We start from the raw sequence: 72089 nt of genomic DNA on the forward strand, positions 1-72089 counted from the left end.
TTTAGTGGGGGAGGGGCTTCGGGACTTCTTGAGGAGGAACCTTTTGCTTCATAGCTCTCTGCTGTGTGGCGGGGGGGTTCAGAGTAATTTGAAGATCATGGGAGACAGATACAAACATATGGCTGACAGGAAGCGCTCACCAGGTCCGGACCCAAGTGTGAATCACTGTGTGGTTGTCTACCAGGAATATAAAGTTGAAGATTCTTTCCTGGAAGCTGGGACCTAAGTTTATTGGTCCCTATAAAATAACCGCTGTCATTAACCCTGCCGCGTTTTATCTTGAACTACCTCAGGCTATTAATATCCACAATGTGTTTCACAGGTCTCTACTCAAGAAATAGGTAGAACTTCTTGTGTCCGCTCCCCTGCTGCCACCCCCAATCATGGTTAATGGCAATTTGGAGTTCCAAATTCGAGGATTGTTGATTCCCGTCTCCAGCGTCATTCCCTACAATACTTGGTGCACTGGAAGGGTTATGGTCCAGAGGAAAGGATGTGGGTTTCAGCATCGGAAGTAAATGCCCCTAGGCTGTTTCATTCGTTCCATGCCTCTCATCCTGAGAAACCTAGTTCCTGAGTGTCTGGAGGCGACTCGTAAAAGGGGGGGTGTACTGTCATGGGTGTGTCAGGTGTGACAGACAGTCGTCCTGGATCCAGCTGTAGAAGGTCATTGCATTTGGCTCTGCAGGCACCTTCTTGATCTGTTCATCTCTGTAGTGTAGTGATGTCCTTCTCCTTCTAGGACCTTGCAGTGACCTCCACCTTCTGCTGCTAATCGACACACCCTTGCTGGATGTTTAAATACCTTTTAGTCTCTCCAGAGAGTCACTGGTCATGGCTCTATTTTCCTCTGTCCAGGCTTGAAGCACTAGTAGTTGGCTAGTTTCTTCTTGGACTTCCCTTGGAGGATAGTTAGTGTGATTTCTCTGGTGTCTTTTCAAGCTAAGTGTATTCTCTTGTCTGTTTACCTGTTTGTCTTTAGTTGCAGTGGAGGCTGACTAGTGCTCACCCCGTCCCCTCCCTACCTAGAGCCTATTGCTAGGGGAAGACAGGGATTAGGTTTCCTGCTCGGCAATAGGTGCGGAACCTATTTAGGGACGTTAGGGGAGTCAGGGTGTTGTCAGATCTGCCTAGGGGTCTCCACTCCCCTTTTCCCTAGTGTTTAGGCTTCCTCCTACATTTCCAATCATTGGGTACTTACGTGCTCGCCACTACTCGGTACTCGCCCGAGCATCATGGTGCTCGGCGAGTATTTCTGGGTTGCTCGGGCGGGAACTCGGATCCCCTCCCTGCATGTTTGGCGCTCTTTAGAGAGCCAATGAACATGCAGAGATTGCCTGCCATGCACTGTAATGTAGTAGCCATGTTGGTTGTGGGCATTACAGTGATTGGCTGGCCGCACAGCGTCATCAGGTGTATATCAGACCTGGCACCGCCATGCTCGTAACAGTCACTCTGGATAAGACAGTGTAGGGAGTGGTGCTGCTAGGTCATGGAGAAATTTGCTTGTATATTAGGTAGTGTAGGGAGAAAAACCGTACATTACACATATCCATCTTAACAAACAGTCCTTTTGAGGACTAACTAATCCATCTGCAGAAATATCAGGCAGGCAGTGTATATAGCAGACTGCAGTGCACATAGCACAAGAGGCTCCATTCCAGTTCTGTCGGCTGCTGCTGTTACATATTTCTGGAAATAGGCCCAGAAATAGGCCCTGACCTTCATTTCTTAAAGTAATGATGGCCACTCGTTTTTCTTTACTTAGCTGCTTTTTTCTTGCCATAATACACATTCTAACCTGACTTCTGCACAACACAACTGATGGTCCCAACCCCATTTATAAGGCAAGAAATCCCACTTATTAAACCTGACAGGGCATACCTGTGAAGTGAAAACCATTTCCGGTGACTACCTCTTGAAGCTCATCAAGAGAATGCCAAGAGTGTGCAAAGCAGTCATCAAAGCAAAAGGTGGCTACTTTGAAGAACCTAGAATATAAGACATATTTTCAGTTGTTTCACACTTTTTTGTTAAGTATATAATTCCACTTGTGTTAATTCATAGTTTTGATGCCTTCAGTGTGAATGTACAATTTTCATAGTCAAGAAAATACAGAAAAATCTTTAAATGAGAAGGTGTGTCCAAAGGTTTGATCTGTACTGTATACATTTTCAGAAAATACTGCCATTTCTGGCCTCCATTAAAAAAAAATTTCAGTGTGTCAGTGAAGCAATTGACACCAGATTACTGTTCAAAATAGTTACCTACAGGCCAGGTATTTAAAACTCTGTCTTCTCCGTCACACGGATCACATATAAATTCACTCCAAACTCAGTCATTTGTAGTGAGCGTGGAAGATACTGTCCTCCATTTAAAATGGGCAAGGCACGTGGCAAGGGACAGGGAACTGGACGTGATGGTAGTGGTGCATGCAGAGGCCGAGGAAAAGGCCGTGGGCCAGCCGAAATTGTGCCACAACAAACACCCACATCTTCTCGCTTGACCTTCCTGTCCCAATTTCTAGGGGACCGCAGCACACCACTATTGAACCCAGAGCAGTGTTAAAAGGTTGTTGGTTGGATAGCGGATAATTCTTCCAGTCACTTAGCCACCACCACCACCACCCTGTCTTCCACACGGTCAAGCAAGTCTCAGTAGCCGTGAGTCTGGACCACATATTCCTCACCCTGATCCTCCTTCCTCCCACCATGCCGAGTACCCAGAGACAACTGATCCCACACTTGGACACTCTGAAGAGCTGTTCACTTTTCCATTTATAGATTTGGGCCTCTCGCCCGGTCCACTTGAAGCGGGGCAAGAGGAGATCGCGTGTAGCGATGCCCAAATATTTGAGCAGCCATGGTCACACAAAGGCAACGGTGGGAAAGTGTCACAAGAGGTGGACGATGATGAGACACAATTGCCAGAAAGTCAGGAGGAGGACCAGGGTGCGGAAGTGGAGGACAAGGTGGTGGATGATATAGTAACTGTCCCAACCTGGCAGGAGGACATGCAGAGCGAGGACAGCAGCACACACGGGGAGGGAGGCAGAGCACCCCAACAGGCAAGAAGAAGCACTTTGGTGGCCACAGACAGAACGCAGGCAACCGTTCCCCGTAACACCAACACGAAGGAAGTTGCCAGTACAACTGTTAGGTCTTCCCGAGTCTGGTTATTTTTTAAAGACTCTGCCGATAACCCCAGAAAGGCCATTTGCAACACCTGCCAGGCCAGCATCAGCAGGGGTAGCAAAACGACCAGCCTGACCACCACCAGCATGATCAGGCACATGGCAGCAAAGCACCCGACTTTGTGGGCCAAACCCCACGGTCCAGGAACAGTGTCTGCGGGTGGCACCATTGCTTCTTCTACTGTTCTGCATGCAAGCCAATCCCCTGTCCATGGTGCATGCGAAGATGCCTCCTGCCCTGCACCTGTCGCTGCACACTCTCAAGTAGCAGCATCAGGAAGCACGTCCATGTCCTTGTCCCAGCGCAACGTTCAGTTGTCCATACCCCAGTCCTTGGAACGCAAGCGCAAATATGCAGCCAACGCCCCACAGGCCACACTACTAAATTCTCATATTTCACTACTGCTTGCGCTCGAAATGTTGCCTTTTAGGCTTGTGGAGATGGAAGCATTCCACAACCTGATGGTGGCGGCCGTCCCTCGGTACTCGGTCCCCAGCCGCCACTATTTCTCCCGTCCCCGCATTACACAAGTACGTGTCCCAAAACATTAGCCGTGCTCTCAACAACGCAGTTACCGGTAAAGTCCACCTAACCACGGACACGTGGACAAGTGCTTGTGGGCAGGGACGGTACATCTCACTGACGGCACACTGGGTTAACATAGTGGAAGCCTGGACCCAGTCGGACCTTGGGATGGAACACGTCCTCCCGACGCCAAGGATTGCGGGCCCTAGGACAATCAGGGTTGCCCCCACGGTCTACAGCTCCTGCACCTCATCCTCCTCTTCAGCCTCCATCTCCGAAATGACCACATCAGTCGCAAGCTGGAAGCACTGCAGCACTGCCTCAGCCAAGCGGCAACAGGCTGTGCTGAAGCTAATATGCTTAGGTGAAAAAACGCACAATGCTGAAGAGTTGTGGATAGCTCTGAAAGAGCAGGCAGATCTGTGGCTCACACCGCTGAACCTACAGCCAGGCATGGTCATGTGTGACAATGGCCGGAACCTGGTGGTGGCTCTGAGGCGAGACGAGCTCACACACGTACCATGCCTGGCCCATGTGCTTAACCGCGTGGTTCAGCGGTTTCTCAAATCCTACCCGGAGCTGCCGGACCTGCCTGTTAAAGTACGCCGCCTGTGTGCCCATTTTAGAAAGTCAGCTACAGCTTCCCCCCCTTGCAGTGTTTCAGCAGCGTTTGCATCTTCCGGCTCACAGACTGGTGTGTGATGTCCTCACTCGTTGGAACTCTACATTGCAGATGTTGGGAAGGATTTGTGAGCAGAAGAGGGCAGTTGTTGAGTACCAGCATCAACAAGGCCGTCGGTATTCATTTCAGACTCCACACATACAGTAGTGGCCAAAAGTATTGGCACCCCTGCAATTCTGTCAGATAATACTCAGTTTCTTCCTGAAAATGATTGCAATCACAAATTCTTTGGTATTATTATCTTCATTTAATTTGTCTTCAATGAAAAAACACAAAAAGAATTGTCCTAAAGCCAAATTGGATACAATTCCACACCAAACCTAAAAAGGGGGTGGACAAAAGTATTGGCACTGTTTGAAAAATCATGTGATGCTTCTCTAATTCGTGTAATTAACAAGACCTGTAACTTGCCTGTGGCACCTAACAGGTGTTGGCAATAACTAAATCACACTTGCAGCCAGTTAACATGGATTAAAGTTGACTCGACCTCTGTCCTGTGTCCTTGTGTGTACCACATTGAGCATGGAGAAAAGAAAGAAGACCAAAGAACTGTCTGAGGACTTGAGAAACCAAATTGTGAGGAAGCATGAGCAATCTCAAGGCTACAAGTCCATCTCCAAAGACCTGAATGTTCCTGTGTCTTCCGTGCGCAGTGTCATCAAGAAGTTTAAAGCCCATGGCACTGTGGCTAACCTCCCTAGATGTGGACGGAAAAGAAAAATTGACGAGAGATTTCAACGCAAGATTCTGCGGATGGTGCATAAAGAACCTCGACTAACATCCAAACAAGTTCAAGCTGCCCTGCAGTCCGAGGGTACAACAGTGTCAACCCGTACTATCCGTCGGCGTCTGAATGAAAAGGGACTGTATGGTAGGATACCCAGGAAGACCCCACTTCTTACCCCGAGACATAAAAAAGCCAGGCTGGAGTTTGCCAAAACTTACCTGAGAAAGTCTAAAACGTTTTGGAAGAATGTTCTCTGGTCTGATGAGACAAAGGTAGAGCTTTTTGGGAAAAAGCATCAACATAGAGTGTACAGGAAAAAAAAAGAGGCATTCAAAGAAAAGAACACGGTCCCTACAGTCAAACATGGCGGAGGTTCCCTGATGTTTTGGGGTTGCTTTGCTGCCTCTGGCACTGGACTGCTTGACCGTGTGCATGGCATTATGAAGTCTGAAGACTACCAACAAATTTTGCATCATAATGTAGGGCCCAGTGTGAGAAAGCTGGGTCTCCCTCAGAGGTCATGGGTCTTCCAGCAGGACAATGACCCAAAACACATTTCCAAAAGCACTATAAAATGGTTTGAGAGAAAGCACTGGAGACTTCTAAGGTGGCCAGCAATGAGTCCGGACCTGAATCCCATAGAACACCTGTGGAGAGATGTCAAAATGGCAGTTTGGAGAAGGCACCCTTCAAATATCAGGGACCTGGAGCAGTTTGCCAAAGAAGAATGGTCTATAATTCCAGCAGAGTATTGCAAGAAACTCATTGATGGTTACCAGAAGCGGTTGTTCGCAGTTATTTTGGCTAAAGGTTGTGCAACCAAGTATTAGGCTGAGGGTGCCAATACTTTTGTCTGGCCCATTTTTGGAGTTTTGTGTGAAATGATCAATGATTTGATTTTTGCTTCATTCTCTTTTGTGTTTTTTCCTTGCAAGCAAATTAAATGAAGATAATAATACCGAAGAATTTGTGATTGCAATCATTTTCAGGAAGAAACTGAGTATTATCTGACAGAATTGCAGGGGTGCCAATACTTTTGGCCACCACTGTAAGACCTCAGGAGTGGACATGGATGTCAGACATATGTACCATCCTCCAAAACTTTGAGGACTCCACCAAGATGGTGAGCGGCGATGACGCCATAATTAACGTCACCATCCCGCTTCTCTGTCTTCTGAAACACTCTCTGCTCACAATCAAAGATGATGCATTGCAGGCGGAGCACGATGAGATGGAGCAAGAAACCATACAGGGTTATTACACACAGCCAAGTCTCATCTCATCCCAACGTGGATTGGGTGACAATGAGGAAGAGGAGGAAGAACAGGAGCTAGTTTCCTGCACTATAGACGGTACTACCTGCACAGCTGTCATACCATCTGTTCAGCATGGATGGCCAGAGGACAGAGAGGAGGAGGAGGAGAGCATGGTCAGTCATCCTCTTGGTGAGGATATGGAAGTCTTGCCTGTTAGTAGTCTGGCACGCATTGCTGAGTTTATGTTACGCTGCCTTTCCCATGACCCTCGCGTTCTCAAAATTTTGGGTGACAGTCATTACTGGTTGGTGACACTTCTAGACCCACTCTTGAAGGAGAACTTTATATCTCTTATTCAAGAGGCGGACAGGTCTACAAAAATGGGGCTGTACCAGAAGGCCCTTGTTGCGGAACTATTAAAAAAATTCCCATCTGAAAACGCTGGCAGCAGAGGGCACACTTCGTTGGACAACCAAGGAGTACAGGCGAGAGAGACACACCTTAAACCAGCAGAGGCAGAGGAACACTGTCAAAGTTCTGGGAGAGTTTTCTCAGACCCTCCCATCGGACAGGCCCTGAAGTGTGGGGTACTCTCACAAGGAGTGCAAAATTTGGGAAGATCCTGAGGGAGTACCTTGCTGACCGTGCCAACGTCCTCCATGATTCTGCTGTGCCTTATAATTATTGGGTATCCAAGCTGGATACGTGGAATGAACTGGCTCTCTATGCCTTTGAGGTCCTGGCCTGCCTTGCCGCCAGCGTTTTATCAGAGCGGGTTTTTAGTGCCGCTGGTGGAATTATAACTGATAAGCGCATCCGCCTGTCAACTGAAAATGCTGACAGGCTGACTCTTATAAAAATGAACAAGGGCTGGATTGGGCCAGACTTCTCAACACCACCGAATGATAGCAGCGTAACATAAACTCCAATCCAGTGTCTTTTCTTGGGAGGTGTATTCCCATGCACCTTTTCACTCCCACACATGGGTATACACTTCCTGATTTTGTCTATTTGCTCTTGTCCTCCTCTTTCTCCTCATCCTCCACCACCATATCACCAGGGTGACCATGGTCCGTGATGCAACTGTGACGCCTAGCCCTCCCTGAGCTTTGGGGTTACTCGGAGCCGGGTCAGTGTAGGTGTCGCGGGGATGCAGTCGTGGCCTGGACCCGTTCCGTGCCCAGGGCTGTCACATAAAATTATTGGGCTTTTCTAGGATAAGTGGTATTTCGACTACGCCACCTGTGGTTTCCGGTGATGAACACCAGCGCTGCAACAGTCCACTGAGGCTGGTGTTAGGGGCAGCTAAGATGGGACGGCTCCTCACAGACGGAGCAGGCCTCAGGGCAGTGTGAGAAAGGATGGTGGGTGCAGTGCCGCGCAGGAAATAACAAGCTGAGACGGTGTATGAAGTAATTCGAGTCTTTACTCACTTTAGATGAACTTTCAGCCGCAAAGCTTCCCTCTGCTACACACGGCGTACTGCGGCCACCGGGAAGGGGGTTCAGCACTTCCCAGGTAGATCAGGAGCACCTGTCGAGACCCCTCTGGTGTGTGTTCCTCTCCTTGGTAAGTTCTCCCACTAAGTCTTCTCCTGACTGTGTGTGGTATGAACGTGGTGTAAGGCCGGGTCCCACTGGATAAACGCAGTTTAAGAGATACAGGTGGCGACTCCGCTCCGTCCGTATCCCCTTGGGATCCACTAAGCCTCCGGGCTTTTCTGACTGAGACGTGAAGTAACAAAGTCAGATGTCGGGGGCCGGTTACCCCTCTTGCAGCAGGAATCCCTCTGGCTGGGCCAGAGTAAAGAATACAGGTGGCGATTCCGCTCCGTCCGTATCCCCCTCGGATCCTTTTGCCTGTGGAACCTATCTCCTCCACTCCCCTCCAAGGCCTTCTTAGGTCAGGACCTTGACCGGGTAGAGACAGTGGTTAACTCTGACCCGCTCCTCGTCTCAAGGCCAGAGTACGAGGACCGCGAACCTTCCGCCAGCTACAGCCTCTTGCTGGACCCTGACAGAAGACCCTCAATCAAAGACCTTGAACTTAAGATGGCCGTAGATTAAATATGAATCAATAAGTGTTTCCTAAAAGTGTGTCCTCCACCCTCACCCACTACATGGTTCCCCCTATCTTTTTATTCCCCCCCATCTCTTCTATCCCAGGCCGGGGCAGCACCCTGGTGCATTTAGGCCCCTTTCAGGACACGAGTGGTGTAGTGTTGAGTGGTGAAGTAGGGTCCTGAGTGATGCTCCATCCTTACCTGAAAGAGGAGATACCACACTTCTATCTGAGGTGCAGTACCCCTGTGGTGACTGAACCCTCAGGGGCGCCACACAGCACTCACCTAATTTTTTTAAAGGGTGTTTATGATGCCCGTAAAAAAAATTTTTATACAGTATGTTCATGTATACCCCCCAGGAGTAAATGTTTGTCAGCCCATACGCTTAGTGCATGGGCATTACAAGTATAGGAGGCCCGCTCCTTTCTAATGGGAACATTTTTTTGAGGCCCTCCTCCACGTCTCTTCCAAGGGGCATTGAAGTGCCTCCAAATTTTTGGCAGCCCTTGCATTCACTGCATAAGCCAACACTATGGGAGACTCTCTCCTTTCTAATGGGAACACGTCGTACCTTGTTACTGTGGCCCTGCTCTGTGTGTCTTTAAATTCTTAGTGGGTATTTTTCTAAAATTGTCAGCCGTTGGACTCACTGCATACCCTATAACTGTATAGCAGACTCTCTCCTTTCTAATGAGAACATGTCGTACTTGTTACTGTGGCCCTGCTCCATGTGTCTTTAAATTCTTAGTGGTGTATTTACTAAAATTGGTCAGCTGTTGTACTCACTGCATACCCTATAACTGTATAGCAGACCCTCTCCTTTCTAATGGGAACATGTCGTACCTTGTTACTGTGACCCTGCTCTATGTGTCTTTAAATTCTTAGTGGGGTTTTTCCCAAATTTTGTCAGCCCTTGCAGTCACAGCATGGGCATTACCACTATAGGAGACCTGATCCTTTATAATGGGAACATTTTTTTTACTGAGACCCTCTATGTCTCTTCAAAGGGGTATTGGGTTGCGTCCAAATTTTTGGTAGCCCTTGCAGTCACTGGATACGCAATAACAGTATAGGAGACCCACTTGTTAATAATGGTAACAACAAAGCATTGCCGGCTGATGGCTCTCTAACAATAATTAGGGCCGATTGCTGGCCTTTTAAGAATAGTAAGGGCCGTCTGAAGTCCCTATAAAAATAGGCTTTATGACTTTCAGAGTCCCTCCATCATATTAAAACAGGATGTGTCTGATGATGTGTCACACACCACATTGCCAGATAAGGTTCTAAAATGTTAAAATGACATTTCCCGGTGAACGTAAAAAAAACAAAACAATAGGATCTTTCTTTAGTATAAAAAACAGCGTCACCAATTTAACAACAATGTAATCACATTATTCAGCTCATGCACCTCCTCCTCCATCTCCGAAATGACCACATCAGTCACAAGCTGACAGCACTGCCTTGGCCAAGCGGCAACAGGCTGTGCTGAAGATAACATGCTTAATGCTTAATTGACAAACCGCCCAGCGCTGCAGAGTTGTTGAAAGCTGTAACACAGCAGCCTGATCTGTGGCTCTCACCGCTGAACATACAGCCAGGCATAGTTGTGTGTGACAATGGGCAGAACCTGGTGACGGGAGAAATGACAGCCGAGGTAGATACGGTTGCCGTCTATGCCAGTCCTTTCACCGAGCTAAAGAATATGGCTGTGGTGAAATACACCTCCCACTGAGAAGCTGTTTCAGATTGAAAAACATTGTGCCCACCAGAGGATTTGATTCTGAGGGCTAACCTTTCTCCCCCACTCAAGAGCCCCATAGCATCTGCAAAGTTAGCGCTATCATGAACTCTCCTGAGGTAGAAGCCAAGGCACACCAGAGAATTCTCTGGTGGGACTGTCCAACCCTGCCAAGAAGCAGTCCTGGCTAAGAAAAGTGTGTGGAAAGGTTCCCGGACACTCTATGGCTGCTTTTTTACTGAGGAGGAAACACATGCAAACACGGGGAGAACAAACAAAGTCCTTGCAGATGTTGTCCTTGCTGGGATTTGAACCCAGGATCCCAGCGCTGCAAGTCTTCAGTGCTAACCACTGATCCAATGTGCTGCCGTTCACCCTCTAATATCTAACAGGCTGGAGAGACTTGCACCTACTGCCACTCTATCTTCAGCTCCTTTGTGAGAAAATGTATTTGGGCAGCCACTCAGTCTACCAAATAAAATTCCTGAGAAGGAAATTGGGGATTGCTTCGCTACTGGTACTGGGGGCAGTGCTAATACCATGGCGTCGTACCATAGTTTGCTGGAAATATTCCAGGCTGGTACGAGGCAAGCAAATTCCCACAGAAAAGTGCCAGCAGTAATGTTCAGGGACCCGCGCTTGTAGAAGACGGAGACAACATAGGGAGAAATAGTGATGGCTGGGGACCGAGTATGGACACGATGCATGAGGCAGGTGGTTGTGAAAAGCTTCCGCCTCCACGAGCCTAGAAGGCCACATTTAAAGTGAAAGCAGCTTTACAGGACTTCCTGTGAGAAATGACACGCAGGGTAGATAGGGTTTCCCTCTATGCCAGTCCTTTCACCGAGCTAAATACAACTGTCAGCAAAAAAAGTTGTGGACTGGCTCCGTACCGTCCCTGGCCACATTCACCTGTCCACGTGTTTGTGGTTAGGCGGTCCTTCCCAGGAAGTGCATTGGGGAGGGCACAGGTAATGTTGTGAGACCCGTGCTTGTAGAAGGCGGAGGCGATACCGGGAAATATGGTGGCGGCTGGGGACCGAGTATGGACACCTGGCTGCCGCCTCCATGAGGTTATGAAAAGCTTCCGCCTCCACAAGCCTAAAAGGCCACCTTTCAAGTGCAAGCAGCTGTCAAACATTATAGTATTGCAGCCTGTGGGTGGGTGGGTGGCTGGCTGCCTGCATACTTGCGCTTGCATTCCAAGGAATGGGGTAGGGACAACTGAACGCTACAGTGGGACAAGGACGTGGACGGTGATTGTTGCAAGTCTGCAATGACAGGTTCATGGCAGGAGGCATCTTGGCATGCGCCAAGGATCACTTATGATGGGCACACTTTTACGCAGTGACCTGGGAGTCAGAGATGCTTCCAGAGGTCTTCCCCATGCTGTTCCCATGACTTTTCAGCACTGTATGCATGTGTCTGATGATGTGTCACACACCACATGGCCAGATAAGGTTATAAAATGTTAAAATGAAATTTCCTGGTGAATGCATTTTTCTTGGTTGAAAGCAATGCAAAAGTGCAAAAACGCATCAAAAACGCTACGTGTGAACATAGCCCAAGGTGTGGAGGAGTTTTTTTGTTTTTGGTTATTTATTTTGCTTTATATACATTGTACATGTCATGGAAAGGATGTTCCTTAACATATTTCCCAGGAAAATCCATTTTGGTTTCGTTTTGGTATGTTTTATTGTGAGTCCGTAAAAGTGGTTTAATACCTGACAACGTTGTTGACAGAAGTGACCTGGGAGTCAGAAATGGGGTCTTCCCCATGCTGTCCCCATGTCATTTGAGCACTGTTCCCATCGATTTGGGCAATTTTTAGGCCCTCTGCAGACCGCCTGAGGGAGCCGCCTGAAAAATGCTCAAGTTTCCCATAGACTTACATTGGGCTCGTTGCTCGGGTCGAGCACCCGAGTATTCCAATTTGCTCGACCCAAGCAACGAGTACCCGAGCATTTTAGTGCTCGCTCATCACTAGTACTTACAGTTTCCCTTTTGCACATCAAGGGGTGCACAAATGCAAAATGGCATCCTCTATCTATTCGAGATAATTTTGTGCTCCAAAAGTCTAATGATGCTCCATCCCTTCCATGGGAGTAACACAAATTGCATGGTTCAATTTCTCCTGTTACCCTTGTAAAAATGCTACATTTGTGACTAAATGAACACAGCTGTGGTTACAATTAGTGATGAGCGAGTATGTTCGGTTAACCCTTTCGCCGAGTATGCTCGGCCGGGCACCGAGTATTTATAGCGTGCTCGGGCTTTAAGTTTTCGTCCCTCCGTGGACATGATTTGCGACTGTTTGACATATTTAATACATGTGAGGAATGCTGGAAAAACAGGCATTCCTCACATGTATTAAACCTATCAAACAGTCGCAAATCGTGTTCACGGAGCAACGAAAATTTAAAGCCCGAGCACGCTATAAATGCTCGGTGCTCGGCCGAGCATACTCGGCGAAAGGGTTAACAAAACATACTTGCTCATCACTAGTTACAATGCAAAGTAAAATAGAGTGTGAACTTGGTCAAGCTATTTGACCAAGTCAGATTTAGGAAAACCTGACATGGGCTTTTATTTTTGGAGAGATCTGTAGGAAGGTAGTGGGATGGATCTCTCCCTCCAGTCCGAGTCTTGGAAGTGGCTCTTGTCCACAATTCCCATTTAAATTTTCAGGTAAGAGTTGAGTGTGGCAGTATTGGTTTTACAAGCAGCACAGCAGGAGCCATTGCTGCGCCCACGAGTTACACAGTGGTGCAGTCGCCCATGGCAATGGACTGATATGGCCTGTTATGGACAATCCAGCTGCGAACAGGAGGATAACGTTTGAGTTAATTTTTCATAAGATGCTAAAATAAAGACATTTACTGTATGTTGAAATATCTTTGGTCACTGCCTCATTACCACACTGTTGTGGAAGCCGCTGCCTTACAATATTTTTTGTTTAAATTCTCCCCCCTTCCTTAAGAAAACAAATATTATTGTGATGCATACACTTGTTAAATTGGGCTAGTAAAACAGTTGCAAAACCTTTAACCTTTTTTTTTATATTTTATTTATTTATAATTATCCCAAGTTATACCAAAAATACAACATAACTCTAAAACGCTACTTTGTTAAGTAGCTACAGACATGGTAAAAAGTTTTGAGACTGATACAAATTTTGGTTTTCACAAAGTTTGCTGCTTAAGTTTTGATAGTATCAATTTGCATTAACTCTAGATTGTTATGAAAAATGATCAGATGAAATCCCAAAAATGTCAGTTATTACTTGTCATGAAAATTAACTTGATCACAAAAAACACAGTTTCTGTGACATAAAAGCCTTCGTTTCAGGAATTTCTTCAGTAGCAAAATTAAAACAAAGGGGTATTAAACTGTCCTCTTTGTTTGCAGTGTGTGAAGAATTAAAAATGCTGCTATTAAGGTGCTGTTAATGCAATACATCACAGATCAACCAATTCAAAATCTCACTAATTATGCATGACCAGTACCTTAATATCACTTGAATCTTTGGAATGTTATTCACAAACTGAGAATACCAATTCCATTTTCATTGTGTATCAGCATTGCAGTAGTACACCACAATCCGATTTAAGACTTTTCCAACCCCTGAGGGTATGTGCCCACGAAGCGTTTTACAAGCGTTTATGCTGCGGAATTTACGCAGCGTAAACGCTTGTGAAATGCTTGGTAATCCGTCCCCCATGGTCCCCAATGAGAAGCCACAATTTCAATGCCCATGCTGCGGATTTTTCCGCAGCGTTTTTGATGTGCTCAAAAATCCGCAGCATATCCATTATTTTTGCGTTTACGCATGCGGAATTGCCTTGTCAATGCAATAAAAAACGCAAGGCAATTCCGCATGTCCCAAACGCATCATAAACGCGTGTAAAACGCTTGTCAAATTACGCAAGCGTTTTTCCGGGGAAGGACATGCAGAAATGAAGCAGAAATGTTCTGCTTCATTTCTGCAACGTGGGCACATAGCCTAAGTGTAATGTGCTGTATGCTCTGACATCCTATACTTACACTGTAAAATCCTAAAATGTTGCTGCTTGACTAGCACTTACCTTTTATACTGATTGTGATATCTCCCCTGATTGACTGTAATGTGATAACACAAGGCATAGTGAGGTAGCCAGTGTGACCATGGCTGACGCCATGAGCCAGCTCTCTGAATCTTTAGTAGTGTGAAATATCATTAGGCATTTTTTTTACGATCTACAAACATTTAATCACAAACTGTTCTCCTTCTTTGCAGTGTGTGAAAAGTAAAAAAAATGTTGCTATTAAGTTTCTGCTACTATATCACACATCAATCAATTCACAGTCACACTGACTATGAAGGTCCAGCACCTTCTTATCAGTTATATTTTTGGATCGTTATTCACAGACTGAGGCTACCAGCACTTCAATAGTACACCACAATTATGGACTGTGTGCGCTGACCTCCTATCCCTAGGCTGTAAAATACTAAAAGCGCCAATATTAGTGACGATAATCTCCCATATTCTTCATAAATCTGGCCTTTTGGATGGGTAGGGTGACAAGATAGAAGCCTTTTCTTACAACAGCAAAAAAACAAAACAACAAAGCCCGGTCATGTTTTGCCAACATGAGAATAAAGTTTGCAAAAAGCATGTGGGAAAAGGTGTTATGGTCTGATGAGACCAAGGCTGAATTTTTTGGCCATTATTCCAAAAGGTATGTTTGGCACAAAGCCAACATTGAAGAACAACAAAAGAACATAATACCCAAAGTGAAGCATGGTGGAGGCAACATTATGCTTTGTGGCTGTTTTTCAGCTGCTGGAAATGGGGCTTTAATCAAAATGGAAAGAATAATGAACAGTTCCAATTATAAGTCAATTCTGCATCAAATTCTTTAGGCCTCTGTTAATAGGCAATACAATTGAAAAATCTGTGAGTTGACCTGAAAAGAGCGCTGACACAGAAGATGGCCTCGCAATCTGACAGAGTTGGAGCGCTCCTGCAATGAAGAGATGTGCCAGTTTTATCGGGTTTGAAATCTATATAATAATTGATGTAGTTTCATTTAGTCTGTTCACAGATTTCCTTTTATGTGCCTGTTGATTAACTGTGTCTTCCAGTTTTGTGCCACATCTGTGACATAGTAATTTGAATTTGGAAAGTGTAACGTGGTGCGGGGCAGTAGCCGTTGGCAAAGTACTTGTCCCTTACACCCCGGCATGTTATATGAAGGTGGGGGTCCTGGCTGGGTGTGTGGACTTCTGCTGTGGGGGGACGACGCCCTTGCAGGCAGCATGTAATCCATGACTTTGATTGACCAGGACCAGATACTTGACAGTTCAATGAGGGAGAGCACCAGTCAAAGATAAACTTTTTACTAAATGAGAAATTGGTGGGGATTATATACAGTAGATAGCGGGTACACAACTTAATGAACATAATGGAGCATTTTCCAAACACTGTTTCAATTCCTACCTCTTTACTCGCTTGTCCTCTATCTTCACAGTTCATGTCTACTTCACCACAACCAATCTCAGTACCACAGTCCAGTTAGCAAGATTCCTTTACTCAACCTGCGGTTCTGTGTCTTCTTTCACCTACAGAGAACTATATTGCCAGTATAGCTGGTACTCACCTTCGCTTTCCTATCTCACGAACTCTGTCCTGTCATGGCCCGTTACCTCTTGGAGTTATAAACACTGGGCCATACTGTTTGGTGTCCCTTCCTAGCACCTGTCTCCGATCGATCACGCTGTCTTTTGGTCACTTTTCCCCTTCCTTCTTCCTGGATCTCGCTATCTTTTGTAGCATCGGCGTCCCTGCCCTCTGCTAGGCAGGGACGCCGTCCCTCTCAACTCCGCGCTCCTCACGTGGGCCCCTCCAGTGCTCCTGTCTGTCGGCACAGCGGCGTCCCTGCCCCATGTCAGACAGGGACACCGTCTCTCTCACCCCCCGGCTCCTGGCACGGCTTCTCCCTGCGCTCCGTTCCCTGCTGTGGCCGGCGCGCGTTCCTCCTCCAGCAGAGTGCTTAGGGCGCGCGTGCACACTCCCCCCCCTCTTAAAGGGACAGCGCGCGTCTTCCTAAAGAGTCCCCGGCCAATGGCCAGAGGACTTCCCACATTTAAGGCACCTCCTCCAAAATGGAGGTGCCTGAGCAAAGTTGTTTGCACTGTGTCTGATCTGTGCTTCAGCCCTCAGGTCCCGCTGCTAGCCTGACTTCTCGTCCTGCCTGCCAGCCTGTTATCTGCCCGTTACCTGCCGAGCCTGCCAGCCTGCTCACCTGGTGCGCTCACCTGTTACCTGCCTGTTACCTGCCTTGGCTATCTGTCCGCTCACCTGGGAGCGTCCACCAGTTACCTGCCTGTTACCTGCGGTGTCCGTCAGTCCGCTCACCTGGGAGAGCCAACCAGTTACCTGTCAGTTTCCCGCCTCGTCTGTCTGCCCGCTCACCTGGGAGCACCTGCCTGTTTCCTGCCAGCCTGCCTGGAGACCCTGCCGTCACTTGCTGTGACCACCTTCCTGGTAAACCTAAAGATTACTACTTGCCCTGCTTTCTCGAACTGTGACCACCTGTCGGCTACCAGAGACTTCCGCCTGCTTGCCGTGTCCATCCGCCATACCGGTCAGTCCCAGCCATCTGACCCGTGGGAGCCACCTGCTCTTTTACAAGGTCGTCCCCAGAGTAGCACCTGGTCCCTCAGCCCGGATCCTCCCTGGTCACGGTGTCGTTAGCTGCCGTACGACCAGGGTCGGTTGGGGTGGATATTTAGTCACGCCCCTCTGGGTCCCTCCTTGCACCTTGGCACAGAGGTTCCACCACCCGGACCCGTAACAGTTTGCTCGGACCATGGAACCGGGTGGCACCCAAGCTCCCTTGCTCTCGGACCTATGCCATGAACTATCCCGTCAGAGGTCCCAACAGGAGTCCATGCTGAGCCACCTGCGTAATGTTAACTCCCTCCTGGACACACTGACTGCTTCATCGGGACCTGCCTCTAGTCACACGACTCCTACCCCGGCAGCGTCGCTGCCCATCAATACCATGGCATCCCTTCGCGGTCCCCGCCTCTCCGCCCCGCCTCGTTTAGGTGGAGACCCCGGTCTGGCACGAGGCTTCATTAACCAGTGCACCCTGCACTTCGAACTTTTGGCACACCAATTCACCTCCGACCGGGCCAAAGTGGCCTTCATCATGTCCCATCTCACTGGGGAGGCACTGGCTTGGCTAAATCCCCTATGGGAGAGAGGAGACCCCCTGGTGTCCAACCTGCCAGCCTTTCTCACGGCTTTCCGGAAAGTCTTCGACGAACCAGGACGAAAGACCTCATCCACCTCCTCTCTGCTATGCCTCCGCCAGGGGAGTCTCACCGTGGGCCAATATGCCATACGGTTCCGTACCCTTACTTCCGAGCTTGCCTGGGATAACGAGGCCCTAGTGTCCATCTTCTGGGAAGGCCTATCGGGCCGGATTAAAGATGAACTTGCCGGTCGGGACATTCCTACCTCCCTGGATGACTTGGTAACACTTGCCACCAGGATTGGCATCCGGTTCCAGGAGCGTACCAAAGAGGTCACCGGTGAGAGGAGGTTTCCCCGCCTTGCTCCCACTTTCCAGAGACCCGTCTCTTCCTCTGTAACTCCCCGGGCGCACTTGCCAGAGCCCATGCAGCTTGACCAAACCAAGATGGTCAAAACCCGTCAAGAGTCACGCCGTGCCGAGGGGAGCTGTTTCTACTGTGGCAGTAAGGAGCAACGGATCCGTTCTTGCCCGGAGAGGCCGGGAAACGCCAGTGTCTAGGATCGCTCGGAGAGGTCGTCCTAGACAAAAGTAAACCCCCTCCATCTATAATGCTGTCGGTCTCTATCATCTGCGGGGAGAACCGCTACTTTGAACTAGCTCAACTCGATTCTGGAGCTGCCGGAAACCTCATTTCCCAGTCCCTGGTAGAGAAATACTGCATTCCCACTAAACCTTTGGCTGAACCCTTATCTGTCGTCTCCGTGGATGGAGGGCTCTTACCACTAACCATCCAACTCATCACCGAACCCATGACTCTGCAGGTGGGAATGCTGCACTCTGAGAGGATCTTCTTCCATGTTCTTCCTGGACTCTCTCACGCCCTTTTGTTAGGCCTTCCTTGGCTCCAGAGACATGCACCCGTGCTGAATTGGCAGACCGGAGAGGTCCTTCTCTGGGGCAGGACTGTCATAAGACTTGTTTAGCTCCTGTTCGTCCTACTCGTCCTTCTCCTACTCCAGCCAATCTACCCGGCCTACCGGCTCCTTATTGGTCTTATGCTGATGTTTTCAACAAGAAAGAAGCAGAGACATTACCCCCTCATAGACCATACGATTGCCCAATCGACCTGGTACCCGGCGCTACTCCACCCCGTGGGCGTATTTACCCGTTGTCCGCTGCCGAGACCCGGGCCATGTCTGAATATATCGAGGAGAATCTGGCCCGGGGATTTATCCGGAAATCTACCTCCCCGGCGGGAGCAGGCTTCTTCTTCGTTAAAAAGAAGGATGGCTCACTCCGTCCCTGTATAGACTATAGAGGTCTTAACCAGATCACGGTGAAGAATAAATACCCCCTTCCGCTCATTTCTGAATTATTTGACCGTCTGAGGGGTGCCAGAATCTTCACCAAGCTGGATCTCCATGGGGCGTATAACTTGGTCCGTATCCGCCAGGGGGATGAATGGAAGACGGCATTCAACACCCGGGATGGCCACTATGAATACCTCGTAATGCCCTTCGGCCTCTGTAATGCTCCCGCCGTCTTTCAAGAGTTGGTCAATGACCTCTTCCGTGACCTTCTCTACTCCTGCGTGCTGGTGTACCTGGACGACATCTTGATCTTCTCTCCGGATCTTCCCACACACCGGAGGGACGTTCGTCAGGTCCTGCTCAGGCTCAGGTAGAACCACCTCTATGCAAAATTTGAGAAGTGCCTCTTTGAGCAGTCCTCGCTTCCATTTCTGGGCTACGTCATCTCCCAGACCGGCCTGCGAATGGATCCTGAGAAACTTTCTGCCATCCTGAAGTGGCCCTGACCGGAGGGGTTGAAGGCTATTCAGCGGTTCCTGGGCTTCGCCAATTACTACCGCCTCTTCATTCCGCACTTCTCTTCCCGGACTGCCCCTATCTCCGTGCTCACCCTTAAGGGCGCTAGTCCCAAAGTATGGCCGCCCGAGGCTGAGGAGGCCTTCCTTTCTTTGAAACAAGCTTTCTCCTCCGCTTCTGTGCTGCACCGTCCGGACTGCAACAAACAATTCTTCTTAGAAGTAGATGCTTCCTCCTCCGGAGCCGGAGCGGTGCTCACCCAAAAGTCGCCATCCGGGAGAAAGGTAACCTGCAGCTTCTTCTCCAAACTCTTCTCCTCGTCTGAGCGCAATTATTCTATTGGAGACCGAGAATTGTTAGCCGTTAAATTGGCACTGGAGGAGTGGCGTTACTTGCTCGAGGGGGCTCTTCACCCGGTAATAATTTATACGGACCACAAAAACTTGGTGTACCTCCAGAGTGCCCAAAGACTTAACCCGCGCCAGGCCCGGTGGTCCTTGTTCTTCGCCCGCTTTGATTTCATTCTTCATTTCCGCCCGGCAGAGAAAAATATCAAAGCCGACGCCTTGTCCCGATCCTTTCTGTTCTCCGATCTTGAGGAGGAGCCTAAGCACATCATCGACCCCGCCAAGGTAATGCAAGTGGCTCCCTTGGATCTGAATCGTCTTCCACCTGGTAAGACGTTCGTGACAGTACATGATCGAGAGAAGGTTCTGCACTGGGGACATTCGTCTAAACTAGCCGGCCATGCTGGCCAAAAGAAGACCCTCCAGCTTATTGCCAGGCATTACTGGTGGCCTACCCTGCGCAAGGAGGTAATAGACTTTGTCTCGGCCTGTGCTTCCTGCGCCCGCAACAAGGTTCCTAGACATCTGCCAGCCGGCCGCCTTCTGCTTCTTCCCGTACCTGCTGCCCCGTGGCAACACATCGCTATGGATTTTATAACAGATCTCCCTGTCTCTGCTGGTTGTATGGTCATTTGGGTGGTCGCTGATCGCTTCTCTAAAATGGCCCACTTCATTCCCCTGCCGGGTCTTCCGTCTGCATCTGAGTTGGCTAAGGACTTTATTCATCATATTTTCCGTCTCCTTGGTCTTCCTCTCCACATCGTGTTCGATCGAGGGGTTCAGTTCACCTCTCGCTTCTGGAGAGCCACGTGTAAACTGCTGGGGGTCACCTTGGACTTCTCTTCTGCTTATCACCCACAGTCCAATGATCAAGTAGAGCGGATAAACCAAATCTTAACCAGTTACCTCCGGCACTTTGTTAATGCCCACCATTCCGATTGGGTGGATCTTTTACCGTGGGCCGAATTCTCCTACAATAATCACGAGAGCGAATCCTCTTCCAAATCCCCGTTTTTTACAGTCTACGGCCAACATCCCCGGATCCCGTCTCCTCCTCGGTGGACAACCCGGCCGCGGAATCTCTTGTTAACGAATTCTCCACCATTTGGGAGAGTACCAGATCCGCACTTCTTCTGTCCTCCGAGCGGATGAATAGACCGGCTGACAAGAGACGTCTGGATCCGCCCCAATTCCGTCCTGGAGATAAGGTCTGGCTCTCGTCCAAATTTGTCCGGCTCAAGATTCCTTCCTACAAGTTAGAGCCCCGGTTCATCGGCCCACTGGAAGTTATCAAGCAAATCAACCCGGTGGCCTATAAATTGAAACTCCCAGCCAACTTGCGGATCCCCAACTCCTTCCATGTATCTCTCCTCAAACCCGTGGTACTTAACTCTTTTTCCAAGTCTTCAGGTACGCCTCCTGCTCCGGTTTCCGCTGAAAACGAGTTTGAGGTAGAGAGCATTCTGGCCACCAAGAGGGTAAGAGGAAAGACCTTTTTTCTAGTGGATTGGAAGGGGTTTGGTCCTGAGGAGAGAACGTGGGAGCCTAGGGAGAACATCCATGCCCCGCTCATCCTTGATAAATTTCTTTCTGGCCTAAAGAGGAGGGGGCGTAAGGGGGGGGGGTACTGTAGCATCGGCGTCCCTGCCCTCTGCTAGGCAGGGACGCCGTCCCTCTCACCTCCACGCTCCTCACGTGGGCCCCTCCAGTGCTCCTGTCTCTGTCGGCGCAGCGGCGTCCCTGCCCCATGTCAGACAGGGACACCGTCTCTCTCGCCCCCCGGCTCCTGGCGCGGCTTCTCCCTGCGCTCCGTTCCCTGCTGTGGCCGGCACGCGTTCCTCCTCCAGCAGAATGCTTAGGGCGCACGCGCGTGCACTCCCCCCCCCCCCCTTAAAGGGACAGCGCGCGTCTTCCTAAAGAGTCCCCGGCCAATGGCCAGAGGACTTCCCACATTTAAGGCACCTCCTCCAAAATGGAGGTGCCCGAGCAAAGTTGTTTGCACTGTGTCTGATATGTGCTTCAGCCCTCAGGTCCCGCTGCTAGCCTGACTTCTCGTCCTGCCTGCCAGCCTGTTATCTGCCCGTTACCTGCCGAGCCTGCCAACCTGCTCACCTGGTGCGCTCACCTGTTACCTGCCTGTTACTTGCCTTGGCTATCTGTCCGCTCACTTGGGAGCGTCCACCAGTTACTGCCTGTTACCTGCGGTGTCCGTCAGCCCGCTCACCTGGGAGCGCCCACCAGTTACCTGTCAGTTACCCGCCTCGTCTGTCTGCCCGCTCACCTGGGAGCACCTGCCTGTTTCCTGCCAGCCTGCCTGGAGACCCTGCCGTCACTTGCTGTGACCACCTTCCTGGTAAACCTAAAGCCTGGTAAACCTAAAGACTACTACTTGCCCTGCTTTCTCGAACTGTGACCACCTGTCGGCTACCAGAGACTTCCGCCTGCTTGCCGTGTCCATCCGCCATACCGGTCAGTCCCAACCATCTGACCCGTGGGAGCCACCTGCTCTCTTACAAGATCGTCCCCAGAGTAGCACCTGGTCCCTCAGCCCGGATCCTCCCTGGTCACGGTGTCGTTAGCTGCCATACGACAGGGTCGGTTCGGGTGGATAATTAGTCACGCCCCTCTGGGTCCCTCCTTGCACCTTGGCACAGAGGTTCCACCACCCGGACCCGTAACATCTTTCATCACAGTCTCCTCTCTCGTTAGGGACACCCACGTCATGTGGCACTGCTCAGATTAGACCTTAGGGTGCAGTGTGCATAAAAAGCAGACCTATCTCATGTCTCGACATGAAACTGTCTCTGTCCCCCTACCATTGAGTAACACACATTACCAACATCATTAACGCATTACACAATACAACACCACATTTGTTCTTCCAGGTGGGAAGGTGGGCAATATGTCCATCTCCTTACACAAGGAAAGATTGTTTAAAGTAGAAAGTATTGTATAGGCCTCACACTGGATATCTTTCTTTCTCTCTTTCTCTCTTTCTCTCGGCATACACTTTTTCTTTATAGCTGTAGAGTGGAATGTCAAAATCCCAATCAAAGGCTATGTAGAGACTTGTGGTTTGGGGGTGACTGAGGTGTGATATATTGAGAAATGTGTTTTCAATGTTCTATACATTAAAGAGCAATAAAAACAATTTGTACTTTCCATGACCTATGTGTCTAGCGATATTGCAGCATACAGTCCATGACACAAATAGGCAGCTAGTACCGTAGTTTCAGACACCCCTACAAATTATACATTCAGGTCTCCCCTAAGAGATCTGGGAGTGAAAGCAGCCTGTGGGAACATAACTTATAATGTCACCAGCAGAGACTTCCCACTTAGATGCTGGTGTGACACTATATGCTGCTCATTGAGAACCAAGCTGTCAAACTGGAAACTTCCTCCTTCATTAACTCTCACTGTCGTGAACCCAGACCTCGCTCTCAGCAGATGAAAACATGCTAGTAAAGTAAGTTTTATGATGAATATTATGTATCAGTTAGCGGACCTGAGCATGTCAAAAGTAGAAGAGGCAAATCTGTAATTCAGATGTTTTACATAGGACTGCTGGTAAATTTACAGCCTCATCTTATCACTATGTATAAAAAATACAGCGGTTAATTTCAAATTGCTATATCTAGGTTAGTTTTCTATTGTTTTATTATATTGTTTTTTGTGTGAGTTCTGGCTAAATAGAACTGGGTTGGCCAGAGCGTTTGTGTGTTTTCAATGGGGAGAGCAGAGTAAGGAGCTGCCAGACCTTTCTGGCAGCAGCTAATCTCAAAGGAAAACAGGAGGATTGAGCAGTTGAACACAATCAGCTAGGTTGCCCAACTTTAATCTAATATATAGGGGCTTTTCTAAGATAAGTGATTGGAACAAAAAGAACCACAAAGTTGATAATAACACAGTAGGGAAAATGTTTTAGTATTAATGTCCATTTAATTTAGCAGAGCTGCAAAATGGTCTGGTGGCAACCACGGCTCCAACCCAAAACGACTGACTCCCATAACATTACATGAGAACTTCTTTTTGTCGGAATCATGAGTTTATTTTTTATGCAGCTTTTGAGCCAAACACAGGAGTGAATCCATAAGAGACCAGAGCAAATTTCAGTCTTTCCTTTATATTTTTCCTTCTTTTTAGATCCACTTCCACAATTGGCTAAAAAAATCTGTGTCATTGTGTGATTCCTGTTTTAATCCAAAAGGAAAGAGATTTAAACACAAAATATTTGGGATTATTAGACTTCATAATAAAATATTTAAGCCTCATTTGTAAAGGTTGAGAACCTGCAGGAAAAAATTTCGAAACAAACGTTAACACCAAATTTGCTACCAAGAAGGCCATAAAGAGAAGTTTCTAGTTTATCTCTGCTCAGTCTTCTGCTTCTGTTGTCTTGTGAATTTCCACATTGTATTGCAATTATGTGCAGGAAACAAGTGGTACATTATCAGATTTTGGACAGGCGCTTTTCTACACCCCTTAATGCCGACCCAACTGCAGGTCTAGTGATCTGAACAAGCAGCAACATAGAGATGTACAATGTATATAGTGAAGCAGCTGCTGTGAATGTTAATACTGTTGTGAGAATTTATACGCTCACAATCAATATAGAATGATTGGTATATATAAGGACACATAGGGATCTATCATGTTTTTACTTCTGGTGATTAGACCTGCAGTCAGGCTGGAGTTTGTAGACCCGATATGGAGGCAAAAATAATTCCATATCGCTCTGTGACATATGGTGGCCATACACATTAGTCTAAATGGAAATAGATGATTTCCACCAAACTAATCATTGACTGGATGAAATGTAACAGACAATTGTCTTAGAAAGTTTTATGGCATCCGGTCAATGACTGAAGACGAGAAGTCAGCCATCTTTAAATTTTTGTCCCATAATTGCTAATTTACAAAAGATCTTTGTATGAAAGAAAATTACCAAAAAGATTGTTTTGTCGTCACCCGATGTCATTTAATATGTAGTTCATTTAATATGTAATTAGAACAACTGTAATGGCCAATGCCGGGCTACAAGGTGTACGGTTGTGTCTGGTAAATTTATGTCCACCAGACGAGCGTTCATTCAACAATTCTTCAACCATCCTTAATCCGGACTTTCTAGATCATCACATACAGAGGTTTCACAATCTGTGTTTCAGAGTATTTAGATAGGGTTATATAAAAGTTTGGCATATGAATGCTCACTGTTACATTTTACTTATCTTTATTACCCATTTAGGAGTATTAGTTTATTTTTCTGTGTGTATACAATTACTGCAATCTATTGAAAGGAACTAGTACTGAAGTCTGCCCATTTCTGGACTGTATGTAGCATTAGTGTACTTTATTCCTATAGGCTGTACTTAGGCTTGTTGTTTATGCTGCTGTTTTAGATTTGTGTGGTATCAATTCAGTCACGCGTCAACATCTGCACGTGTAGAAATGCCTAAAAAGTGTGTCTTTCTAACAAATTGTGGCTGTCAGAGTTTGATTTTGTGTATCGGTAAGAAAACCGTATGTAATTGGTAGACCCTAGTGTCTGATGTATTATCTTCCCAGGTGCGTAATTCAATAATGAACTGGTTCTGTCTATGGCATAGTGGAAATTCTACAATTTTATAATTACCATTTATCGCTATCTCTACCATGGTATTCTTTTAGAAAATGGCAGGTAAACTTGGGTTTGGAAGCAAAACTAGGTTCCAAAATTATGTTTATGGGTTCATGATTTTTCTAGACAACAAATGTCTTCATTTTATGTTAGAAGTAACAAGGTCTCCTAAATGACAAAACTGGAGATAAAGAAACCAAATGCAATTGTGCTCAGATGTGAATATATACATTGTGTCCAGTTCAGCTGGATAGGCTGGTGCTACGTAAATGAAGGTTAATAAATAATATAGTAATAGTATTTGCAAATTAACCAGGGAAAGGTATATTCTATAACCTAGAGCTACTGCTCAGTTTTTCCTCTTAATACGGAACCCATTAAAATCCTACCTATGTGGGGAAAGACATATTTAACCCCCTTTTCCAAATCTTAGTAATTTGGAGAATCACATTAATTCTTTTATTCAATCTATATGTTTATATGAGCTTCCATCCATTACAATGTGAATAGACAATTGAAAACCAGTAACTCACAATTGACAATATATCTACTCCATAGGAAACGCAGACAAACAAAGAGCGAGGCCACCTACAACTTCTTTTTTTTTGTTTCTTGGGATATGTTCTTTTGTTACCTTTTAATCAATATTAATAAAAATTATATTTTATTTGGGGTTATTTGTTATATTAGACACTTATTTCCCCCAATCATATATCACCTAGTTGGGAATATATAAAAACCATATGGTGAGGTCCTGATTAAAAGTTCAGCTCTGCCTAATATATTTGGCAGCAATTACCTAAGAATACATTTTATATAAAACACATGCAAATAAAGCTAAGTTGAGTTTTTTTACTATATCAATGTATAATTCAATCTTGTATAAAGAACTACATTCAAATACAATCAACGTGACAAATTCACCTCTGCTACTTATGGGCGTCATCCAACTTCCTAGATAGAAATAGCTGTTTTCCATTCTGGTCACTTTGCCGAAGTTGAGACATATTGAGGCTTATTTATAAGAAATTATAGGGAGCATGCGCTAATGTTATAATGCATCCAGTTGACATTTTCATGTTTTCTCAAGATCTGAAAGTTTTCAGTCTGGGGTGTAGCATAATTTCTCAGGAGAATGCACCAAATTTATTAGGCATTAATCACATGTTCTACTTCTAAAAATTGGCAGACACCAGGTCAGACCAGGCCAATACATTTATTTTCTGACATTTGGGTCTCGTTTTTGGATTCATTGAGCTGGTTCCTACATGTTAAACTAGCAATGGAGTCTTTGTAGCTTTTTTTGACAATAGAAATAATCTCGCGCCATTATCTCCTACCATAATCTTGACCTTGAATAGCGGACGCTGGAAATGTTTTTCTATCATGAAAAGGTTTATTGCAGTAACTATAACTTGCAATTCCAATTCTGATCTGATGACATTTTACATACAAAATTACAAAAAATTGCAAAATATTTCAAAACTATCCCTGACACGATGTTGAGGATAGAAAGTTTGGAATTTGGTAGAATTTATTGTGAATTCACAAGGCGATACATGTGCTTCTATATCTGATAACTACAGAGTTATCCCAAATCAGTCTCAGAAGGTTCAATGAAATATTCAGCTCTGCCATCCATCCATCCATCCATCCATCCATATATCATCTAATATCAGACTATCTAATATCATCTCTCTGCTTTTATTTATCTACCTACCTCATCTCCATCTACTATGTAAAGTAAGGTGACTCTTGCTAATTTTCTCCCATATAAAACCAACTATATTATCAGAGTATTTGAAATTAATACTACATAAAAATGATGAAATTATTATTATCATGATATTGCAATGTAACTAGTAGCACAGATGTGAAATCTAGATCTAGGGCTGATAATCTGCACATGTCCTAATACTTTGAGGTTTTCCTGATAATGGAGGCTGTATAAGCTTTAAAGATGTATCTACAAGGGAAAGCAACAGATCCTTGAAATGAGAGCACATTCTCTTCCTCTAAGGCTTTATTCACACATTCACTGGTCCGTGTCTCACGTACTTGTTCTATCCATCTTTTTTATGGATACAACATGCACCCATTATAATCTATGGTGCTATTCACATGTCCGTGTATTTTCACAGACTGCGTCGATGCAAACCTCATGGAGACATGTCCATTTTTCTATGGTATCATGGATGAATCGTGCCAATAGAAGTCTATGGGTTTGTGAAAAACACGTACAGCACACGGATGGCATCAGAGTACAGTCTGTGTGTTGTCCGTATTTAACATTGCAAGGTATAGGAGAAGCTTTCTAATTTATTTATTTCTTTATCCATCCATGAAAAACACTGATTACACTGATCGTAAAAACGGACAGATTGATTCAAAACACCAATAACACCGGGACCATTTGTTTCATGTATGTGTTTAAACACAACATGTGAATATGGCCTAACTTTTAAACTTTGAAGAATAAACTTCTACTTTTGTGGACGTTGATAATTATTCTGTAAACATCTCCCATGAACAATTCATTGTGTATTGCTAAAAATGGCTCTTGAGCAAATGTTTCCTTTTCACCCCCTTCCAGATTGAGTTATCAAAATCTACAGTTCAATGATGCAGATTCGGAGCTGCAGTTCTTAGCCAACTGGAATTGGGAGCAACCAAACCATGATTGGCAGTTTTCTTGCTGTGGGTGATCACTTGGGAGGAAGGTTGAACTTGGTGGATCTAGGTTTTTACGTACGGATCTACATTACTATGTTACTATGATATTCTTCTATCTACATCCCATTAGTTTTCACCCAGTCCAACAAGAGCCAGTTGGCAAAAACATTTAGGTCCATTTTTCATTACTGACTGGCAATAACATTAATGGGTGCTAAATCAGAATACCTTTTGAGAGGACAGTTTCTACCTAAGTGCCCTTTACTATGGCCATAGATAACCATTGGATAGTCATGAGATTTTCCTATGTATGCATCTACCTTCACAAGGGAATAAGTATATGCCGTGCCCCCTTTACAGATATGGATGATACAGCACTGGATGTATCGAACCCCTAATAGACTGGATAGTCCATTAAATCATTAGTGTCCATTTAATGCTACTAAATCTCAGACTTCATATTGTCAATGTAAATCTTGATCAATCAGGAAAACACATAATTGTCTATAAGACAAAGAAAGAAACTGGAGCTTTATGGTCTATGTATGGCATTGGTATAAATGCGGTGCCTACCATACATCACATGTTGAAATGCCTGAGTGATTTCAGTATGAATATTCCTTCTCCTTGCAGCGCGTCTTCCCTTATATATTTCATTGTGAAACCCCTTTTAGTCAGAATCAATCTACATATGGTCCACTGTAATTGTCTACTAGGACATCCCCATTGGTTTTCTAGGCTGGTAATAATAGTAATAATCATAGCACGTTTTGGTAAATTCATTGCGGCTTATGTGTCAACCAGTCTGAGGGCACAGCCAGACTGCTGTATTACTAGCGCGAGGATAACATCGCAATCCTCGGACTGGCAGTCAGCTCTCCTGACCTGAGCATTACAGCATGTATTTCTATGCAGCTGTCGCGCTCGGGTAAGGAGAGCTGGCAGCCAGTTCGAGGATTGCGATGCGATCCTCGTGCGAGTAATACAGCAGTCTGACTACACCCTGACACAGCAAAACCCCATTTGCAGGAGGTGTATAGTGGCCTAATGTCACGGTTATCCAAACAGTGGTGCAGCATGGGTTGCCAGAGCTCAGGGCAAGAGAAGTATTTTATGCTCCCTTACCTGGGGACCACTAGCCCTTCCTGAGTCCCTTCCACCAGTCCAGTAGCACATGTATTATCTTTTAAGAAAAACGTAATTATAGTTTATCCTTGACCCTCCAGTTTGTTCTGGTATTTTGCTGAAATCCAAAATAGAATTTATCAAATGAACAGTTATACAGTACGTTGTCATAATATATATATTTTTTATCTTATTTTTTTTGTGTTTTTACAATTTTTTTTTTTACTTGTTTATTACCCTAATGCTAATACTAGTCCTAACCCTAACCCTAGCAATCTCAATAGGTAGCGTTACAAAAAGTCTGCTGAAGAGAAAAATTATATATACATGTATATTTTTTTCATAAATTTTTGTTATTTTTTTTTTTTAAAGGAGACCTCCCCTCTGTCCGCTCAAAAAATTACAAGAGGAGAGGTAGAGAGCTAAGGGAGAGCACATGATTCAACACATTCATTAGCTGGTCAGCCTCTGTCATCTCGGTCACTGCCGTTACCGATTGCAACAGTCAAGATGAGTTTGCCATCAGCTGCTGCTATCTGTATTGCCAACGACCGAGATAACAAAGCTTACTTGATTATATGGAGAGCTTTCTCATCTTGACAGCCACTGTGGAGCACTCACGTACTGCTTCCAAAAAGCTCAGTGCAGTGGCCATTCCCTGACACTGGTCCTGCATCATTTGACAGCGAGGGAAAGTGTGGAAAACTCTGCACCCCCATATAATTTGACACCCGGGCAATCAACTCTGTGGGGTTTTCTCTGGCTATGCCATGGTGTCTAAGGACTGCCACTTGTAGTTACATTGGGGAGATAAAATATCAATGTGGCTTGAAGCTCATTTAATATCACTTCACTATGGATATCAGATGACTGGGGTCTAATCACACAGGATGGAAAAATGCTGGCAGTGGTGCTGTGCATCTAAAATTGAAAAATTATTATTTTTTCTATTATTTTTTTTTTTTTACAGTTTCTGATCATGTCCTAACCTCCCTCTCATCCAGTTTTCAGTGAGATTTTATTTTTGTTTGCTTTATCGGCTAATATTTTTTATTTTTTGCATTATGTCCCACCCTTAAAAAATAAAAATTTATGACATAATAAGTGCCCTTGCATATGTCAATTTTGCTGACAACAAAATATAACAATTTGTCCGCACAATACAGCCACTAAGTTATTTTTCCTCTGGCTTTTAACCTCAACCACTGGTAGGAGGCAATGTCTATATATAACTAGGTTCTAAGAAAACTCTGGGTAACGACACTTTAAATCATGTTACTACTCTTCTAACATGTATGTCATGTATAATCCTGCTATATACAGATGTAGCAGAGCTGAATTTCTCATTTAACACTAACTTATGAAGGTAATATATATTCTCTGGCTATAAAAGTGTATAATAATCATCCACAAACTCTAATGTATATACCCCATATTTAATCAACTTAGGCCAGGGTGGTCTAACAGATATGTGTATCTGCTGCCTGCAGTAGCTATATATTATAATTAGGGGGTAACTGTAATGTTATTTTTCAATTATTTTCATTCACTTTTTTTTTTTTTTTTAAAGGAAACATATCCATCTCTTTAGGAAGACTATGCTCTTGATCTTTGATCTGGTGACCAACTTTAAGTGGAATAAAGATAGATGGTGCCCACTAGACTTAATAAGCAAAGTAGACTTAAGAATACGAAAATGGGCAATTTCAACCACAACGATCCTTTATCAAGTGAAATTTAATAGAGAACGATCGTTTTAGCTGACAGAGGCACATTGTGAAATATGGTTGGCTGTGTGTAACATTACCCTTCAGTTGTCTGACTTTAGATCTTTATACAGCACATGAATGATTTTACTTTGAAGGAATATACCCAAAAAGATCACACACCCTCCTCCTGATGTAGTTGAATATGCATGTCCAGTCTTAAATCGTTATTCCCACAATGACAATATTTTTCCCAAAACAAAATATCTGCATGGCTATTGTTAATATACAGTACAAGACCAACATATAGTTTTTTTTTTCTTATACCTTTCGGTGTTTTTTAATCTCCTTCTGCTTCGATCCTATTCTTATCTACTAAATCTACATTTAGCAGCACACTGCTTCTTCTCAGTGCTGCAGGCCCCTCTCCCTGTTCTCCTGTGTGCTTCCTGGTAGAGATAGATAAATCTCAACAAGCAATTTTTATTTTTATGGATGAGGTGACCATTGATAGTTTTCAATGTAGTGACTATGACCAGATATTAGATTAATGTTCATTGTGGTCTTGTAAATAATTAGCAGCTGTTGAGTAAAAAAAAACGGATTGCATGTGGGCTGCACACGGACTGGACACGGATGACAAGTAAGAAAAAAATCGTCCCACTTTTCTGGATGAAAATCTGACCTATTTTTTTTATACTATCGTGTGACCCTAGCCTATGGGTGGTTTCCAACACTGGTATAAGATACAAGTTTTTATGCACTTTTGAGCCAAATTCAGAAGTGGGTTAAAAAGAAGTGGAAAAGACTAATGCTTCTCTTTCTTGCTGAATCAATTTCTGGCTTTAGCTCAAAGCCTTACTTAAAATTAGTTAGTTTTTTTTTTTTTGGGGGGGGGGGGGTGTTTTACAATTTTCATAAGAAAGTTGCAAATTTTGGCACGTATTATATATTTGTGTAACATTTTTTTACTTTTCTCTTTTCTTCACTTTTAAAAGCAGGCGTAATTAATTAACTGAAGGGGTTGTGAAGGGACAAATTTATTTAAGACCACATGCACATGTTGAGTATTTGGTGAGTTTTTTACCTCAGTATTTGTAAGTCAAAACCAAGAGAGGGTAAAAAAATACTGAAGTGGTGACGTGTTTCTATTATACTTTTCCTCTGATTGTTCCACTCCTGGCTTACAGATACTGAGGTAAAAAAACTCACCAAATACTCAACGTGTGAACCTGGTCTAAAAGTGTGACAAAAATTGGTGCAGTTTATTGCACAAATTTACACCTGCTAAATATAAATTGATGTAGTTAAAGCTGCCCAGGATGCTCTAGCGCAATTACTTTTTCTCTCTGTCTTTGATATTACCTACATTTTTCCAGTTTGTCAACCATTTCTATGACCTGGTGACAGCTGTAGCTTTTCCACGTACAAACTTTTCTACTTACCACAAGGCATCTTTATTATAAAAGGGTGGATCTCCCATCACCCACATGAAATAAACAGTAATGTGTAATGCACACATCACACACCTGGAACACTACATGAATAATTTTCCGCTGTACAGGAGACAGAAATTCAATGTATATATGATGATCACGTTCTTTCACTTCTGTTTATACAAATGTTATCGGGCTGGAAATATTACAGCGGTTTCCAAAACATTCATTGCCTTGATTGATATCAGAAATTGTGTGACCTCCTTAGATGGGAGTCAGGTGTATGTATGTAATAATATCGGAAATATTATAAAAAAAACTGCATGAAAATGTAATACTAAAATGTGTCGTTAGTAGTTTTGCATAGGACTGCCGGTTAACCTGTTATCAAAAGAAAACAATACATTTTAACTTTCCTATATCAGTATATATGAAAAAACTCCACCTATAAGAGATATAATTAAATCTTATACATATAAGCTTGTTCTCTGTCAGAAGTACGTTAGAAATTAACATCTTAAGGAAAAGGTCAGTTTTGCGCTTTTGTTTTTTTCTCCCCTTATTCCAAGAGTAACAAGTTTTTTATTTTTCCGCCAACATAGCGCCATCAGATTAGTTTTTTTGTGGGACGAGTTCTAGTTTTGAATGATGCTATTTATTTTACCATACAATATACTGGAAAATGGGGAAAACAAACCCAACAAATTGAAGTACATTGAAATGCCGGAAAAAAAACGTGATTTTGGTTTTGGGGTTTTGTTTTTACAGGGATCTTTGTGTGGTAAAAAATTATCTAGCAATATGATTTTCTATAGAAGTATAACTACCCTGATACCAAACTTGTATAGTTATTTTTTATTTAATTGTTGAAAAAAATTCAGAATTTTGTAAAAAAAATAAATCAATAAATAAAATTGATTTGCGGTGCCATTTTATGTTTCTGTGAGAATTTGGAGCTCTGTATTCGCAAACTGAAGCACTGCACCCAATTATTCATTTAAGTCATTAACGGCCACCACACACATTAGAATAATATCAGCTGAACCCGTCGATATTGATGGACTCCGCCAATGGTCTAATGTGTATGGTGGCGCAGGCCAACTGATGGTCGGGAGTGATGTTGTTCGTGCATGTCCGCCGATCGCATTGTTCTTCCAGAGATGAACTACCGACAAAACGTCCCAGTTGGAGTCTTACTAATGGAGAACACAGGAGCGATTGGCCGGGCAAACGTTCCTCTGTATAGGAGAGTTTGGCTGACAGCCGACAATCAGCCAAAGAATCGTTCCCTGGTAGCCATCTAATGTGTATGGCCAGCTTAACTTTACACTTTGTCAGCAAGCCTCTCTATATGTTCTTGGCTTTGCAGGTCCTTAGTTTCCGATCTAGAGGGCAATGTAAACCTTTTGCATTATCTTTACTCACACAATGCAGGAAAGGTTTAATAACTTGGCTCTTATTTCTGGCAGATTCTTACTACTGAAGGAATTTCACTACTGAAAACAAAGCAAGGAATGGGGAGCTTGCCCAGCAAAAGGGGATATTCAGCTATACAGTCCACCATGTCGAGCACCCAGAGAAGCCCTGTTGGTAAGAACTTTTACTTTTCTTCCATTGCATTTGAAGTTCTCCAGCAAAGCATTTCGATGCCCTCCTATGTGCTGTGCCAAGGCTCCACCGTGCTCAGCGGCGGTATTCACTTTTTCCATCACTCATAGTGAAAGACAACACAATTATATGCAAACACTGAAGAATAGGGAAGCATTTCTTATCTGCTGCTATCTGAACACAGTGAAGCTTTAAATAGGCAAATTGCCTCTTCCCCTTAAGGCTATGTGCCCACGATGCAGAAATGAAGCAGAAATTTTCCTGAGCATTTCTGCATCTCCTTGGCAGAAAAACGCATGCAGTTTTTACATGCATATTTGACCCATTTTTGTATGCGTGTTTGCCATGCGTTTTTCCAATGCATTGTATAGGCAAATACGCATGCAGAAACGCACAAGAATTGGTCATGTCCGTATTTTTTTCTGCGAGTAAAATCTGCGCAGAAAAAATCCTGACCATGTGCACAGAACTTGCAGAATGTCATAGGAAGTCATGGGATAAGGTATGTAATGCGTTTCTGGAGCGTTTACGCGCTGAAAATACGCCCCAAAAAACGCACCAAAAATGCATCGTGGGCACACAGCTTTAAATAGCAAACATTCTAAGTTGAACCCATTATATTTACATTGATCTGCACATGTCCATATAAAAGTTTTCAATAATTGCTATTCTTAGTATATAGTGTTTCAAAAGGGTTTGTTTGTAGTCAGTTACCATGGTGTTACATAGATTAGCACAGGAGCTGTAGAAACAAAATGGTAAAGAAAATTCAGTAAAGACTCTGCCAAGTTGCTGCTTTTTCCATTTTGGATGCATTGGGATAATTGTTAATAGTTAAATGGTTATGAAGGTAAATAACTTCTTTACTGGGGTGATCTACATTAGACACAATATAGTTGGGATTCCCAAGCACTACTCATTTCTGGTAGGTAAAGAGCTCATTCAAATGATTGTATTGCAGCCTGTATTTCATGGTAGATCTCATAGCATAGGATTAGATCTCTAAATGTACACTTTATGTATAGAGCAGTTATATGACCATGTGGATTATCCCTAAAGTACAAAGCTGCATTTCTTAAAAGGAACCTGTCATGTCTCCAAACTCTATTATCCTGCAAATATAGGGTTAATATGCAGGTTAATAGCGTTCCAATGCTACCCTCCTGTATTATTGAAAGAGGGGCTAATGGGAGGAAATTAACTTTATTCCTACCAAGAGCCACCAGCTTTCAGTCACAGAGGCGTGCCCGAAGTGGCTTCCATCATTGCTCACAACATTGTGAATGGCTGCTGTAAGCACGCCCTAGGGCTCTAGGGCTTTGATTGACAGCTCACTTTGATGTGCATCTATGCAGAATGAACTATCAATCAAAATGCAGGGATGTGCTTATGCTGCCGCTCACTGTGTACTGAGTGGTGAGTGTAGCTGCTCCGGGCATGCCTCTATGACTGAAAGCCAGTGGCTCCTGGAAGGAATAAAGTTCATTTTCTCCCTGTTGCCGGACTTTCATTAAGGTGGCTGGACGGTATTGTAATGCTTTTAACATCCATACAGTGCAAATAAAAAATGGGTACAATTATGGAGTATGTAAATTTTACTGGACACACCTGCTTCTGCCATCTTTAATAGGCTACCACCTGGAGACAAAATATGCATAACAGTATTTTATGGAATTGCTAATACATGGACAATATGTGATGTTTCCTAGTGTGTCTCCAGTAAGTCAGCAGAAAACCTATTAATAGTTGGTTCTGAAAATCAGCAAAAACTCTGCATTTAGAGAACTGGAGCACAAGAAAGTAAGGAACTGTAAATGGTATTGTTCCACTCTCTCTCATCATCACTAAGCTGCCTGCTAAGTCACAACGTGTGACCTTCTCTATTGCATTGCACAAACATGGCTTTTTGTTCTTCAGCAGTGGACAAGTGCGTGTTTGTGGCTTTGTTCAATTTCCCATCTACTGGTCAAGGTGATTTAAGCATTCGACATGGGGAGCAGCTGAACATTCTTTCTGAGTAAGTGACCTAAACTTCTTTGTTTTTTCCTGCAAGTTGAGTATGATGCAGATAAATATGTTTTCAGGTTAGCATTGTCTGAGACGCTCATCTAACCCGGCGTTATCCTTGATTCATGCACACAACCTCATACACACAGAGATCCTTGTGAAAAGAGGTTGAATAAAGTCAGATGAAGTCCCTGTGGCCCCGGCCTTCAGAATCATGGGCAGTAAATGGGCCATTCATTCATTCATTCTTTCATTTATTCATTCTAATATCTAATGAATAAATAAAAGTGAATGAAGTTGTGCGATTTGTTGCAATTCTCCTGCAACATAGGTAATCACATACATTTTTAGCTTGTCTCAGAGATGGACTGATTGATATATCTCTATATATGTCACAGAGATCCAGATCACTTTTTCAAAAGGTCAGACATAGAACTAAATTGGAATGATAGAACATTCCTTATTGGGTTCTATTCTTTGGTCCCCCTGAATGAGGTCTTCTCTTTTTTTATTTTTGGCTTTATTATTAGTGTTGAGCCACCCCCGTAGTGTTCGGGTTCGGTTCGGTTCGTCGAACACCGGGATGTTCGAGGAACTGTTCGTCGAACTGTTCGTCGAACACCTTAGAACACCGTTAAAACCAATGGCAGGCAAACAAAAACACATAGAAACACATAGAAAACACCTGCAAAGGTGTCCAAAAGCTGACAAACTGCTCAGAAGACACTCTCTTTAAAAAAGCCGGCCGGCAAATTCAGCAGCGGCATACACCGGTACCCGACAATTTAGACAAGAAGGAATAGAGCATCACACATAGATTAGATAGATAGAAACATGTCAGTCACACATATAAGAAGCACAGTGACAGTGTTGGTTACTGCACTTGTCATTTAGTGTAAAGGATTTATTAAAAAAAATATTAGTGTTTTCATGCACCGTCTCTTTAAAAAAGCCGGCCGGCAATTCAGCATCTGTACCCGACAATTTAGAACAGAAAGAATAGAGCTTCACACATAGATTAGATAGATAGAAACATGTCAGTCACATATATAATAAGTACAGTGATAGTGTTGCTTACTGTACTTGTCATTTAGTGTAAAGGATTTATTTAAAAAAATAATAGTGTTTTCATGCACTGTCTCTTTAAAAAAGCCGGCCGGCAATTCAGCAGCGGTACCCGACAATTTAGAACAGAAAGATAGAGCATCACACATAGATTAGATAGATAGAAACATGTCAGTCACATATATATGAAGTACAGTGATAGTGTTGGTTACTGTACTTGTCATTTAGTATTAAAATAAAGGATTTATTATTAAAAAAATTGGCGTGGGGTTCCCCTTAATTTTAGGCTCTAGCGGAGGTTAAGCAGACGGCTGGGGCAGATGTTTGAAGCCTGGGAAGGGGGTAATACCCACGGAGCTTCCCAGGCTACTAATATCAGCCCCCAGCTGAATACATAGCCTTTACTAGCTATTAAAATGGGGGACCCCCCAAAAAAAATGACGTGGGGTCCCCCCTAATTTAATAGCTAGCAAAGGCTAGGCAGACAGCTGGGGGCTGATATTAATAGCCCAGGAAGGGAGCCATGAATATTGGCCCCCTCCCAGGCTAGAAACACCAGCCGTCAGCCGCCCCAGAAATGGCGCATTCATAGGATGCGCCAATTCTGGCACTTAGCCTCGCTCTTCCACGCTGCCCTGGTGCGGTGGCAGGGGGTAATATGGTTGGGGTTGATGTCAGCTTATAATGCCAGCTGACATCAAGCCCAGGTTAGTAATGGAGAGGCGTCTATAAGACACCCCCATTACTAACCCCATAGTCAAAGTTAAAAAAAACACAAACACCCAGAATAAAGTCCTTTAATTGAAATAAAGACACAGTCCTTTATTGTTCTAAATTAAACCATACTTACCGTCACGCCCATTCCAGCTGAAGCCAACGATCTCCTGCAATAAAAGAAAAATAATAAAGCAACCTCATCCTTACCTTTCCATGGTTCCCAAGACAGCTTCAGCTCTGCTACATCGAGATGACAGGCTGGACCGCAGCAGAACGCTGCCATCCAGCCTGTCATCCCGCAGACACTGAGAAGCGCAGGCTTGCTTGCGCTGCTCAGCGTCTCTCTGTGACGACATCCAGATGAGCCGAGTTCATGTCCAATGAACTCGGCTCACCTCATTCACGTCACTGACAGCGTGGGAAAATTCTCACGCTGAAGCGCTGATTGCAGGAGAATTTTCCCACGCTGTCAGTGACGTGCAGGAGGTGAGCTGAGTTCATTGGACATGAGCTCACCTCATGCACATCACTGACAGCGTGGGAGAATTCTCCTGCACTCAGCACTTCAGCGTGAGAATTTTCCCACGCTGTCAGTGACGTGCATGAGGTGAGCCGAGTTCATTGGACATGACCTCGGCTCATCTGGATGCCGTCACAGCGAGACAGTGAGGAGCGCAAGCATGCCTGCGCTTCTCAGTGTCTGCGGGATGACAGACTGGATGGCAGCGTTCTGCTGCGGTCCAGCCAGTCATCTCGATGTAGCAGAGCTGAAGCTGTCGTGGGAACCATGGAAAGGTAAGGATGAGGTTGGTTTATTATTTTTCTTTTATTGCAGGAGATCGTTGGCTTCAGCTGGAATGGGTGTGATGGTAAGTATGGTTTAATTTAGAACAATAAAGAATTGTGTCTTTATTTCAATTAAAGGACTTTATTCTGGGTGTTGTGTTTTTTTTAAATACTTTACTAGAAATTCATGGCGGTCATGTCTAATACTGGCGTGACCCCATGAATTTTGGGCTTGGGGCCAGCTGATAATACCAAGCTGGCCCTAACCCCTTTATTACCCAGTGAGCCACCGCACCAGGGCCCTGGATGAGTTGGGTACAGCGCCAGAAGATGGCGCTTCTATGAACGCGCCATTTTCCGGGGTGGCTGCGGACTGCAATTTGTAGCGGGGGGGGGGGCCCAGAAAGCTTGGGCCTCCCTGCGCTGCAGATTCCAGCCCCCAGCTGCCTAGTTGTACCTGGCTGGACACAAAAATAGGGCGAAGCCCCACGTACTTTTTTTTTAATTATTTCATGAAATTCATGAAATAATTAAGAAAAAAAGGCCTTCCCTATATTGTTGTGTCCGGCCAGGTACAAATAGGCAGCTGGTGGTTGGGGGCAGCCCGTTCCTGCCTGCTGTACCTGGCTGGACACAAATATTGTGCGAAGCCCCACTTCAATTTTTTTTAATTATTTCATGAAATTCATGAAATAATTAAGAAAAAAAGGGCTTCCCTATATTGTTGTGTCCGGCCAGGTACAAATAGGCAGCTGGTGGATGGGGGCAGCCCGTTCCTGCCTGCTGTACCTGGCTGGACACAAATATAGTGCGAAGCCCCACTTAAATTTTTTTAAATTATTTCAGGAAATTCATGAAATAATTTTAAAAAAATTGACGTGGGGCTTCGCACTATATTTGTGTCCAGCCAGGTACAGCAGGCAGGAACGGGCTGCCCCCAACCACCAGCTGCCTATTTGTACCTGGCCGGACACAACAATATAGGGAAGCCCTTTTTTCTTAATTATTTCATGAAATAATTTAAAGAAAATTGACGTGGGGCTTCGCCCTGTTTTTGTGTCCAGCCAGGTACAACTAGGCAGCTGGGGGCTGGAATCCGCAGCGCAGGGAGGCCCAAGCTTTCTGGGCCACCCCCGCTGCAAATTGCAGTCCGCAGCCACCCCGGAAAATGGCGCGTTCATAGAAGCGCCATCTTCTGGCGCTGTACCCAACTCATCCAGGGCCCTGATGCGGTGGCTCACTGGGTAATAAAGGGGTTAGGGCCAGCTTGGCATTATCAGCTGGCCCTAAGCCCGAAATTCATGGGGTCACGCCAATATTAGACATGACCACCATGAATTTCTAGTAAAGTATTTAAAAAAAACACAACACCCAGAAAAAAGTCCTTTAATTGAAATAAACACACAATTCTTTATTGTTCTAAATTAAACCATACTTACCATCACGCCCATTCCAGCTGAAGCCAACGATCTCCTGAAATAAAAGAAAAATAATAAAGCAACATCATCCTTACCTTTCCATGGTTCCCATGACAGCTTCAGCTCTGCTACATCGAGATGACAGGCTGGACCGCAGCAGAACGCTGCCATCCAGTCTGTCATCCCGCAGACACTGAGAAGCGCAGGCTTGCTTGCGCTCCACAGTGTCTCTCTGTGAGGGCATCCAGATGAGCCGAGTTAATGTCCAATGAACTCGGCTCACCTCATGCACGTCACTGACAGCGTGGGAAAATTCTCCTGCACTCAGCGCTTCAGCGTGGGAGAATTGTCACACTGAAGCGCTGAGTGCAGGAGAATTCTCCCACGCTGTCAGTGACGTGCAGGAGGTGAGCTGAGTTCATTGGACATGAGCTCACCTTATGCACGTCACTGACAGCGTGGGAAAATTCTCCTGCACTCAGCGCTTCAGCTTGAGAATTTTCCCACGCTGTCAGTGACGTGCATGAGGTGAGCCGAGTTCATTGGACATGAACTCGGCTCATCTGGATGTCGTCACAGAGAGACGCTGAGCAGCGCAAGCATGCCTGCGCTTCTCAGTGTCTGCGGGATGAGAGGCTGGATGGCAGCGTTCTGCTGCGGTCCAGCCTGTCATCTCGATGTAGCAGAGCTGAAGCTGTCGTGGGAACCATGGAAAGGTAAGGATGAGGTTGCTTTATTATTTTTCTTTTATTGCAGGAGATCGTTGGCTTCAGCTGGAATGGGCGTGACGGTAAGTATGGTTTAATTTAGAACAATAAAGGACTGTGTCTTTATTTCAATTAAAGGACTTTATTCTGGGTGTTTGTGTTTTTTTTAACTTTGACTATGGGGTTAGTAATGGGGGTGTCTTATAGACGCCTCTCCATTACTAACCTGGGCTTGATGTCAGCTGGCATTATAAGCTGACATCAACCCCAACCCTATTACCCCCTGCCACCGCACCAGGGCAGCGTGGAAGAGCGAGGCTAAGTGCCAGAATTGGCGCATCCTATGAATGCGCCATTTCTGGGGCGGCTGACGGCTGGTGTTTCTAGCCTGGGAGGGGGCCAATATTCATGGCTCCCTTCCTGGGCTATTAATATCAGCCCCCAGCTGTCTGCCTAGCCTTTGCTAGCTATTAAATTAGGGGGGACCCCACGTCATTTTTTTGGGGGGGTCCCCCATTTTAATAGCTAGTAAAGGCTATGTATTCAGCTGGGGGCTGATATTAGTAGCCTGGGAAGCTCCGTGGGTATTACCCCCTTCCCAGGCTTCAAACATCTGCCCCAGCCGTCTGCTTAACCTCCGCTAGAGCCTAAAATTAAGGGGAACCCCACGCCAATTTTTTTAATAATAAATCCTTTATTTTAATACTAAATGACAAGTACAGTAACCAACACTGTCACTGTACTTCATATATATGTGACTGACATGTTTCTATCTATCTAATCTATGTGTGAAGCTCTATTCTGTCTGTTATAAATTGTCGGGTACCGCTGCTGAATTGCCGGCCGGCTTTTTTAAAGAGACGGTGCATGAAAACACTATTATTTTTTTTGATAAATCCTTTACGCTAAATGACAAGTACAGTAAGCAGCACTTTCACTGTACTTCGTATATATGTGGCTGACATGTTTATATCTATCTAATCTATGTGTGAAGCTCTATTCTTTCGGTTCTAAATTGTCGGGTACAGGTGTATGCCGCTGCTGAATTGCCGGCTTTTCATGTTTCACTGTTGGCACTGTTCCCATCGATTTGGGCAATCACTGTAATGCCACAACCACCATGGCTGTGGCATTACAGTGAGTGGCAGACAATCCATGCAGGACACGCTTTTGGTGTACGAACAGTTATCGAACATAACCTCGAACAGCCGAATTTTTTGCAAATCGTTCGGGTTCGTCGAACAACTCGAACACCGCCCAAAACAGCTCGAATTTGAGATTGGCGAACAGTTCTAGTCGAACACCGCTCATCTCTATTTATTATATGCTTCCACAATAATAACTTCAAATTAATATTTAGATTAAAGTAGGCCTTTGCTTGTTGGATAAAATCACTGTCAGTGGCATGAATGCAGCAGAGGCTCCGAAACTGACCATATGGGACAGCTCTTTCTACATGTCCAGGATGATAACTGTCAAATTGCAATAATGAGTTAGTGGACTTTTTATACCCTCGTGTTTTTAACATACCCTGCTAGACAAAAAGATACCAGATCCCCCAAAAATAATATTTTTATCACCAAACTGAGATGTAAATTGCATATTCCCATGCTTGCTATTTGGATATTTTTCAAAGTCAATCAATTGAATTTGTGTTCCTGACTGCACTGTTAGTACATTATCTATAAACCTAGACTACAATGTTATGTACTACATATATATATATATATATATATATATATATATATATATATATATATATATATATATATATATATAATATTCACCCCTATATTGGTATTTCAAGAACATAAATGTAAAAAGCCATATGCACAATAAGGCCAAAACATTCTTCTAAAAGAATTGTGCAAAACTTGGGATAGATAAAAAGATATATATTTTTATTACTGTAAAATTAAAAGCAATTGACAAACCATACAAGGTCAAGCATATAACAAATTATTACAGTAAATGGGTGAGCAAAAGGACAAAATTAAATGATAGTTCAATTGCTATCACAGTACTTTACTGAAAGGCAAGGTCCAGAGTGCCCAAAATAATCAATGCATGGAAGAAAGCAATGAACAACAGAAAGGGTCCCACATATTGAAATACAGCATATACCCAGTGGTATTGATAATGACTCGCCTATACAAAAGCACCTAATTCACGTTTCGCATATAGCTTGGTCAGGGGATATATGATATATATATATTCATTAGATGTTGTATACACATAACTTTCCCCAAAATTGACCAGAAACAAATGTCCAAATTTGGAAGCCACAGGTGACACTGTGGTAGTTTGTGTACATTGTTTTTTTTACTTTTCCTCAAAAAACAAAGGCCTTGTGGGATTATAAAAAAAATGCAGGACATTACAGATACAAATCTTCAGAGAGGAAGTGGACTGGAACTCTAGTGCAATTTATTGGATATAGCTATCCTAAAAGTCAATATCTACCCTTTAACGAGCCTTGCCACATATCTTAGGAAAAGGATCCAACCCAGACACTCCATTTGCAGACACATATTTTGGGGAGTTTGCTCCTCATAAGTGCAAAGCAGAAGGTCTGATTTGGCTGGGTAAGAGGCCTTTGGGTGGATCTAAGGGGGAACGTTTCTCCTTGTAGAGAGTGCCAAGCCAGTATAAGGAGACTTATAGGCCATGCAATGCATCTCTGGGAATTGTAATATACAAAAGCCCTCTTCAAAGAGGAAGAGGAGTGGATCTCCACTGCCACTAGGGCATTGCAGACAAATTCTATGCAGCCCTTCTCTTTATTGGCTTGTTCTTATGTTTTACGTACTGCGGTGGTTCCATCTTTGTGTCTAATCCGGGTATATAAAATTTCTACATCAATGCAATGAATTCTGAGAACAGTGTGCATTACTTCACTGTTACATTAGGCATTGCCTTGGACATTGGTCAGATCTCTGTAGATGATGACCATATGATAAGCTTAAGCTAATAGTTATTTGTAACCAATGTTTACTATTATTATCTTACAGGGATGGTGACTGGTGGAAGGTAAAGTCAATTTCAACTGGAAAGGAGTGCTATATGCCTAGAAAATATGTTGCAAAAGTGTACAACAGGTAAATCGAAATCATATAATCATAGTAACATTAGCACGATGCACCGTTGTCTTGGAACATGATAGTCATTGGATCAAATCCAACCAAGGCAATATCTGCATGGATATGTGTGATCTCTCCCTGTTTCTTGAGGATTCCTAAACCTAACTTATCAAGCAAAATGTACCCAATTTATTACACTGTTAGTCCATGTGATCCATTAGGTGCAGTTTCTATCTTGACTTTTTTTGTGCTGTCTAAATCTATAACATTACATTTTCACATAGAGGGTCTTCTGTACAAATATTTATTTTATTTATTTTACTCACTTATATAGCGCCATTAATTCCACAGCTCTTTACAGACATTATATCCACTGTCCCAATTGGGGCTCACAATCTACATTCCCTATCAGTATGTATTTGGAGAACCCGGAGGAAATCCACGCAAACACGGGGAGATACATACAAACGCCTTGCAGATGTTGTGATTGGTGGGATTTGAACCCAGTGATAACCACTGAACCACCGTGCAGCCAAATATATTGCAAAATTACAACATAATACATAAGGAACCAGGCAGTTCCTAACCTCAAGTTCCTGATTACTATTACAGGTGGTTATATAAAGGTATAAACCGGGAGAAAGCAGAAGAGTTGCTTCTGGTGAGCTGTAACCAAAGCGGTTCCTTCTTGATTCGAGAAAGTGAAACCAGAAGAGGTAAGGTCTGGATGATAACCTTTCTCCCTTATAAAATACAATTCATCCATCACATTAAGATTACTATAAAAATAGAAGTAAAGAAAATTTTTACTGTGATAAACAGAGAGACTCATTGCCAGAGAAAGTAAAAATAATCCCAAAATATTCTTTAACTACATAAATAGTAAAAAAAAACTAAAAAATGATAGTGTTGGCCCCCTTAAAAATAGTCTAGGTGAAATGGTGGATGAGGATGAGGAAAAAGCCAATATTTATACAAGAAAATCGCATGACAGAAAACATGATCAGTGATGACAAAAATTCTCCATTAAATGTCACTTGTTTAACCCAGCAGGAAGTACGGCGGCGTCTAAAAATCACTAAAGTTGACAAATCCCCGGGCCCGGATGGGATACACCCGCGAGTACTGCAGGAATTAAGTAACGTCATAGATAGACCATTATTTTTAATCTTTAAAGGATCCGTAATAACAGGGTCTGTACCGCAGGACTGGCGTATAGCAAATGTGGTGCCAATATTCAAAAAGGGGACAAAAACCGAACTTGGAAATTATAGGCCAATAAGCTTAACCTCTACTGTGGGTAAAATCCTGGAGGGTTTCCTAAGAGATGCTATACTAGAGTATCTGAAGAAGAATAACCTCATGACCCAATATCAACATGGGTTTACACGGGACCGTTCCTATCAAACTAATCTGATTAGCTTTTATGAGGAGGCAAGTTCCGGACTGGACCAAGGAAATGCAGTGGATGTTGTGTATATGGACTTTTCAAAAGCTTTTGATACGGTTCCACACAAAAGGTTTATGCATAAAATGAGAACAATGGGGATAGGGGAAAATATATGTATGTTGGTTAAGAACTGGCTCAGTGATAGGAAACAAAGGGTGGTTATTAATGGAAAACACTCAGACTGGGTCTCAGTTAACAGTGGGGTACCACAGGGGTCAGTATTGGGCCCCTTCTTTTTAACATATTTATTAATGACCTTGTAGGGGGCATACAGAGTAGTATTTCAATATTTGCAGATGACACTAAACTCTGCATGGTAATCAATACAGAGGAGGACAATTTTATATTACAGGAGGATCTATGTAAACTAGAAGCTTGGGCTGATAAATGGCAAATGAGCTTTAATGGGGATAAATGTAAGGTAATGCACTTGGGCAGAGGAAATAAAATGTCTAATTATATGCTTAATTGTAAATCACTGGGCAAAACTGTAACTGAAAAAGACCTGGGTGTATTGGTGGACGACAAGCTCACGTTTAGTGGCCAGTGTCAGGCAGCTGCTGCAAAGGCAAACAAAATAATGGGATGCATTAAAAGAGGCATAGATGCTCATGAGGAGAACATAATTTTACCTCTATACAAGTCACTAGTGCGACCACACTTAGAATACTGTGTACAGTTCTGGTCTCCGGTTCATAAGAAAGACATAGCTGAACTAGAGCGGGTGCAGAGAAGAGCGACCAAGGTTATTAGAGGACTGGGGGTCTGCAATACCAAGACAGGTTATTACACTTGGGGTTATTTAGTTTGGAAAAACGAAGGCTTAGGGGTGATCTTATTACTATGTACAAGTATATGAGGGGACAGTACAAAGACCTTTCTACTGATCTTTTTACTCTGAGGCCTGAGACAGGGACAAGGGAGCATCTTCTACGTCTGGACGAAAGAAGGTTTAATCATAATCACAGACGGGGATTCTTTACTGTAAGAGCAGTGAGACTATGGAACTCTCTGCCGCATGATGTTGTAATGTTGTTTTCACTATTAAAATTTAAGAAGGGCATGGATGCCTTTCTTGAAAAGTATAATATTACAGGTTATATATACTAGATTCCTTGATAGGGCGTTGATCCAGGGAACTAGTCTGATTGTCATATGGAGTCGGGAAGGGATTTTTTTCCCCAATGTGGAACTTAGTGTTTGCCACATGGGGTTTTTTGCCTTCCTCTGGATCAACATGTTAGGCTATGGGTTGAACTAGATGGACTTAGTTTTTAAGGTTGAAGGAAGACTATGTTACTATGTAAACTCATATCTGGCTACAGACTTCATTGGGGGTGCTGAAGTTTCAAGTTTTTTTCAATAAAAGACTTCAGCATCTAAACAAATTCATTCAGTCGACTATAAAGTAGTGGACAAGATAGTATGTAGTAATAACTGCAGTATAAGACTGTGCAAGGTTTGTTTGTAGTCTCTGTACCTATGGAGATGCATATACATAGGAGCGGTATATACAGGATATTTTTAATTTATTTTCTTAGTAAAGGTTGAGGTGGCTATGGTTGAGTTTGGTTTGAACCAGTCTCTAAGATTGAAGGGTTGTCCATACTTACTCTCCGACCTAATTAAAGTTGAGAGATGAGAAGTCTGACATGCAGTGAGCATTCTGCACAGGTCCTATTCTAATCAATGGGAGTCTGGCACGATACTCACTGTGGCTGGGCATAGTTTGAAATATTTCCATCCCGAGAACCTAATTTTACAATGAGGAAGATGGTTCCTTAAATACTAACTCCACTCTTAACCTGGAAACACAGATGTACCTGCAGACAACACCCATACTCCACCCTTTCCACCACATTACTCTTACAGGGGCCCAAGAAGGGATCCACTCAATAATGATCACAGAGCTGGAAGTAGTCAAAGACCAGCATGAAAGCCAAGCCAAGCAACTACCCATATCTCAGTTTATTGCACCCCTGTTAAGTGTGATTTATGAGAAATAGGATATTGGGAAGAATTGCAGTTACTGTTGAGAGAAGGCATAAATTGTCTATAGGCTAGATATTAGACGTACGTCTGTTTAAAGGGCCGTACTTTTCAAAGAGCGCTGTTGTCTGCCATCAGGAAGTCCTCACACCTGTCAAATAGTATGTGGTGTGAGCTGTGGAAATGATGCACTGAAGACATTAGTAACAGGAAACCATATAGCCTGGCGCTCATACCCAGGTGCAATGCATTGTGTGTTCAGCCACTGTCATTTATGTATCTGGGTCCTCTAAGAGTAATTTCATGGATATTACTAAACAGCAGCAAACATAACTCTAACTCCTGTGGCTATATATGAGTGGTACAATGAGATATATACTGAGATAGTGGTAATAATGAAGTAATATGAGGTACGGAATAGTGATAGGGTTGTATGGTGTTGGTATGAGAGTCTACTGTGGGATGTGTTTTGGAATATATAGCAAGAATTATAAAATTAGCATAATTTTTTTTTAATAATTACACTAAAAGCTAAAAGAAAAATTATATACCATTTATCCATTCTTATTTCTTACATCTAATATAACCACAACGACGCAGTTTGGTTTTGCACTGATTATACGACACCCATTTACAAAAAAATATACCTTGTTTCTTTATTACAGGGTGTTACAGTTTATCAGTGCGGAAATCGAATCAAGCGTCACTGGATTCTGTCAAGCATTATCGTATTAACCAGCTAGAAAATGGCTGGTTTTATATTTCACCCCGTCTGACCTTTTCCACACTTCAGGAAATGGTGGAGTATTACTCCGGTAAGGCCATGTTTTATAAAGTAAATATATAACGATGTCGCATGTTAGAAAAATATAATTGCTTTCTTCCATGAACAGTGCCACTCTTATCTACAGGCTGTGGCTGGTAATGCAACTCACCAATTCAGACTAATCAAGTGAATAGGGCTGATTTACAGTATAAGACAAGAAGTGGAACTAATTCTGATTAAGAAAAAAAAAAAATATATATATATACCTATCCTCAACTTGCTTAATAACCAGTTCTATATGTATAATATAATGCATTGCAGAGTTACTGTTTATATAAAGACATAAAATATGGAGACCAATTACTTGTTTAAGATTCTTTCCTGCAGCGATGTATGCCGAATAAATGCATTGTCAACTGTTTCATTCTTTCTTATTTATCTATAAACTTAGTTTGGTTTTTGTTTTTCGCTTTAAGAAATGGCAGATGGAATTTGCTGCATCTTAAAGGAGCCCTGTGTAGTACAACGTTTTGTCCCTCCTGCTCTGACGACAGAAGCCACCATGGTCAGGAAACCGACACTGAACTGGCGAGATCTAGATAGGTAAACTACAGATAAAATAAATCCCAAATAACCACATCCTCCTCTCCAGCATTTTCTGCTTTTGTGAAAGTGTCAAAAGTGTGAGCCAGGTTCTGTTCACATTAGCATGAAAGGCTCGACTAGAAGACTCCTTTACAGATTTCGACATATTTGACAAGAATTGTGCAGCATGCTAAACTATTCTGTTCAATGAAACAATGCATACCAATAATTTGTCTGACTTTGGCTGCTGCAAGCACTGTAGAAGAAGACATTTATACCTGCCATCATTTGTCAGAAGGGGGCACTGTGGCTTGCAATCCACACATATTTATTTAGCGCCATAGGAACTGAGCTGCAGTAACTGAGAACAGCCACCATGCAGTGTATGGAGCTATGTTGTTCCAGCTCCGTACACTGTGCACTTACCTCTGCCGTGGGACCTTCTATCAGCTAATCGGTGCCCCACCAATTTGATATTGATAACCTGTCCTAAGAATCCTGCTGCATTCAGATGGAACAATGGAGGAGGCAGTCTTTAGAAACCTTCTGGCATCGGAAGGTTGCCTCTGCAACTATCACACCTGGCGTGTAGGAGCATCTCTCCAAACCCAATGTAAAATTTGGTGGAGGAGAGGGGTACTAAAAAATGACTTCAAACCCTCCACAATCTCTGTGTGCCTTGGCATGGCTGAGAAATTTAGTACACCTTCCCACCAACTTCTTTTGCATCTATCTTTACCCTTCTTTTCCCTGATTGACAGCTCTGGATTTACAGTAGCCAGATATGGGCATGGATAGATGGAAAACAAGTAGACAAGTAGGTGGGAAAGTACACTAAGGTGCTTAGCCACACCATGGGAGCACCAAGTACCGTGCTTGATGTGAACAGTCATTTTGTGATGACAGTCCCTTTAAATGCAGGACAGATAGCCTTAGATTTAGGAGCTAACAATCTAAGGATCCTGAGACAAATACAGGCAGTGGGTGAGTAAGCAAATAGTTTGCCGTTTCCGAGGTGGTGACATTGACGCGCCCCCTGGGACATATTCCGTTTTGAGGGGAATACCCGGCACCGGATCAGATGGGGGGTTGTAGTCTCCGAGCGGCTGTGACCCGGTCCCGTGCCCAGGGCGTCAAGCTCAGTGTTATGTGGCAGTCTTTACTGATGTTATTAAAGTTCGTTTTGTCGACTACGCCACCCGTTGTGATGCGGTCACTGTGGCCGCCGCTGCTGCTGGGTCCGCTGAGGCTGATGGTGGGTGCGCAGCTTGGTGGGATAACCCCCAACGGGAAGGGTATAGCCTCAGAGGGGACAGGCGCAGAGGATGGGGGTTGTGGTGGTGCGGTGCAGCCGGTAATGATGACAGACTCGGGTTGTGCAGTTAAGGGTCTTTACTTACTGCAGTTGTTATACGGGTCACTCTAGCTCCAAGTGACCACCCGAGCCGTGCTGCGACCACCAGGTCCTGGATCCGGCCAACCCCCAAACAAGTCCGGAGCGTGGCCCTGAGCTCTCTCTCTCTGTCCTCTCTTCAGCCGTCCCCACCAGTGATTCACCTAAATCCAGCTCCCTCGGGCCTTCTGTTGGGCAACCTTTGGCCTCAGGTTCCCTGACCCTCCGTGTGGTGTGCCTTCAGGGTGAATGTAGTGGGTGACCGTGACAGACACTGCCCACGGTCTCCGGTCTCTGGCTGGGGAATGTCTTTACCCCCACCAGCTTGGGTTCCGGTACCCTTCTGCTGACTCCTCACCCGGTGATCTGATTTGGGTTCTTGGGTCCCTTCTTTGTCCCCCTCTGGGTCTTTCTGTACTCCACTCTCTCACTCTTCAGGCTCAGGTCTGCTCTGCTCCCTTGCTGCAGGCTGACTTCCTCTGCAGAAGACTTGTTCTCTCCTTCTGACTCTCTGCATCTGACTTGTCCTCTGCGTCTGACCCTGATCCTTGATGGTGCCCACCTTATATACACCCTCTATGTGTGAGCTCAGGTGACCAGCACCCAATGAGCTCCTATCACTACCCAGACTGCTCCCCCTATCTGCCCCTACACTACATGGGATGTTCCTCCCCCCTCCCACTCCAGCCAGGAACAGGCTCGGTCGCACCTGCACATTTCTAAGTGGGAGTGCCGTCGGCCTGCTCCTCTGGAATGGGATGTATGTAGTGCATGCAGTCTATCTGAGCTCAGTTCCACACTCCTTCCTTACCCGGGAGTGGAATATCACACCTCTGGGTTGAGGTGCAATACTCCTGTAGCAGCCGAATCCTCAGGGTGCTACATTCCCCCCTGGTAAATCACAGCACGTCCTCGGGCTGCAAAGACAAAAAACACCAAAACATACAACATTTTTATAAACATGTAAAACATATTAAATATTATACGAAATACTATATAAATATATATATAAACTTTTTCAGGTAAACAACATTCTCGTCGTCTCTTTCTCTCTTCTGTTCCTCTGGTCACCGTGCAACTCGTGACCAGGTAGAGTGCGACAGTCTTTTGTAAAACAGTTTCCCAAATAAAACCGGTAGGGGGCGCTTTAGCAAGCGCAACTATGTACAGGGAAATTTTGGCCGTTCTCAGTCCCCGGCCAGGTAAAGGGAAAGGGATGGCTGCTCACAGTCCTCAGCCTGGTATGGAAAGGGTTACAGGTAACAGTTCGCTGGTCCCAACGGGGACTATTTTAGCAGCAACAACAGTTCCAGTTTCAGTTTCAGTTCCGATTCACTGTGCCCCGACAGGCAACTATATACAGTCTCCTGCTCTGCCGCACTCAACGGCGTCTGCCTCCTGCTCTTATCTTACGGCTGGTGGTTTCTTCAGACCCGTCCGGGTCCTCTTGCTCCTCCTCCTCGCACCGCAACTCCTCCTCCGTCAAGCGATGCACGTGGAGGGCGTAAGGTCCCTTGGCACACTTGTGCCGGGTGAACGTTACCTCGTCACCGACGTAGAGGTCACGGCCTTTGTGACCCTCTGGCAGGTGGGACTCGACGTCCCGTCGTGTAACGAAGACGTCACCCATGGTGTTCCGGTCCCTTATGAAGCCCCACCCATGCTGCGCATTAAACTTTATTACCGTCCCGATGGTACGGGGACGATCTGCTGCACGGGGGTCCCTTCTGGTCCGACTCTTTTGCTCCGCGCTGCGGGTCTGGGCCCATTGCTCTTTGGCCTGCCTCTCCTCCCGCTCTCTCTTGAACTCTGCCAGCTGTTGACGGCAACACTCTGTGCGCGCTGCTGCAGCTGCCCGAGTCTCTCCGGTGAACCCCATCAAATCTTCTCCCGTGGGGTCCCACACGAACTGGGCTTCCTCGAGTGGAGGCGAGACCCGAGTCACGGGCTTCGGAGCCGGGATTAGGGGCTCACACAGGGGACCTAGTTGCTTCTGCCGCTCCAGCTCCAAGAATCCTTCGGGCCAGATGAAAGGCCGACCGTCCGGCCACGTTAGCTGGCTGAAGGGGTCCTCTCCCAGATGTGGCACCCTAGGTATTACGGGCGCGGGCGCGGTGGTGGTGGCGCCCGGGTTGCCCAGGCCTTGCGGCCAGGCCTGGGGCACCTGGAAGGTGAAGGGCACCGTTAGGACGGCGGCGCCCTGGGTTACCTGGCCTTGCGACCAGGCCGGAGGCTCCGCGGAGGTAGATGGCTCTGCTTTGGATGCGGCGCCCGGAAATGCTAGGCCCTGTGACCAGGCCGGAGGCTCCTCTTCCGGCGCCACGCTCCGGGTCACGATGCGTGACGTCATCGGGGTCGCGACGGCGGCTTCCGGTCGGGGCCTAGTCGGTGGCGGTGTCATGGCGGTCTCGGGTACGGCCGGGGGACTTTCGGGCTCTGCGACGGGGAGCTGGGGCAGGTGGGTGGTCTTCCGGTATGGGGTATAGGCATCCCCCTTACCTGCTGCCATACGTCTCGCTCCCTCTTCTGCGCCGTCTCCGGCCTTGGGTCCTCCCGCGTCATCCGCAGAGGTAGTCGGTGTCTTCTTCCAAGGGAGCGGGTTCCGTGGGCGGATTCCATCTTGCTGGGCCATCTCCCGGCCCCACTCCGCCAGGATCTCCCTCTGCACTCGGGCCATCCTTCCCGCGAGGCCCTCCAGGGCACTCCGCGCGCACTCCCGATCTCGGGGAAGCTGCGCCAGGATCTCCGCTAAGCCTAGCGGGGTTGTTGACTCCAGCAGGCTCCTGACCATCGGGTCGGTGCTGCTCTGCTCTGCTTCCGGCAGGCTCCTGGCCAGCGGGCCGGTGCTGCTCTGCTCTCCTCCTTCTTCCTCCAGCAGGCTCCTGGCCAGCGGGCCGGTGCTGCTCTGCTGCCGCTCCATTCCCGGGTCCACTCTTTCTCTCCTCGACTCCGGGTGAGCTTCTCCGCTACTCCTCATTAGACCTCTTGCCTCCGGGTGCGCTCGTTCTACACTGCTCCAGGCGACACCCATCTTCTCTCCTTTCTTTCGTCTCCTCCCACTTCGAGGGCGGTCCCGGGGCAACTCGGTGACTGTCAGCTCCAGGGGGAGTTCTTTCACGCTGACAGACACCTCCAGCATCACAGTCTCTGTTGGTGGGGGCGGTTTCCACTTTTGGCGCCATTTTCTGTCCTGGCCCACGATGGGAGGTGGCCTCTTGCTCTCCTTTGGCACGCCCATAATGGCGTCCGCTGCTCTTCCAAGGCGGGAAATCTGCGGTTTTGGCGGGAATCGCTTCCCAGTGGCGGGAAACTCGGCAGATGGCGGGAACAAGCTGGAAATGGCGGACAATCGGCGGGAAACGACTGGTGATGGAGTCCGATGGCGTGGACCCTCCGGAACCGGCGGGAGACTTCTTTCTGAGGTAAACTTGCACTTTTCTTCAGGCACGCAGTACCCGGGTGTTGCGGGCACGTAATCCTGCCGACTACGCCAAAGTTGACGCGCCCCCTGGGACATATTCCGTTTTGAGGGGAATACCCGGCACCGGATCAGATGGGGGGTTGTAGTCTCCGAGCGGCTGTGACCCGGTCCCGTGCCCAGGGCGTCAAGCTCAGTGTTATGTGGCAGTCTTTACTGATGTTATTAAAGTTCGTTTTGTCGACTACGCCACCCGTTGTGATGCGGTCACTGTGGCCGCCGCTGCTGCTGGGTCCGCTGAGGCTGATGGTGGGTGCGCAGCTTGGTGGGATAACCCCCAACGGGAAGGGTATAGCCTCAGAGGGGACAGGCGCAGAGGATGGGGGTTGTGGTGGTGCGGTGCAGCCGGTAATGATGACAGACTCGGGTTGTGCAGTTAAGGGTCTTTACTTACTGCAGTTGTTATACGGGTCACTCTAGCTCCAAGTGACCACCCGAGCCGTGCTGCGACCACCAGGTCCTGGATCCGGCCAACCCCCAAACAAGTCCGGAGCGTGGCCCTGAGCTCTCTCTCTCTGTCCTCTCTTCAGCCGTCCCCACCAGTGATTCACCTAAATCCAGCTCCCTCGGGCCTTCTGTTGGGCAACCTTTGGCCTCAGGTTCCCTGACCCTCCGTGTGGTGTGCCTTCAGGGTGAATGTAGTGGGTGACCGTGACAGACACTGCCCACGGTCTCCGGTCTCTGGCTGGGGAATGTCTTTACCCCCACCAGCTTGGGTTCCGGTACCCTTCTGCTGACTCCTCACCCGGTGATCTGATTTGGGTTCTTGGGTCCCTTCTTTGTCCCCCTCTGGGTCTTTCTGTACTCCACTCTCTCACTCTTCAGGCTCAGGTCTGCTCTGCTCCCTTGCTGCAGGCTGACTTCCTCTGCAGAAGACTTGTTCTCTCCTTCTGACTCTCTGCATCTGACTTGTCCTCTGCGTCTGACCCTGATCCTTGATGGTGCCCACCTTATATACACCCTCTATGTGTGAGCTCAGGTGACCAGCACCCAATGAGCTCCTATCACTACCCAGACTGCTCCCCCTATCTGCCCCTACACTACATGGGATGTTCCTCCCCCCTCCCACTCCAGCCAGGAACAGGCTCGGTCGCACCTGCACATTTCTAAGTGGGAGTGCCGTCGGCCTGCTCCTCTGGAATGGGATGTATGTAGTGCATGCAGTCTATCTGAGCTCAGTTCCACACTCCTTCCTTACCCGGGAGTGGAATATCACACCTCTGGGTTGAGGTGCAATACTCCTGTAGCAGCCGAATCCTCAGGGTGCTACAACATCATAAGTAGAGAAATTGTCGGGAGGCAGGTTATAAGCTTATTGGAGATTGTATATGGAGATTGTGTATGGAGCGTGGAGTTGCAGTAATCTACCAATTTGTATTTGATCTCTCATGTCTTTTTCTTTTATTCCACAGCTCTGCCCTATTTAGTGACAATACCAACTTAAATGAAGAAGACTGCCCGGTGAGCTTGGGTCTCAGGGAGGCGGTCAGTTCCTACATGTATATGACAGAAGAGATGGACTCAATGACAGATCTGGAGCAAGAGCATCGGTGGAATGTATAAAGAGACCTCCGAACTCATTTCATTGTTTGGGAGAGGAACAAATTTCATGAGTCAATGGACTTCAGTGAATCGGTACCTGTTCAGCAAGACGTTGCAGGCCAATGCCCGCTGACTGGTGCTGGAGAGGACAGTACTATATTTATTGCAGCTGAGCTGCTTTGTTGTTTCTGTGTGTTTGCGTTCGCTATTATCAGCTTATTTGTTCATCGTAAATAAATGTTTTCTGCGGCTTTGGACTGATCAATACATGACAAACATCGGAATGAATAGGTACAGAAGCAAGAAAGCCTTTGGTGAATTCAACACCTGATGAATAGTGATTATGGAGACAATATGTGAATGTGTGAGCTTCTTCTATATATTGGCATGATAACCAATTAACACTAATGTGCATCAAAATTCCTCATTGAGAAGCCATTAAAGGGAAATTAAGAGCTGGCTGAACATCTATAAACTAATTATAGGCTGCATCTATCTAGTATGGCTAATTTTTATTTATTTTACTCACTTATATAGCGCCATTAATTCCACAGCGCTTTACAGACATTATCGGCACTGTCCCCATTGGGGCTCACAATCTAGATTCCCTGTCCGTATGTCTTTGGAGTGTGGGAGGAAACCGGAGAACCCGGAAGAAACCCACGCAAACACGGGGAGAACATACAAACTCCTTGCAGATGTTGTGCTTGGTGGGATTTTAACCCAAAACCCCAGCGCTGCAAGACTGTAGTGCTAACCACTGAGTCACCATGCTGTTGAATTACAGGCAACCCCATTGTGTGGGGAAAGTTTACAGAATATATTGATACTCACCATTTCAAATTTCTTTCTTCTTCTTTGCAACAGCGTTCACAAGGAGAGGGAGATGAAAAGAAAAATAAAGAAGTTTGAAAGGTGAGTTTTAGCAAGAGAGTGAGGCCTGATCAGTGATCATGGTCACCCCTCATTGGGCATATTATCAAGAGACCGGATAGGAATGGTGGTCTGCCTGTAGTGCATGCCTTTTCGACTACTCAATGTCCTTTGAATATGCGGCAGAAGTTTGAAAAGGTGAACGCCTTTAAACTTTCCCCATACAATGGGGTTGCTTGAAATCAGCCTTAAAAGACACATGCAACCATATAATTAGTTTATAGGTGTTCATCCAGCTGTCAAGTTCCCATAAAGCATAACTAAACCTTTATAAGATATTTTCATATTTGAGTGCCCTTATAATTACAAAGCAGATCGGTGGGAGCCTGAGTCCTGAGATTCCCACCGATCACTTAATTATCCCCCAAGAGGTGGACAGCTCAGCAGGCAGGATTACTCAGCTGAATGCGCACACAAAGTAGAGTACGAATTAAATAGAAAGCATAGGCTACAGATTCAATAGTATATGCCCAATGATGTGCAAAAATCTTCTGATGGTTTGTGAAGACACTGATTGATTGCCTTATATTGGGTCTGTGATGTTAAATTTCATTTGCAGTACAGTATGGATCAATAGTGGAATCACTGTTTCAACCATTTCTCGAAAGAGTCCCAGGAGCCGTTTTTCAACACACTAGGTTGCAAGTAGCTTGTGCTTCTGTGAGCATACTGAGTGGCCTAAGCGTACTATCATGGCCTGTACCATCTCTGATCTCATCTCCCATCGAGCACATATGACATCATTGGTCAGCAATTGCAAAAGAAGCTGCCAGCAGCGGATCTTGATGATTTTCATGTCCATGTGCATTCAGCGTGGCAGAACATTCCTTAGACAACCATTAATAACCTCATTGATAACATACCAAAGCATGCAAGAGCGTGTATTTCTGTGCATGACACTCATACTCAATAAATCGATATGTTTTGAAAATTTTGCTTACATTTTTTAATTATTTGCATAACATTAGCAATGTCTATCGTTCCTGTGATTTCCATACTTTCACGACTTATCATTCTTGGTGATGCAATTGTAAAATGTTGAGTGTAATAGACTCATACTTCCTTTTCTTAACATGAACATTCTTAGACCCTATTCATTTGTAGAGAAGTATAAACTAGGCATTCTGCAATCTGGGCAAAGGACATTGTGAAGGAAGGGGGAGGAAAATGGTGGATCTATATTGTGTATGAAGGTGCTACCTGTGATTGTAATGCAGTCTGTGATAATAATAAGGCAGAGGGTAAGTCATCTTTACAGAATAGGAAATATAAGTCCAATATATGGCCTTGTGGCTAGTGTGAAAATTATTAAGATTTCAGATTTAAAAAAATATAGATCGGAATTTGAAAATGAAAAAAACACCTAGCAAAAATAAAAAAATACATTGCGTTTAAATGCTAGGTCATATTCTGATGACACATTCTGATTAAGTGTCTGGTATGTACAATATTAATATATATACTGTAGTTTGGCTAAACTTATTTGTTGCCTCATTGTAGCTATGGCTGCCCCTTAAGCTGATTGACAGATTTTTCTGTATGCAAAGTAAGGCCAGATCTGTGAAACTAGATCCGTACTGAAATCAGAATAGACAACCCAGTCTCTGGGTGTTCTGACCGCATCTAACAGCCTCATCTAACTGCATATGAGGCTATCGGGCCTTGCTATACCGATTTGAGCACGGACTATGTTTCATAGACATGTATAACCAGCCCAGTAAGGAGAATGTTGGAAGAAGATTGGGGAAGGAGCAGCCCAGAACCCTTGAATACATCAGACTCCTGTCTCTTGGTGTTTGTGGTTTGCGGCAATGAAAAAAAGGTAGGTTTGACCCAAGTATCCCATTTAGTCAACAGGAATCTGCTATTACAATGGTTACTAAAACATAAAGTTTATGTTTCACTTAAAGGGGTATTCCAGGACACAAAACTTGCATTTTTGGCCCAAAATGTTATGCCTATAGCTCACTTTCTAGGTTTACGATTTGTAGTTGCATTTCACTTTGCTGGTTAAGCATGCTCAGTTCCAGCACTAGAAGTTATGGGATGGTAATGGCAGTAATTGTAAACTTATGTGAGCTACTTGGCAGTAGGATCGAAATAATATGAAATACACAAGAGCATGGAGGCTAGCTATTCTGCAGCCATGGGAAGAACACCAGTGTTCAATGCAAGATGGGAATTGCAGTCTGCCCACTCTTTCTGCATCAAGAGCTCCATTACAGTCCTTAATCAAGTCATCTTTTTGGACTCAAGATAAAGTCGCTAAATATATAAATGCAGCATTTTTGCCCTTTGAAGAAAGCCTTATACAACATAGAAAGTCTATGGTGGTATCTGTCCTACAATGGATCCAGTGAAACATGGTGAACAAAAACCACAACACAAGTGTGAATATAGCCTTATGTGTATGTAAGGGGAAGCAGAGGTGTCCCCAGAAAGCCCTTGCGGTATGTCACATTAGTGGAGGAAGATTTCAATCTACTGGCCAGGTGAAATCAAGCCGAACCAATTTGTACTGGGAGATTATCAGGGGGAGCGACTTCACGTGCTGGACCTGATCAGGTAACCTGGATGAGAGACTTCCTTGCTTTAAAAACTCTGCTTGCCAAACCGCAGGCAGATTTGGCACAAGAGAAGAGGGTGGAGCAGAAGCCGAGGTCAGAGTGACAGGCCTCAGCGAGAAGTCTACGCCACTAAGGTGCCGGTCACCACCTGGCAAGGCCCTGATTCCGCTCATGAGGACTCCAAGTTCATCCTGTGCTGGTCAGGACCAGGATCCGCACCCTATGCCAGTTAAGCCTCAGAGACCAAACGTCGCCTTTCAAGAGCCAAGGCCTGGTCCATGCCGCCCCAAGCCCAAGAGACTTCCGCCAACAGTCAAGCTGAGAAGATCCACAAGGAGACTGCGACAGGAGAGGCACACCTGCGATTGCAGAGGGACAGCGCGCGTGAGCAGGGCCGTCACTTCCAGCTATCATCTACAGTACCAGGTTGGGAGGGGGTCGGTTGGTGCGTGGGAGTCTCAACAGGCTTTGATAGACTACGTCAGAGAGAGACTTGTGACCTGGCGGGAAAACCCGGTGATCCCCAATAGAGCCAGAACTACAGAAAGAACTTATGTGGTGACTAACACGAATGGGCGCACCACCTGTGTTAAGGGAACATTAACGTTATATAGTGAAATACTTTATTTGATATTCCAAGATTATTGTTATTTGTTTCGTTGTTGATTTGCTTTATCATCACTAATTGTTCAGAGTAACTTTAAATCACTGTAAAATTACGACTGCATTTAAATAAGAATTTTATTGATCCCCTACTGTCGTTGCCTTGTGTTATCTGTGCGTTGCATTCAGACACCTGCATTACATTTACATGAATCTCAAGGATGGCCGAAGAAGCATTTAGTCAATAGAGCCTTAAAATGTATGGCCAGTTTAATACATTAGAGAGGTTGTATAAAGGCTGGCGTGGGAAGATGGGGGGAATGGGACAAGTGCTATGCTGCAGGGCTTGGGCACAGCTATGCACTCCCCTTCTACAGCATGTGTAACATTATTTAGATATTGGACTTAATTTATCAAAACTGTATTAGAAAAAGAAAACTGTCTTTGGGGCCATAGCAACCAGTCGGAGGTCTGCTTTTATTTTTTTTCTAATCAACCTCGCTGTGACTATTTGCTATGGGAAACAAAGGCCCTTTCTTTTAGACAGTTTTGATATATATGTATGCCAGAATGTGTAATAGTAATGGTTGTGGTCATGGTGTGGTGGCATTGTAAGCAGGTTACTTGGATGTAACCGCGCAGACAATGAGGAGACAGTGGTACTTGAAAAACACTATTTAACTAACACAAAAATGAAAATCTATTCATAAGTACATATGTATGTAATTAGGCACTAAATGGCAGGTTACAGTAACAGGGTGAATACAGTATATTATGAAACAGCACTGCGACTAAATACAATATCTAACATTCTATTACATACACTGTTCTCGTTATTTAGCAGTTAAACAACTTCTAATGCCTTTATGTCTCAACTTAATGGGAGTCACTAATCAATACTAGGCCCGCCCCATGCGTAGTCTCTATAGACACCTCTGATCGTTACACTGGCCCTAGCAGGGGTCACCGGTATTTCCCGCTAGGCCACAAGTCCTAGATATGCTCATAGCAATGGAGGTCTCCGTTCCCTGAAGCACGGCTCCAGCCCACACCCTATACCGTACGTCTACACTGGAAGTAACAGCCCACAGGAACGGTCCTCTGCTACAGCCAGATCGTCTCCCAAGCCTGGTTCGGTTCTGGTCACGGTCCTTTACTGGTGCTGCTTATGGATCTTCTACTGGCACTGTATCTGAGCCGGCCTCCGCCGAGCCGAGGCACAATGGCAACCAATTGTAACGGTGGTCTTGCCAGCCGGCGTGCCATTCTCAGCAGAATATAAAGGGGAAAGTAGTGGAAGGGGTGCAGGATTAGCCCCTTTCAATAAGCAATGTCCAGACCTCAGGTGCAACAGGAAAAAACTCGCTTTTACTGGATCAGTTGATGATGATGATTACACCTCTCCATAATTATTCATTACACTGAGCCAACAGTCCTTCATGGTTTGAGGACCCAGCTCATTACTGGTAATGTGTAGTAGCTAGTGATGGGTGAATCCGAACAGTAAAGTTTGGGGTCCATACCGAACACCTAGTGTCTGTGCACGGACCCTGAACACGGACTTCTTCAGGATGTCCGTGTCACTGTGACATCGTGAGAATCACCGGCTGCTCTGACCAGTCAGAGAGCAGAGGTTCCCACGCTGTCAGGTGACAGCATATGAGCCAGCAGCTGTGACCGACGGTAAAAAGGCTACCACCGGTCACAGGTGTTGACTGATGTGAGTACTACTCTCATCAGCGTACGCCTGCTGTCGCTGATAGCAGCGAGAGCAGGCGCTGCTGATGGGAGTATTCATCAGCCGGCGCCTGTGCTATAAATAAATAATAATAAAAATGACCTAAGTTCTCTTCTATTTTTGATAACCAGCTCAGGCAAAACCGACAGCTGCAGGCTACAGCCCCCAGCTGACAGCTTTATCATGGCTGGTTATCAAGAATAGAGGGTTTACCATGCCATTTTTTTATTATTATTTAAGTAAATAATTTAAAAAAATGGTTGGATTCCCCTACATTTTTGACAACCAGCCAAGCTAAAGCGGAAAGTGGAGGCTGGTATTCTCAGAATGGAAAGGGGCCATGGATATTGGCCCTCCCAAGCCTAAAAATAGCAGCCAGCAGTTGCTCCAGAAAAGGTGCATCTATTAGATGTGCCAATTCTGACCCTTTGCCCGGCATTTACCACTTGCCCTGGTGCGGTTGCAAGTGGGGTAATAGGTTTGGAGTTGATGTCAGCTGTTTTTTGGCCCCTAACATCAAGCCCAGAGGTTAGTAATGGAGAGGAATCTATAAGACACCCCCATTACTAACCCCATAGTTAGATTGTAAAAAAACCACAGCAAGAATAAAGTCCTTACTTTACAATCTAACTAATTATAGGGGCATCTTATAGATGCCTCTCCATTACTAACCTCTGGGCTTGATGTCAATTGACAATGCAAAGCTAATATCAACCCCACAACTATTACCCCACTTGTCACCGCACCAGGGTAAGTAGGAAGCGCGAGGTTAAGCGCCAGATTTAGCACATCTTATTGATGCGCCATTTCTGGGTGGCAGAGGGCTGATGTTTTTAGTCTGGGAAGGGGCCAATACCATGACCCTTTCATAGGCTATTAATATCAACCCGCAGCGGTCTGTTTAACCTTTGCTGGTTATTGAATATAGGGGTACCCCAAGTTATTTTTTTTTGGTCTCCTCTATAATAACCAGTAAAGGCTAAGCAAACTGCTGTGAACTGATATTAATATCCTGGGAACCTTTATGGCTATTGGCTCCTTCCCAGAATATTAACATCAGCCTCCAGCCATCAGCTTTCCCTCTGCTGATTATGAAAATTACAGGGGACCCCCACGCATTTTTTAATTTTTTTTTATTTATTAACAAGAACATAAAGGTCTCATCATAGCAGCTTTTTCTCTTGCTTTGCAAGTGCCAGTGCCGGACTGATGAACACCCGCGAATCCGGCACTCGGCACTCCGGCATTCAACAGTACGGCACTAGAGCTACTGTGAGACCTGGTGTCTTGAACTCAGGTAACCTTTCAGGCTCCCAGAGTTTACAACCAGCGGGTCTCTCGTCAGCTGCGAGGCCTGGAAACCTCACGGGAAACTTTGAGGGTCATTTTAAGGTGGTTGGAGTTTCCAGGAACACCTGGAGTCTGTAAACTAAGGCTACCATGGGTTTGTATTTTACTGTACTTGTTAATAAAGAAAGAAATTAATAAAAAACTGTGTGGGGTCCCCCATAATTTTCATAAGCCGCAGAGGGAAAGCCGACTGCTGACGGTTGATGTTAAAATTCTGGGAACGGGCCTATAGGCATAAAGGTTCCCAGACTATTAATATCAGCTCACAGCTGTTTGCTTAGCCTTTACTGGTTATTATAGGGGAGACCCCCCCCAAACAAAAATTGTGGAGTCCCCCCCTATATTCACTAACCAGCAAAGTCTAAACAGACAGCTGTGGTCTGATGTTAATAGACTAGGAAGGGGACATGGTTATTGGCACCCTCCCAGACTAAAACCATCAGCCATCAGCTGCCCCAGAAATGACGCATCCATTAGAGGTGCCAATTCTGATGCTTAGCCTCTCTCTTCCCACTTGACCTGATGTGGTGGCAAGTGGCATAACAGTATTGGGATTGATGTCAGCTTTGTATTGTCAGCTGACATCAAGTCCAGGTGTTAGTAATGCAGAGGTGTCTATCAGACACCTGGATTACTAACCCCATAGTAAAATTGTAATAAAGACACAGCACAAATAAAGTCCTTTAAATGAAATAAAGACACTGACTCCTTTATTTGAAATAAAAAGCAAAGTTATACTCACCTTTATGCCTAATCAATTGAAGCCCATGTCCCCAGTAAAAGACAAAAAAATAAAAAGGCAAACTTATACTCACCTTTCCACCTAATCCATTAAAGCCCATGTCCCCTGTAAAAGGCAAAAAAATAAAAAAACACCATATTCCTCACCTGTCCTACGAGAAAATAATCCACTTGTCCCTTGAGGAGTACCCAAACCAAACTTTTTTTTGATGTTCGGCCAAACCCGCCAAACCCAAACATCCACGGGTTTGCCCATCACTACTAGTAACTCCACCGAGCCTGGACATAATGGCAGCCAATGGTCACGGTGGTCTCGCCAGCAGGTGGGCCATCCTCAGCAGAATTAAAAGGGGAAAGTTGTGGAAGGGATGCAGGATCAGCCCCTCTCAATAAACAATGTCCAGACCTCAGTTGCAACAGGAAAAAACTCGCTTTTACTGAAGCATTTGATGATGATGATGATGATGATGATGATGAAGCTCTCTACAGTTATTCACTACACTGAGCCTACAGCCTCTCATGGTGTGATGAACCTAGCTCTTTTTTTAGCAATGTATAGTAGCTCTCTTCTCTCCTGCTGCATATAGCACTATAGGTGCACTAAAACTTCTTTCAACCTGGACCTTGGCATCCACAAAACCTCAGGCTTACAGAAAAGTACCTCAGCTCTCTTCCCACTGCTGACAACTAAGGATCGCACACAGACATTTGTGACCCCTAACTTTGCAGGGTGCCACAGCTGCTTACGGATCTTTTTCTGGTGCCGCTTATGGATTTTCTTCTTGCACTGGGAATGCTCCTTGCCAGTTGATAAGCACCACCTATGAGGGTACAAAAAATATTTTGATGAGGGCAATCTGGCCTTTGGCCACCCCGGAGCCTTGAACTCTTATAATCCACCCCTCCATATAAGACCACAGAAACCCTAGAGGAAGTAGAGGGTCGGTATGTCCCAAAATGCGCCCTATCACACCGACATTCAGCAAGAGAAATGTTCTCTGCACATGAGAAATAATAGAATCTAGAAGTGCTGGACTCACAAGGGCCAAGACTTGTAACTATTTGGACCCGATTCATCAAGACTAGTGTTGTTTCCACCAGTCTTGATAATGGGGTGTATTAGAGTGTGATGGACCTGATTCAGTCAGGCACTGGAGTAAGATTTGTGGCATAAGATATGCCACAGCTAGTCATGAATTAGACGAGTGGGCATCGCCATGCCCTGTTCTGCCCCAGCTCTGCCCATTTTGGTGAAATTGTGTTGAAAACACCTAAAGACACAACATTTTTGCGAATCTCTGTGTTGTGCAAAATTTTTGTAACTTTGCAAAATGTGAAATCTGGTGTAATTGCTTTGTTGAATTGGAGCCCAATTGTTTGTTTCCCTTATGTTATTGAGTGCTTGTTGTGACCATCTATCCAAAAAATAAATAAATTATTGATAATAAAAAAAAAAAAAAACAATAAATAATGTAAAAGTTTAGAAACCTATGTTGGGTGTATTCATTCTGATTATGAGTGAAGACGGCTGTGGATTTCCCATTGTTTTTACTGAGTTGTGGTAATGGCTGGTGGGAGGCAAGTTTGTAAAGTTCCTGAGTAGCTTTATCTACATGAAACTGAAATTGTCTTGATCCTCCTCATCGTATTCTTTCGCACCATGCCTTTGTATACATGATGTGAGTAGGTGGGCAGCAGTCTGAGGCCTGCGGTGTGTCGGTGTGCGTTAGGAACAAAGCAGAGTACATTTCGGCATAATAAAGTAATATTCTATCAGAAACTGTGAAAGTCACAGACGCTTCATATAACGTGAAACATTTTAAGACGGCATGTAAATCAGTAGCACAATCTGTGAAGTACTGGACACAGGATTTACGATTTATACAGGTAATGGCTGAATAATTCAAGGTGTTTTTGCATGTTGTTTGCTTAATGACCTGTAATAGCTTGACACTGACTGAAAATACAGACGTTGCTGCCAGGAGAGTTCTGCTCTGCAGTTTCCTTATAGTTTTGCTTTACGTTTAATGCTTCTAATCCAGGGCTCATACACACTATCATATTATTGTATTTTAAAGGTCTATACATTGCTTTTGGGGAGAATATTGTTCCTAATGGAGGTACCATACAGTGAGACACACTATATATGGATCCAATCCATAATAATGATGCTAAATCTGGCTCTGCATGGTTAGTTAAAGGGGTCACCCATCTTTGGGGACACAGTTGTTGTTATTTGTTTTTACTTAATTGCATATATTTTGGGCTAAAAATCATTTTTATATTTGCGTTTGATTACAAATTTTGCATAGTTTTGCTTTTACAGGCTTTGTATCCCAGCACATTCAATAATGTAGTCTGTGACCATATATCAGCTGACAGGAGCTCAGAAAAAGAGAGAAATGAGGAATAAGCTCTCCTGTTGGACTGTGAGAATGAGCTCACTGATGGGTTCCCAGGTAGAGGTCGGCCACTTTCTCTGGATAGTGCCACGTTCCTCTCACACTGACCAGCACTTCTGTCCGTATAATGGCTGCTTGGCTGCTGGTGGAGGAGCATATGCCCAGACCTGTCCATCAGCCTCCTCCATTAGAGAAGCAGCTTTCCAATGTGAGGTGTTTCACAATTGGAGAAGGTAGATGGACACATCTGGTCACATGCGCCTTTACCAGCAGCCATTGTATGGACAAAAGTGCTATACACATAGCTCCCAACCATCCCAGATTCAGCAGGACTGTTTTGATTTGAGGGCTCCATCCCACATCCCATCAGAGTTTTTGTCCCAGCATCTATACTTACCTATCTCTGACATCTTTACTCTGTAGCTCTTCGTCTTCAGAGGCAGAGCTGCTCTCTGCATAAATTAGTATTACTCATTTTTTCTCCCTCCTGTGATCATGTCAGGACTTTAACTCACATCTCCATGGTTACAAGCTGCTAGCTCCTACCTAGGAGCCATAGCCCACAATGATATGGAGAGGAGAGTTTGGTAATCTTGACCTCTACTGCAGGCAATGAACCCAGAAACAAGTTATACATGTCAATAGAGATACATTGTACTGTATCTATAACAATGTATTTCTATGGTCCCTGTATACTGAGTTGAGTAAAATGATTTTTTTTAGTAAAAATGTGCAATTACAAACATGTCAGTTTTCTTTTTTTCTGAGTCTTCCCAGGTCTCCAGCCCACAACCTTAACATTACAGGCAATAGCTTAAGCTACTAAGCCACAAGCTCTGATGATGTAATGGGGAGAATTTTGTGTACTTGATCTGTATTGCAGGCTCTGCTCCCACAGGCAGATTATACTGATACATTGTATTTCTATGTATTTTTTATTCTAGAGGGAGAATAAGACATTTTTCGTCCTATAAAATTACTAAAAAATAATAATGAAAAACACTTGACAATAAAAAAAATAATGTCATTTTTAATGCATTTACTTTTTAAAATAATAAACATCACAAATCAGCAAATAACACAGACATCTTCAGTGTCCCTGTATTTATAACGACCCACACAACACAGCGATCAGATTATTTACGGTAATCGGTATATGAAGTAAAAAAAATGGCGTGATTGATATTTTTTCTCTATTAAATCCATAAAAAATGTAATAAAACTGTAATACTGAGGCTATGTTCACACAGAGTGTAAATTCTGAGTTCTTTCTGCTGCTTTTTTCTGAAGGTGTCCTCACCACACAGCGCAATAACAATCTTCTTTGATTATTGTGTGTTTGCTGCGTTTCTTTTATACGGTTTCCTGCTTATTTGATGCGATTTCAAGGCAGATATGAAGCAGAGTTTTTAACGCTTTTTTAATATTACAGAAAAACTTTGATTCTGCGCTTAAAAATGCAGCGGCAGTTTTGTTTTTTTCATGCGTTTTTTTCAGAAGAAGCCTATAGGGAAAAAATGCACCGAAACTGCAGAGTTCAGCAGCGTCGTCAGACCACAGAGAGCGGAGAATTCATGGAATCACATCTACTTTACTTGGAAATTTAGACCTTGTTCACATGTAGTGTAAATGCTGCTTATTTTCTGCTGCTTTTTTTTCACAAAAATTCTGCTGTGTTTAACTGTCCACGCAAAGTGGATGTGATTTCATGAACCTTCCTATGAAAAATCCAAAAGCAACAAGCACCTAAACTTGACAAAAATCTTGAGCAGGTTTATTTATTACCATATGTGTACGACATTTCGGCAGTAAGCTGAGCCTTTCTCACAGCTTTCAAGTCCTGTTACTGTTACTTCCTTCTGATTTTACAATTGTTCCTCTAATGTACCGGTACAATAATGTTGCAGTAATATTCTGATGGATATACATTACCTTCTCTTATAATTACTAATACCTGCAAGGCAGAATTAAGAATATAGAACTAGTCCTAATTTTAATAGGATCATTAATATTCGCATTCATTATTTAGTAAAGATAAAAATCTAGAGCTGCAATAGAAAAGTGAAATAACACGAGTTATGAAAACATGGAAAAAATAATGCAGAAGTTAAAAAAATGCAGAAAAGGGATTACAATTTACTGAAAAAAATGTACATGTACAATAAAAAAATGAGAGTCCTCAATGGATAATACCACGGAGGACTCTCAAATTTTATTTTTTTATATCTGATATTCTCCTATGTTTTCTCAGCATGGCTGGCCAGGTATATGCAGGCCCTTGAGCAACAAAAGCTATAAAAAAATTTGTTTATAGAGTTGTATAAAGGCTCAAATTTTTTTGTAAAGAAATTTGTAGTTTTTATTATTAGCATTTTGGGGTCCATGTCATGAAACTTTTTGATTTCTTTTTTTATTCAATTTTTTTATATATTTGTATTATTATTTTATAAAAGGGATAAATATGATATCTTATTAGTTCAGCTACCCATGCTGCGATACCAAATATGTAATTATTTTTTTAGATTTTATGTACATTATGGGATAAGGGGTTTGATATGAACATTTATATTATATATTTTGTATACATATTTTAGTTGCTTCTTTTTTTTTTTTTTTTTTACATATTTTATTGCTCTTTTTAGGGGACTTAAACCTGCAATCATTTGATCACTTGTGCAATACACTGCAACAATGTACTTTTGCAGTGCATTATAATATCTCCTATAAAGCCCACCCATAAGTGTAGAAACATGACGGCAAACATAGGAGCCACCAGAATGCCCCCCTCATCTGCCGTGACACTCGTGTTGTTGGTGGGCCGATGGGCATTAGAAGGGGCATCTTCTCCCATCTAGAGCCTCTTAAATGCCTCTGTGGCAATTGACATAGACATTTAAGAGGTTAGTCTGCTGTGATTCGAGCTAGCTTCAATCGCAGCATGGGAGTGCTTCTTTAAACTTGAGTGCCAACTGTATAACTGCCAGCACTCCTGAGCCCGCTCCATACATGCAGCGTGCACCTTTGCAGTAAATAAATGGTGTATGTCGAAAATTACAGAGTGGGCCCTAGTTCTTGGTTCTGTTCATTTTTCACATAAAATATATACCCATTATAGTCTATTGGCTGTTCACATGACTATTTCTTTTCCTGGCCACAAAAACAAAAATACTGAGACATTTTCTGATTTTGATCTGTTTTACACAGATCTGGTTTTGCACGTTGATGGTAAAATCTGACACCCTGACCAAAAGTGGACGCAATTGTGATCTAGAACACTGATAAAAATGGTTCATTTTTTTGTGTGTGCATGAAAAAAACAGGAAGTGTGAAACCAACTTTAACATGTTAGGCTATGTGCCCACGATGCAGAAATGCTCTGGATTTTTTCCTGAGCGTTTCTGCATCTCCCTAGCAGAAAAAACGCATGCGGATTGTACATGCGTTTTTCCTGCCAGGGACATGCGGATGTGAAGCGTTCTTCACATGCATTTCCGCATGCGGGTTGACAAGCGCTTTCCAAGCGATTTTAGCATCACTTGGAAAGTGCTTGACAACTTGGTCACACTATATAAATCCATGCAAACGGCATGGATTTATATAGTGTGACCGAAAGAATGGTAAAAAATAAAAAAGTAAATCTATACTTACCTTCTGATGGCTCCTGCAGTCTTTATTCGCTCCGTCCTGGCTTGCCGGCAGCTCGCAGTACACTGAAGAACCTGCCGTCACATGACTATGACGTCAGCGCAGGTCCTTCAGTCCACTCCGATCTGCCGGCAAGCGAAGACAGGCGCAGCGCGGGCCATCAAAAGGTAAATATAATATTTATTTTTTATTTTATTCTTTTTTTTACAGGTTCTATGGTACCCGGGTCTGGAGTAGAGTCTCCTGTCCTCCACACCCGGGTACCATCCGCACATCTAAACGTTTGGCTTCCGCATGTACAGATGCAGTGATGCGGATTCCATGAGTTTCAACGCCCCGCTTCCGCAAAATAATTGGTAGTGCTGCGTTTTTTTCCGCAATGATAACCCGCAGCGTAAATTTCCGCAGCATGTGCACAGCACATGCGGATTATCATTGGGGAACATGGCAGACCTTCTACCAAGCGTTTTTTAAGCGTTTCTGCAGCGTTTTTGCTGCTGCAGAAAAGCTTAAAAAATGCATCGTGGGCACACAGCCTTACAAAGATATTTTTGTTACAAGCATATCGATGTAAATACTTTTATACCCAAAAATGACAAAAGTATTCGCAGAGTGATACCTTTATTGGCTAACCAGAAAAAAAATATATATATGCAAGCTTTCAAAGCACAGAGACTCCTTCTTCAGGTGATATTACAAATGAATTGATAAGACAAAAGGCACAACATTTAAGAGATGTTATAGCAAGACATTTGTTCATGAGGTGTAAGGGGTGATGCCTCCTAATGATAAGTCAAAGAGATCAAATTTAGGGTTTTTAGTTGCAAATGGCAACATTCCCACAGACTTGCCATTTGCAACTAAGAACCCTAAATTTGATCTCTTTAACTTATCATTTAGAGGCATCACCCCTTACACCTCATGAACAAATGTCTTGCTATAACATCTCTTAAATTTTGTGCCTTTTGTCTTATCAATTCATTTGTAATAATGCCTGAAGAAGGAGCCTCTGTGCTCTGAAAGCTTATATATACTGTATATAATATAATATATAATATAATTTTTATTTTCATTTTTCTGGTTAGCCAATAAGGGTATCACTCCGAGAATACTTTTGTCATTTTTGGACATAAAAGTATTTACATCGATTTTTCTGGCTAACACGGTACCACAATATAACTTTGTATTATACATCTTTTTACAAGAATAAAAGTCATGACTTCTGGACATGGGATGGACCCTCATTTATTAGCACATGACCCAAACTACATAGCCCAAAAAAATAAAATACACAACACGTTATTTTGGTGTCAAAAAGGCCACAGATTTTATTAAAAATCTAATGAGTATAGTAAGAGTCAGGTGAAATGCTAGGCAAGTATATTCTGAGGTTCACGGATACCGTGAGATCCCCGAGCTGCCTGCCATACAGCAATCGGCAGGCAGCAATCCAGGGGCAGCACGCTCTGATTTGCCACAAAACCAGACAATGTGAACTGAGGTCTAAGATGGCAGACATACAAGAAACAGAGGCATGTTCACACTAGCAAAAAAGAAGCAAGACAAAAATATATCTCATACCCTACCATAATTATATATAAATGTAAAGCAAAATTGCATAATAAATATAGGGTACTTAGTGAACTATTTTTGATCAAAAAAAGTATACAAGCCGTCCCACCAGCGGCAAGGTGACCCTAAATTGGGACAGTACCTATACTGCCTATATTAAAAACCTTACTGTATATCAAAGTTGAAGTAATGCATATAAAAGGGTAGACAAATAGGACCGGGTCCCAACTCCAGACCACCTAGGCCCGTGGTAAGCTACATATATACCAATCAGCTCAACAAAGGGCATGCCACACCCTTAAATTGCACAGAATGCAAACAAGTCAAAAAACCAGACAATGTGAACTGAGGTCTAAGATGGCAGACATACAAGAAACAGAGGCATGTTCACACTAGCAAAAAAGAAGCAAGACAAAAATATATCTCATACCCTACCATAATTATATATAAATGTAAAGCAAAATTGCATAATAAATATAGGGTACTTAGTGAACTATTTTTGATCAAAAAAAGTATACAAGCCGTCCCACCAGCGGCAAGGTGACCCTAAATTGGGACGGTACCTATACTGCCTATATTAAAAACCTTACTGTATATCAAAGTTGAAGTAATGCATATAAAAGGGTAGACAAATAGGACCGGGTCCCAACTCCAGACCACCTAGGCCCGTGGTAAGCTACATATATACCAATCAGCTCAACAAAGGGCATGCCACACCCTTAAATTGCACAGAATGCAAACAAGTCAAAAAACCAGACAATGTGAACTGAGGTCTAAGATGGCAGACATACAAGAAACAGAGGCATGTTCACACTAGCAAAAAAGAAGCAAGACAAAAATATATCTCATACCCTACCATAATTATATATAAATGTAAAGCAAAATTGCATAATATAGGGTACTTAGTGAACTATTTTTGATCAAAAAAAGTATACAAGCCGTCCCACCAGCGGCAAGGTGACCCTAAATTGGGACGGTACCTATACTGCCTATATTAAAAACCTTACTGTATATCAAAGTTGAAGTAATGCATATAAAAGGGTAGACAAATAGGACCGGGTCCCAACTCCAGACCACCTAGGCCCGTGGTAAGCTACATATATACCAATCAGCTCAACAAAGGGCATGCCACACCCTTAAATTGCACAGAATGCAAACAAGTCAAAAAACCAGACAATGTGAACTGAGGTCTAAGATGGCAGACATACAAGAAACAGAGGCATGTTCACACTAGCAAAAAAGAAGCAAGACAAAAATATATCTCATACCCTACCATAATTATATATAAATGTAAAGCAAAATTGCATAATAAATATAGGGTACTTAGTGAACTATTTTTGATCAAAAAAAGTATACAAGCCGTCCCACCAGCGGCAAGGTGACCCTAAATTGGGACGGTACCTATACTGCCTATATTAAAAACCTTACTGTATATCAAAGTTGAAGTAATGCATATAAAAGGGTAGACAAATAGGACCGGGTCCCAACTCCAGACCACCTAGGCCCGTGGTAAGCTACATATATACCAATCAGCTCAACAAAGGGCATGCCACACCCTTAAATTGCACAGAATGCAAACAAGTCAAAAAACCAGACAATGTGAACTGAGGTCTAAGATGGCAGACATACAAGAAACAGAGGCATGTTCACACTAGCAAAAAAGAAGCAAGACAAAAATATATCTCATACCCTACCATAATTATATATAAATGTAAAGCAAAATTGCATAATAAATATAGGGTACTTAGTGAACTATTTTTGATCAAAAAAAGTATGCAAGCCGTC

At 44.2% G+C, this 72089-nt stretch overlaps 1 protein-coding gene across 2 annotated transcripts; it reads left to right on the forward strand.

Moving 5' to 3' along the window:
• Positions 1-22920: 22920 nt before the first annotated feature.
• Positions 22921-56562, forward strand: SLA2 (Src like adaptor 2). 2 transcript variants are annotated; one of them, XM_073683666.1, is made up of 8 exons: positions 22921-23071; positions 33632-33752; positions 35688-35787; positions 43482-43568; positions 44163-44266; positions 47655-47804; positions 48232-48358; positions 54624-56562. In XM_073683666.1, the coding sequence occupies exons 2-8, from the start codon at positions 33677-33679 to the stop codon at positions 54772-54774; spliced, it is 795 nt and encodes a 264-aa protein (XP_073539767.1). In that variant the 5' UTR covers positions 22921-23071; positions 33632-33676; the 3' UTR covers positions 54775-56562. The 2 variants fall into 2 exon arrangements, with proteins under 2 accessions (XP_073539767.1, XP_073539768.1); XM_073683667.1 differs by having other exon boundaries at positions 35691-35787.
• Positions 56563-72089: the final 15527 nt, after the last annotated feature.

Source organism: Phyllobates terribilis, unplaced genomic scaffold (genome assembly GCF_046119375.1).
Source record: "Phyllobates terribilis strain yellow unplaced genomic scaffold, ASM4611937v1 Scaffold_5__5_contigs__length_657084704, whole genome shotgun sequence".
Lineage (NCBI taxonomy): Eukaryota > Metazoa > Chordata > Amphibia > Anura > Dendrobatidae > Phyllobates > Phyllobates terribilis.

Coding starts and splice junctions, on each gene's coding strand:
- SLA2 (XM_073683666.1), top strand. CDS start 33,677: ATGGGGAGCTTGCCCAGCAAAAGGGGATATTCAGCTATACAGTCCACC. Junction 35,788..43,481: donor CAGCTGAACATTCTTTCTGA/GTAAGTGACCTA, acceptor ATTATCTTACAG/GGATGGTGACTGGTGGAAGG. Junction 48,359..54,623: donor AACTGGCGAGATCTAGATAG/GTAAACTACAGA, acceptor TTTATTCCACAG/CTCTGCCCTATTTAGTGACA.